Below are 70,983 nucleotides of genomic sequence, written 5' to 3'. Positions count from 1 at the left end.
ACTAAAATGTATCTCTCTGAGTGTTCTCTTTGTAATAGTTCTTGTTTTGATAAAATCTCTTCCAAATCCATTAAACATCCTTTTTTCTTCTTAGTCATTGTCCACTGGACATAGGGTCATCATAATATTACTGTTGCACTAAGGTATAAATCAGTCCTGTCATCAATGAGCCACTGTGTGTGTGTGCGTGCGTGTGTGTGTGTGTGTGTGTGTGCTTCCCCTTGTGGCTAAATGATCATACTTTTTGGAATCTTGTGTCTACTTGGTGCTGTTGCCTATTTTTGTCCATCTATGTACCTCGAGTCTCTCCCACTTGCTGTGGCCTGGGAGAGCAGACACCAAGCTTGTTAGAATATGTCTACAACTAGACAAAATTGACTCTGAGCTCCAGGTGTCAGGAGGTCTTTGGTGAATAGTGGTACAGTGGATATTCGTGAATACCATCTCAGCTTGCATTACTGCCTTTCCAGTAGCTCCTGATTTCTACGAGGGGCTCCAAGGTTGGAGCCCTTGAGACCAGCTAAGCCATTCAGCACATTGCATTCCCCTAGGCATGTGGTTGGTCCAGAGGTGAGCAATGGACTCAAGAAGGTCCAATCAGAGTGCTCTCAGCATCTCTAGCTTATGATACCTTGATAAAAATACCTGCTCTTTCTTGGACATGGAATAAACCATATAACCTGGATCTATCCACAGTCATCTTGTCACCATTAGTGAGTTAGCTTTAGGATGAGGTTGATACCAACGAAGGCAGGATGAAGAGAAGGATTGAAACAATACTGTGGTGACATCTTCTAAGCACTGGATTAACCATTGCCCCAAGCTCCCCCTACCTCTGGATATTTCTTTTTTCTTTCTTTCTTTATTTGGTGAGACTTTAAATGACAGATCTCCTTATTGTCTAAGCCAGTTTGAGTTAGCTTTTCTGATACTTACATCAAAGAGAGTCCTAATGGATTCATAATATGAAACAATTTTGGACTTGGACTTGGTGTAAAATCTATTTTGATACTTCAGAAGATACTGTTGACATACTTCCTGGTAATACATGGGTATCCACTTATTCTTTAAATTGTACATATGCAGGGGTGCCTGGGTGGCTCAGTTGATTAGGCGTCTGACTCTTGATCTCAGCTCAGGTCTTAATCTCAGGGTCGTGAGTTTGAGCCCTGCATTGGGCTCCATGCGGGGCATGAGTCTACTTAAAAATATAAATAAATAAAATAAAATAAATTGTACATATGCATTATATGCACTTTTGTATGTATGATATTTCATTATAAAAAAAGAAAATAGTTATTACCATTATACACCCATTTAGGCAGAATAACCAATAACATTCATTCAAAAAATATTTATTGAATTTCTATGATATGCCAGACACATTCTTGGTCCTAGAGATATAGTGGGGAGACAAGACAAAAATTCCCACTCACAAAAAAAATTTTTCTTAAACAAAGGATATATAGTAATATTAGGTAATGATATGTGCCAGGAAAAAAAGTAAAGAAGGTTAAGCGAGAGACAAAAATGTGCTGTCATTTTAGGCAGCATGGCGGGGAAGGCATCTCTGATGAGATGACATTTGAGCAGAGATGTGAAGGAAGGTGAGGAGGTGAGCCTTGCAGATATTGAAGGATTTGGGAAGAGCTCTCCAGGCAGGGGGAACAGTATGTGCAAAGGTCCTGAGGTAGGAGTGAGCTTGGAGTGCTCTGAGAACAACATGGAGGCTGGTGGCCCAGAGTGCAGGGGGTGAGGGAGAGGGTGTCAGAAAGGCAGCTAGGAACACAGCCTCATAGGCTATAGCAAGGACTGACTAAATTCAGAGAGAGATGGGATACGTTTGGAGGATTTTGAACAGGGAGTATTAGGATCTGACTTAGCATTCAAAGGATCACTGTTGCTATGTGGAGAATAGTGTGTAGAGAGTAAAGGTGGACCCATGGAGGCCAGTTAGGAGGCCGTTGCATTATTCCAGGTGAGACAAACAGTGGCCTGGACTTTGCTATAGCAGTAGGGAGAGTGAAAGGTGGTCAGACCCCCAAAATAGAGCCTAGAATTTGTCAGGGGACGTGGGTAGGATGTGGCATGGGAGACAACAAGAGGAATCAAGGTGCTTCCAAGTTTTTTCCCTTAGGAACACTTGGAGGAGAGGCAAGTTTGGGGAGAGACTCAAGAGTTCTGTGTTGGACTTGTTAAATTTGTGATGCCTTAGGGGCGCCTGGGTGGCTCAGTTGGTTAAGCGACTGCCTTCGGCTCAGGTCATGATCCTGGAGTCCCAGGATCGAGTCCCGCATCGGGCTCCCTGCTCAGCGGGGAGTCTGCTTCTCCCTCTGACCCTCCCCCCTCATGCTCTCTCTCTCTATCTCATTCTCTCTCTCAAATAAATAAATAAAATCTTTAAAAAAAAAAAAATTTGTGATGCCTGATTAGACATTCAAGTGAAGCTCAGGTGGGCAGATGGGTGTGCAAATATGTGTTAGGGAGACTTTATCTAGCCTTACCATTGATTATCCTATCAGTGACTGGTGGAAAACTAAAGACAAATGAAGTGGATGGAAACTTGAGGAACACTGGTGGTCTTTACTACAATATCCATGTAGAGGCTCTGAAACTTCTAAGTGAGCTGCCTAAAATGGACTGATGCCCTGTATCTATCCACAAATCATGGTATTGGGGGACGGAACAGAGATGACCTGAAAAGCCTCGGGAAGCTCTCCTGTGTGGCACCATCCACCACCACCAGACCATTCTAACTGTGCTTAGATGTTGCTTGCTTCGCCAGCCTTCTGAATTGCAAAGGCACAGCCCTGCAAGAGGAGAATACACGGACTGTTGCATTTTATCTTTTGCTCCCAAAGTCTGTAAGCACTGTGGATTCTGTCCTTCTGCATCTGATGCCATTCTCCCTGCCGAGTGACTAAGGGAACCTGTAAATGCCGCTGTAGCACTGGGAGCAGATAATGACAGTATTACCTGGGACTGTGAGAGCCCCTCCCCTGGATACTTGGTAACCCTGACCTTCGACCCTCCAGCTCTGTGCAGTGTGCGCAGCATTAAACGTGAAACCAGTGGGCTCTGCCTCTTCTAATCTCAGCGTAGGTCTCTATCAGACACATTTATACCTTAGTCCTTCGGCGGTTCTCTGTAACATGATCTAATCTAGATTTCAAAATGAACACCAAACATAAATGTTCTAGGAGTTCAAACAAAAAAATGCTTGCTTAACCTAGCGAAATTCTTTTTCCATTTTCCCAAAGGAAGAGGGCAAAAAGAGGAGGCAAATGACAGAGCCTTAGTAACTCTTCAGATATCTCTTGAGTACTCTTTCTATGGAAGGATTAAAGGCTCCCTAGAGGCAGTCAGCCCAAATACTCCCCTGTAGTTTTGCATTCAAATTAACTAATGAGATAAACCTCCCATTCCAGTTTCCTGTCTTTGGTTTTAATGGCTATTGCAGTCTTACTAATCATTTCCTGCAGTTTTTCCTTCTTTTGCTGTGATAAATATTAATGTCTTTAATTTTCCATTCCTCCTTTGGCCTGGGGAGTCTGTTAGGAGAGAGGATTTCTTACTCTCTAGTCTGCCTTTCTCAGCGATGAACAATTTTCATTTTCTAGAGCAGATTTTTCTAGGTTAGTTTTTAATGCAGACCTTCACTTTTGTTTTACTTTGTTCTAAAAAGAATGAGAAGCCTACAACAGCCAGAGTTGAATCCAAGAATTTGAGGCTCTTTGTGGTTTCTTTTTTATTGTTTTCTCTCAGGAGTCCTTAACCTGGGCTTCTAGGGTTGTGTGAATTCCCTGAGATTATATGCAAAAATTCGTGCATATATGAGTAATGTTCCTCACCCCCCCCCCCATAAAGATGTCATAACTTTCTCAGGTTTTGAAAACATTTTACTAAAATAAACTCAGAAGCCTTCAGGAACCCTACTTAATCATTCTGGAGATTATTGCTTTGGGCAAATCTGGTGACCAATCCTTACCATATCCGAGAACAAAGAGAGGATCTTCTAGAGAATATAGGAAAAAGGCTATCTTCTTTTCCCTCAGATTCACAGAATATTTGAACTAAAACTTTCCTTTTCCCCACCTTTTCCTCATTCTACAGATGCAGGAACTGATTTCTTAAAATGATAGATGAGGTGCCCAAAGTCTCACAGCTGAGTAGTTGTGGAGGTACCACTAGAATCTGAGTCTGGTTCTTGATTCTATTCACCATCCACTCTCCATCACCAACAGCAAGATGACCTCTAGCACTCCATAATATTCAGCACCCCAGATGCTTCTTTCTTCATTAGAATGCACCAATTTATTCTCTCCGACTGAAGCAATTTCATTCCAAGTACCTAGGTAAAAGTACCTAAGTAATATTTAGTAATTGAAAAGAAACCTTCCAAATCATGTAAAGGGTCTGTATGTCATTAACTTGAGAAATCATTTCTTGTCCTGCCCAGCCTACAGAGAACATTCTTGTGTGTATTGTATACTCCAGGCATTACAAGGTGAGTTATCTCTTTGTTTTGTGTTCCTCATTTCTCCCAGGATTTTAGGGGCCTTGAGGACAAGGACCTTCTATTGAATGGTTTCTATCTCAGAGGATCTAGCACATAGGCCCCTTAATAAGGCAGATGTTTGTGGCAAGATTAACACTATTTGAATATTCCATTACACTTTTAGGACATTATCCAGGTGTAACCCCTGAGCTTTATAATTCATAAGCTCAGATGCCTTCAAGGGTCAGGCAGATAAATTAATGAGGCAAAATAAGTGTAGGACTATAGGGGTGGGAAATTCATGCCCCATCACATTTAATGTTAAAAAAAAAAAAGCACTTCAGAGGCCAAACTTCCAGCTATGGTAGCATGAAAAGTTCCAGCAAATCCTCTCCCCACAGAACAAGTAGAAAACTGGAGGGAGAAAAAAAAAAAAAGGAAAAAAAACCACCAAAATACAAAACAAAAAAAACCCCAGCTATTTCTGGGCCCTGGAAATTGGCCAAAGGCAGATAACAAATTGAGAAGCATTTACTCATGAAAAATAGCTAGAGCTTCAGGAAAGAACAGTGGGGGTCTGTAGCTTTTTTGTCTTGTCTGCTACTATCCCTGCCCCCTTTCCCAGTTTTCCCCAGCTTTATCAGCAAGAGGCTGACCAGGAAAAGGAAAAATTAAACAAGTTTGCTGCCAAAGGGAGCACATCAATTTTGGGCAGAGGGCAAAAACCTGCAGTGTGGACAGTAACAGAGAACTTGGCAGGAAACTAATGGGGAAAACTCACGGCTCTGCAGGTGTGAGAATGTGCTCCTGGTTGGGGTAAGCAGCAGGCCAGCCATAAATTTAACAGAAAATCTTGGCATGGGAGAGCTGAGATGGGCTCTCGCCCATTCCTGGCTGCCTGGGAAGCTATGTGCATGTGCACCCCAGAGAGCCCAATAGAAAGTGAAAACCAGGGCAACTTAGCACTGGCTAAACATCAGATGCTATCCCCAACCCTCACACACATCTGTGTGCAGGGATGGAAGCTTTACAGGCCTGTGGTATTTGAGAAAAACCTCTGCCCAAATTCACTGGCTGACGGTTAAGCCACACAGGCACAGGGTGACCCCTCGGAGATCAGGCTAAGAAATAAAAATAGAAAGAAACCTACACACAGACATCAGTAACTATGCAAATGTGGGGAAGAGAGGTTCTGCCATTCAAGTGTAGACCAGTATAAAATAAAACCCTCAGGAAGAGAAATCAGAATCCAGAGTTACTAAAATACTACCTAAAATAAATATTACCTGAAACATTTTCACACACACAAAAATAAATTGCAAGACATGCAAACACAGCAAAATGTGACTCATACTCAGAAAACAAAAAAAAAGGCAGTGAATAGAAATTGACTCTGAGTGGGCCCAGATGTTGAATTTAGCAGATAAAGGCTTCAAAACAGTTATTTTAAACAAGTTCAAGGAAATAAAGGAAACCATATTTTAAAAATTAAAGGAACAGGCACCTGGATGGCTCAGTTGGTTGAGCGTCTGCCTTCGGCTGAGGTCACAATCCCAGGGTCCTGGGATGGAGTCCCACATTGGGCTCCCTGCTCAGCGGAGAATCTGCTTCTCCCTCTGCCCCTTCCCCCTGTACTTGCACACTCTCCCTTTCTCTCTCTCTCTCGCAAAAACAAATAAAATCTTTAAAAATTTAAGGAAAATATGACACAATGACTCAATAAATATGGAATCTCAACAGAGAAATAAAATCTATAAAAAGGGACCACATGGAAATACTGGAATTCTGAAAAGTACAATAATCAAATGAAAAATTCACTATTGGGCTCAGGAGCGATACTGGATGGCAGAAGAAAGAATCAATGAACATGAGACAAATCTGTAGAAATTACACAATCTGGACAACACACAGGAAAAAGATTGAAGAAACACAGAGCTTTTGAGATGTGGGACAATATTAAACACACCAAAATACATGTAATGGGAGTCTCAGAAGGAGATGAGAAAAGAGTGGAAAATACCTGAATAAATAATTTCCAAATCTGGGGCGCCTGGGTGGCTCAGTCGGTTAAGCCTCTGCCTTCGGCTCAGGTCATGATCTCAGGGTCCTGGGATCGAGCCCATATCAGGGTCTCTGCTCAGCAGGGAGCCTGCTTCTCCCTCTCCCTCTGCCACTCTCTCTGTTTGTGCTCTCTCTTTCTCTGTCAAATAAATAATAAATAAAATCTTTTTTAAAAATTCCAAATCTGATGAATAGCATTAACCCACAGGCCCAAAAGCTCAATGAATTCCCATATAATAAAGACAAAGAGAACCACATCTGGACACATCATAAACTGCTTAAAGGCAAAGACAAAGAAGTAATCCTGAAAAGAGGAAGAGGAAGACAAGTCATCAAATACAGGACAAAACTGTTAATGGCTGATTTCTCATTCAAAGGAGACCAGAGGCACTGGAATCCCAGCTTCAGAATGCTCCGCCTTCAAACAAGTGTCAATCAAGATCTCTATATCCAGCAAAACTATTAATGAAAATGAAGATGAAATAAACATATCCCTGGATATTACCCAAAAAACCCCGAGAGAATTTGTTGCTAGCGGATGTTCCCTATATAAATATGTAAAAGAAGTCCTTTAAGCTAGGATTAAATTACACCTGGTAGTAACTTGAATCCACAGGAAGAAACGAGGAGCTCCAGAACTTGTGTATGCAGATAAATATAAAGATTTCACGTCTTTCATTTCCTACTGTTTCTCCAGCACCTGGCACAGTGCCTGGAACATAGGAAGTGCTCAGTGCATATTGAATCGATGCATGTTATTTTGCCATATGCAATATATCCATCTAGGAGTTGCCTTAAATACTTTTCAGAACGAGACAAGGTATATGTAAATAAATTAATTAAAAACTATATTATTACTGAATAATATATGTTGGAGAGGGTTCAGGAGATAGGAGTTACTATGTACCCGACAACACAGGTACACAGATGTATATCGAGTGAGAAGCAGTTGACATGTGATGGACAAAGCATTTAATCACCTGGAAGAGCTCTTTCCCTGACACCCTAAATACATGGGCCTGATTCTTGGTGCTTTTCCTGATGCAGGCTGGGTCCTCTGTGTTACAGAAATCTGCCTTGGGAGAAAAAACATGTTTGTGATGTGCCTAACGTGGTGCTGGCAATGAGAGAACTCGGTGGAAGTGGTATTAGGAATGGTATCATAGGGTCTTCTGGTTATCCCTACTTTGAGCCCTATTTCATGGTACCATATAATTCTTCCAGGAATTAGAAATACCCAGATGGTAACACACATCCTCCATCTCCAACTCTTGGCCTGTAATTTCCTTAGGGAACACAAGTAAAGCCCATTAGGCTGGCAGTTTACTCAGACTTTGGGTGCTAATGGTGCTGATTCAGCCCAGACATTGGGTGGAAGACTGACTCCATGTGTGTTTTGCTGCTCAGGGCAAAGACGAAGAAAACAACTAAGAAAAGTCTTCTCTTGAGGTTAGAACAGGGCCCAGAAGTATGTGAACAGTTTGGTACACTGGGCTAGCATGAGTGACTGATGACACCCAAATAGACACCTTCTTCCCTTCCACAGAGTACAGTGGCTTCTGTCTACCAGGAGGCTGTGAATCCCCAGAAGAGACACCTGGCTGAATATCTGTGGGAGGCATTCAAGCACCAGATTCCTGAAGAGTAGTGCTACCCTCTTTCAGGTATCTTCTTGCTCTGGGCAGACTAGGCTTGCCTCTGTGCAAGAACCACAGTTCTGATGATGTTAGCTATCTGATTCTGCTCGGGCTGCCATAACAAAGTACCTCATCCTGGGTGTCTTAAACAACAGAATTTTATTTCCCCGCAACTCTGAAAGCTGGAAGTCCAAGATCAAGGTGTTGACAGGTTTGGTTTCTTCTGAGGCCTTTTTTTCTCCTTGGCTTTAGACAGTTGTCTTCTCCCTGTGTCCTCACCTGGTCTTCCCTCTGTTCCTGTCTATGTCCTCATCTCCTCTTCTTATAAGGACACCAGTCATGTTGGATGAGGACCTTATTTTATTATAATTACCTCTTTAAAGGCCCTGTCTCCAAATACAGGCACATTCTGAGGTCCTGGGAGTTAGGACTCCAACATACGAATTTGGGATGTTGAGGTACACAGAAGGGCGGATGCCACTTAAGGTTGTGACTTATTTGGCAAGATTGGAAGAAGAGAAGAGTGTACAAAGAGGGTTTTTGAAGAGAAAAGGAGGATTACAGTTATTTAGTTAGCATCTATTATGTGCGGGCCATGTCCTAGATGCTCTCACTTAACCTCCTTGAACCTCACTCAAATAGCCACCTTATAAGGAAAGTTCCGTTCACCTTTTTGTGCACTGTGGTCTCCCTTTCCTCTTCGTTTTTTTTTTTAAGTATTTTATTTATTTATTTGACAGAGAGAGTGCACAAGTGGGGACCACAGCCGAGGGAGTAGGAGAAGCAGCCCCCCCCGCCCCCCGAGCAGGGAGCCCGATGTGGGGCTCGATTCCAGGACCTCGGGATCATGACCTAAGCCGAAGGCAGACGCTTAATTGACTGAGCCCAGGCATCCCTCCTCTTTGATTTTTAAATCTTATTCTGGTGGTAATGGTTGAGTCTGTTAGAGAACTTAACTTCTAAAGGTTCAAACTCATTTTGAAGTTTGGCTCTTCTCTTGAGTTGATTGAACCATGGTAAAAAAATGTATATAAGCCTGTCAGCTGAGTCCTAAATTATTTCCCTTCAATGCAGCAAAATACACTGCAGCTTCTCCAAATGATGGCCTGGTCCCACCCGCATGTGACAGAACTACAGTTTCGCACAGTCCGTTGGGCCCGGGGAAGCCTGGGGTTATGTGTGTGCCAGTGTTGCGGGTGGAGGATAGGGGGAGGGCGGGAGAGAGACTTCTCTGCTGAGTTTTGTCTGATTTGATGAATAGATTAGGTATCTGCCTTATAAATTGAGACTCTGAGCATTTTGTTTTTGTCTTAACGCTTAGTCCTATGTAATCACAAGTACGATACACTTGTAGGACCTGCTACGTGATTTGCGGGGCCCAGTGCAAGAGGGAAATGAGGGGCCGCTTGCTCAGAAATGATTAACAAGTGCAAGAGGGTGATGGCAGACGTTAAGCCAAATGTGAGGTCCGTCTGAGCTCAGGGCCCTGAGGGACTGCCCCCCTCACTCGCCCATGAAGCCGGCCCTTGGAATGAGGAGGACCTTTCAGTTGATTACCCCCCTCCTAGATTAGAAGATCACTTGTCTTCATTTGGAGAATCTGCATCATTCATTTCTAGTTATCATTGAACCTTTCTCAGCTGGGTTTCTCAGGAGACTCCACGCTAGCAGGATAATCTGGCCTTGGGCTCCACGGTTACTCCTGTTTGCTTGGCGCTGGGGAGGCAGGGGTGAGGTTTGGATTCCTGATCCCAGCTAATGCCTCTCTGTCTCCTGCTGCTGCCTGGCTCCTCCTCTCTGAGGCCCACAGCTCGTCTAGGAGCCAAAGTGTAACACCACTGGAATTCTCTCGTTCCTGCAGCGGGAAGGGGGAGGAGCCCCGGGCAAGACCCCTGAGGCTTGCAGGATGCCTGGTGTGTGTTTTCTGGACAGAGGGCCCTTCTGTTTCTTCTCTAGCCAAGACGCCTTGGCTAAGGGGTTCTGAGTGATAGGTCAAGGTGACTCAGCTGTCAGGCAGTGCCGGGTACCAGCCCTTCCCTGTCCCTGTAGGCGCTCTCTTGTCCTGGCCTCACAAGGACCTCCCCAGGCTGTCAGCTCAGCTTGCATCTCCTTCCCTCCTCTTCTGATTCCCTTGTTTCTTGGTTTCTGATCAATGTGGGCAATGTACATTTGTACCAGCCCTTGGGTCACTCCCAGGGACTTGTCGATATTGGGGTGTTTCATTCCACCATACTCAGGCTCCTAAGAACTACACCAGAAGGCAGAACTATCTTCATTCCTAGATGAGGAGTCTACCCCCTAACCCTTTTCAGTGAACCACCAAGATACATCTTGATCCAAGGGGCAACCCCCCTTCCTTCTGAAGAGTTAGGTAATATGGGTGGTGGGTATGTACTACCAGGGATATATGGGGTGTGCACAATGGTAAACCACCACTTCAAGAGAAAATCCTCTGCTCTGTGTAACCCAGCTGCTGTCTCTGAGTCTCAGAGATGACCTTGACTCTGAGGAGCCCAAGAGGATGGAGGGGGCAGTGAGGACCTGAGATCAGTAGGGATTCCTGGGCCGGAAGTCAACAGACCAGAGTTCTGGTCCCATGTGGTAGGCAGGATAGTGGTCCCCCAAAGATATCCAGTTCCCTAACCCTGTGAATGTTACCTCACATGGCAAAAGGGACTTTGCATATGTAGTAAAGGATTGTGAGATGGGAAAAGATGCCTGGATTATCCAGGTGGGCCCAGTATAATCACGAGTGTCTTTATAAGGGGGATGTAGGAGGGTCAGAGACAGAGGAGATACGATGAAGGAAGCAGAGGTTGAAGGGTTGTGGTTGCTGGCTGGAGTCACAAGCCAAAAAAATGTGAGTGGCCTCTACAAGTTGGAAAAGGCAAGGAAATAGGTTCTCCCCTAGAGCTTCCGGAAGGAATGCAGTCTTGCCAACACCTTGATTCTAGTCCAGTGGAACTCATTTTGGACTTCTGACTTCTAGAACTGTGAGGTAATACATTTGAGTTGTTTTAAGTCACTAAGGATGTCGTAACTTGTTACAGCAGAACAGGAAATGGATATATCTTACATCTGCCATTAATGAGCTACTTCATTCTTGGGAAGGTCATTCCTTGGTCTCAGATACTGTACCTTAGGGACAATGGTTTTCAAACATGTAATAGAAAATTTCAAGGAGCGGGATACTTTTAGCGATTGAAATCCTATGTGGAAGGCCAAGGTAAATTAGATGTGGGTGGAGCTTCTTGGTGAAGCTGGGGACCCACTGGGTAGTGCAGGTTGGAGTGGCACTGGGTTTGGGTGTCAGGCTGTCTAGTGCTATCAACTTTTTGTTGTGGGGAGTGCGGGCATTCTGTATACGGGACTGGTTGCCAACTTCTGACACATGCACACCAAAAAAACTCAATGGAATTGAGTAGAATTTAAACTTGCTGTTGATATTAGTGAGGCTTTACACATATATTTTATTTTGGGTGTTGTACACAACTCTGAGGAATAGAGTTCATCTTCATGGCATTTCCAATTCTTCCAAGGACCTCATTTTAAATCCCTGCCCCTCCGGGAACTTAAGCAGGGAGATGGTGGCCATCCCTCTTGTATACATAGCCATTAATGCAACAAATCTAGAAAGAAGCACACTAGTATTTCATTGTTACTGAAATGAACTTCTGCAGGAAGTGTCCTTGGGGAAGGTCCTCTTTCCCTGGCGTTTCCTTTTGACTTGCTTCTGCTGCTCTTGAAGGCTAGCCAGGGTCTTGTGCACCTCTCTGTGGCTCTTAGTCTCAGATGCCTCACGTTGGGGACATCTAGGACATCGTGCTCAAGCAATGGAAGAGATAAGCAAGGAGAAAAGCAGAGACGTTTTCTTATCGTTACTAAAATTCTCTGGGAGGACACCAAGGGTCATATAAACACAGCCTGACTGTGAAATCAAAGCATCATTTAAACAACAAACAAATGGGAGCTCGATGGGCTAGGATTACTACTCCCTTACTAAAAAGCAAATTTAGGACTTGAGAAAACAAACACAAAACTGGAGGAGGGTAATTGAATGTGAGAACTTGATTGTGCTCTACAGGAAAATTTTCTACTTGGTCACTTTTGAAGAAATACATAGAGCAAGATGAAAGGGGATATATATATATATATATATATATTTTTTTTTTCTTAGTGTTGATATAATGCCTATTAATCAGCAGAAGAATTTGTTAAAATTGGAAATGCCTGCTCTCCTCCAAACACAGAGATTCTGCATCAGTAGGGTCTGGTGTGACACATTCCTGCTGAATCTAAATGGATGATCCAGGAGGAGATTTTGACAATCACCAATGACTGTAGCTGAGCTACCAATGTACAGACAGGAGGTGGTCCAGGGATTTAAGTCCACTCTTGCAAACTCATTAACAAGGACCCCCACGCATACTTCTTATTTCCCTGCACTGCTTTTCCTCTAAAATATTTTATTAGGTGACTGCATAGTAGTTCTCGGATAAAAGCAAAAAGTACCTGTTGTTGTCAGTGCTGTGCAGTGTTATGTTTTGTGATGGTAGCTCTAAACATATTGCAGTCCAATCCAATCATTGGGTTATTCTCTCTGAAGTTAGTAAGCTTCCTGTTCTCTCTGCTCATCTAAAATTCCGTGAAGAGTCAAAGGTTTACACATCCCCTCTGACTCCAGAAGACGTGAGGTTTGGGAAATTGAGGAGAACAGCTGAATTTATTCACTACTCTTTTGAATATTATGGGGCATTTCCTTTCATAGGTCAGCTCAGCCTCCCGGCCCCAGCCCTTTACCTTCTTCAGACCTCAGTGCATCAGGGCAAGCCTGCCATCTCCCAGAGCAGCCAGCTGAGACTCTTTCAGCCGCCCTGGACACCGGCAGGACTGAGGCAGGCCTCTCACATCCTGGAAAAAAGTGCGGTCACTGCAGGGAAAGCAGACCAGCTCACCCACGCTGCCTGCATCCCTCCACACTCTCCTGTCTGGTGTCTCTTTTTTCCTCTGCCCCCCTCCTCGCTCTGGTTCCTTGCATGATTGGTCTTAATAGGGGAGGAAAAATAATTTTCCCCTACCTTCTGTGTTTGTGGCTGAGAACTCTATAATAAAAGAAAGATTAACAAGAGATACACAGGTTTATTAAGATGTAGACCTCAGGTATACATGGGAGACATGGGGGGAAAGATTAGTATCTCTCTGAGGTGACTTAGAACTCAGGCCCAGATACCATCTGAATGCGGAAAGGGGAGGGGGCCTCTTAGGGGCGAGGAAGTGATTATTGGGAAGGATGAGGGGTCTAGAAGAACAGATGGGAGTATAACAGTTTGTGACTAAGTCTGGGTGTGGCTTTGACTTCTAGTGCCCCCTGCTGTGATGAGAGCCACTCTTCCCTATGGGTGGAACTCCCAGGGAGGGGCTCTAGGACACTGACTTCCTGTTGGAGGAGCAGGTAAGGGGAGCTCAGAGAAAGCCTCTCAAGTGCCTATGGCTTAAAATAATCAATAGAGCAAAGCGGCAGACTTGGGGTGGGATGTCCTGAACTCCTGTTCATATTTTGGGTGGTGTATTCTGCTACCCTTCAGTCTCCATCTCCAAGCCTTGTGCTGGTCCCTGCAGGGGGAGCACTGTGCACTTCTATTCCCACCAAGGCCCTGCAGTATCTGCAAAGACAGCCCGGCAATACACTGTCCCCACACACTGTCCCCTCCTGCCTCCACATCCACCCCACTTCCCACTCACACCGGGATCTTACGATTGCCTGCACCTTCTCCACCCGAGAAATTCAAACCAACCACACCCTGCTCTGTGGTCCTGTGGTTTCATCATGCTGGCTCTCAGGCCTGAGGTGGTTGGTCTTTGACCTCACAGAAAATGCCAGTGTCCAGAATGTTCCGATTTCTTGAAACACGTTAGCTCCTACCTGGACTTTCTGCTTTTCATGCTCAGCCCGAACCCCTGATTGATCATTGCAGTGACTGCCTTGGCAGAGCCTCAGTGGCCTTGCGCCTGTCCTGCGGAGCACCCCCCGCCCCCCAAAGCCCAGCCCTGAGCTCAGCGGCAGCCCGCTTTCACTCCTGGTGGCTGAGAGTGCTGGAGAAAGATTTGTGAATTCTGTCCATACACTCTAACACTTAATTACACACCCAGTCGTGCGAGGCATGGGAATATACAGACATAATACAAATCCTTGCCACAAACAGATGCAATTATTACTGGAGGAAGTTTTTGAATTTTCGTCAAGGGGAATCCTTAGCTCCCTGTTTCTTTATTCTCTTTCTTGTGTGGTTAAGAATTCTTTCTCATTCGCCTCGATTCCTTTTGCAATCCTCTGGCCGACTGTGAAGAGCTCTCCCTGCAAAGAGAGAAGCTGCTGATAAAAGCCTTCTTCCCCTTCCAGGGAGCTCATTCATTCCTTCTTTCTTTTGCTCATTCATTTGTTCATTCCACAAATAATCGTTGGGCGCCTACTTCGTGCCAGGCGTGTCCTCATGAGGAAGGATACAGACATGAACGAGACAGGCAAGGTCCCTGCCCTCGTGCAGCTTATATTAGAGTGTGAGAAAATGAGCAAGGAAGAGAGGGAGGGGAAAGGAAAGAAAGAAAATCTGAGTTGCAGGTGCTGAGAATCAGAGTAAGATGGTAGACAGCTGGGGGAGGGCGGTCTCATGTTAAACATCAGAGTGTCGGGAAACCGCTAAGCCGACAGCAGTAGGAGGGGCACTTAGGCACGAGGGGCTATGTGCTCAGGGAATGTGAACTTCAGGTCGGACCGAACCAAATACAGTTAGCAGAGCCATTGTGTGCACCCACTAAATACACTTTCAAAAAAACCTGAATTCTCTTAAAATGGACTATTCCGAATCAGAGTCCCCTGTGGAGCAATACAGCCTTGCAGCAAACACCCAGACCACTGAGACGTGTTAACGGCCGAGTAGTATAGTCACTTCTGGAGAATTTCTTGCCTAGGCAGGAATCCTTCTACCTCTTCTTGTTCTCAGAGTAGGAAAGAAGAAGAAAGAAGCAAACCAAACCAATCAGACCCAAACCGAGAGGCCAAACCCAACCCCACAGCATCTCGCCTCGGCTGAAACAGAAATAACTCCCATTACTCACCCACCCCAGCAATGGGAGAAGAGATTGCCGTCAGGTATCCTGCCATTATATTCTGTGTTCATTGGAGCGAAAGGGCAGAGAAGAGGTGAGGTTTTGAAAAGAATGCCCAGAGAACTACACCTTTCCTCTTTGATTGTTGAGAACAGCCTTGCAATTAAATACTAAAAATATACTGGCTGTAAATTGTTTGACCAGCCCACCTGCTATGCCCTCAGTTGTCACCCCCAAATGGAAGCCTCTCTGCCCTCGTGTGACTATATGGGGGGTGGTTTCCAGGGCCTTTCGGGAGGGGCTGGAGGTTAAATACGTTCATAAGGGTGAAACTCTCTGATCTAGGGGAACGGGTGCCCTCCCAGGAAGAGGAAGAGAACCAGGGATCTCTGTGTCCTGACAGGGGCGTGGTGTTTCGTGACCGAAGTCGGAGCCCTGCTCCCATCACTTATCGGCTGGGAGACTTGGGGACCATCGCGTGGTATCCTCATCTGGATACTGAGATGGATGAAGGCGTCACAAGAAGGGGGGAAGTCTTTTTGGTTGGGGTACTTTGCATCTCAGGGTGGAGTGTCCTGGAAGAGTAATGTACTGTCTGCAATCTTCATAGCACACTGAGGTCGGCCAACTGTATTATTATTTAAACAACAACAACACGTAATCTATTTATGAACTTCTTCCTCTCCACTGCCTGGCCTGATCTAACATCTAACTAAGTTTACCGTATAACCTGCTAAATAAGTTACATTTATTCTCAGGACTAAGAAGCAAATACGATTTTTCCATTCACAGTAACCTGGCGAGTTAGGCCGCCAGATTTCTGTCCAGAGGTGGGCCACCATCGCCCTCTGCTGGAAAAGTTTGTAACTGCTGCTTTGCAAGGAGAACAAGAAATAATTGATACCAGTCATTCTAATTGAGCGAGCGTCTGGGGCCACTGAGCTTTTATTGAGCTTGTGATTGCCTAAAAGGGTGGGGCTTATATTGGTTTATGGGATCAATTCCTTTCTTATGTAGTACCCCAAAAATTTAGATGTTATTTGATAATGATTAAATATTCCTCATCCCTCCATATAAGCACAGAATTAATTCTTCAAACAGTATCAGAGCTTAATGGTACCAACAACAGAAGCAGATCCTAGGGTGCTCCTTTTAAGCTTTTGATTACTTAAAAATTATAGAAAATTTGGTAAAAGTATACAAAATGTAGAAAAGTAAAAGGAAGAAGAAAAATGTTGGCAATCTCACTTCCAGGAAAAAAAAATTACATTTTGGAATATTTTCTTCCAGTTCTTTTTCTAGGAACATAATGACCTTTTAAAAACTTGTTTTTACTGTTTGTTCTGACCAACTGTTACATACTATAGATAAAAATTTGTGTTTTTTTTTTCCCTCTGAATACATCATAACTGTTTTTCCATGTTATTATGAGCATATTTCACTCCTGTGGGGGACATGCAAGTACATCGCCTAGATCCCATTTCTGGGAAAGGATGTGCTCGCTCAGCTTCTGCCTCTGGCCACCACCCCAGGATTACCTTGGCTACAAGGAGTCACCTGGACCAGGTTCGTGCCCTTCCCAACACAGCCCATATCCAGGGCCATGCAGAGACGGGTGGGATAGTCCTGCCATTTTGGCCCAATGGGGAAGAACTCTGGGAGCTGTTTCGGCTCCAGGAGGTCAGCTGCCGCTGGACCGCAGCCTCTGCCCGGTCCTGCTTGCCCCTCTTGTCTCCCACAGCTGCTCATCTGCACACGAAATTCCCTCTCAGAGTCTGCCTCCCACAGAGCAGATCCTGTGTCCCTGTGACTATTCTAATTTTTGGAATGTGGACATGTGCACATGTTAAAAAAAAAAACAACACATGAACAGTACAAAAGGGTGTCTGGTGCAAACGTAAGTCTCCCTCTCACCCTGACCCCCCCACCCCCCCACGTGTTCTCCCCAGAGGCAAACACCATTGTCCATTCTGAGTGTATGTTTCTGGGGCTGGACTGCACACATACGGTGTGTTAACTTGGTTCATGTTATGTGTCCGCTCGACTGGACCACGGGAGGCCCATGTAGCTGGTTAAACATTAATTCTGGAGTGCGTCTGTGGGGGTGTTTTGGGAAGACATTAGCATCTGAACTGGTAGACTGAGTAAAGTAGACCGGGTGGAACTCATCCCATCAGTTGAGGGCTTGAATGGACCAAAAAGCTGGAGGAAGGCAAGATTCCCACGCTCCCTGCCTGACTGCCTGACCTGGGACATCAGCCTTCTCCTGCCCTTAGAGCTCCTGGGTCTCGGGCCTTCAGACGTGGTTCTCTGCCTTTGAACTACACCACTAGCTCTAGCTCTGTGGGTCTTCGGTTTGCCCACTGCGGATGGTGGGACTGCTCAGACTCCATAACTGCATGAGCCAATTCCTCATAATTAATCTCTTTCTAGAGTTCTCTGTCCAACTGGCCTATCGGTTCTGGTTCTCAAAGAACCCTAATACAGCTGCATATCATTTTATTTTTTAAAAAAAGATTTTATCTATTTGAGAGAGAGAGAGAGAGAATGAGCGAGAGTGCAAGAGTAGGGGGAGGGAGAAGCAGACTCTCCACTGAGCAAGGAGCCCGACGCGGGGTTTGATCCAGGACCCTGAGATCATGACCCGTGCAGAAGGCAGACGCTTAACCAACTGAGCCACCCAGGTGCCCCTGCATATCACTCTAAAAAAAACTTTTTATTTGAAATAATTCTAGATTTACCGAAGAGTTTAAAGCATAATGCAGAACTCCTGTATCTTCTTCCAGCATCTACTGTTACCATCTTAGACCACCGTGTTCACCACAACTGGGAAATTAACAGTGGTATGTGCTATTACCCGAACTCACTGTTACTCTGGCTCACAGTTCTTCATAAAGCTTTTTCTTGGGCGCCTGGATGGCTCAGTCAGTTAAGTGTCTGCCTTCAGCTCAGGTCATGATCCCAGGGTCCTGGGATCGAGCCCCACGTCGGGCTCCCTGCTCAGTGGGGAGTCTGCTTCTCCCTCTCCCTCTGCCCTTCCACCTCACTCGTGCTCTCTCTCTCAAGATAAATAAATAAAATCTTAAAAAAAAAAAAAAGCCGACTACGGGGTAGTGTATTACACTCTCTCTCAACTTTTCCTTGTGTTTGAAATTGTCCATAATTAAAAACCTTTTTAAAAAATGTGCCCTTCCAGGTTAGACTTGTGCATCTGGGGGCAGGGAAGGTGGAGGGGGGGTGTGTGGAGGTTGACACGGTTGCTGATCAGTGATGGGAACATCAGACGCCTCTGCGTGCTTTCCTGTACCATCGTCACGTCAAGACAGTGCATCTCAGGGGCGACATAAACTGTCCTGAAGGAAACGGGGCGCCCTCTTTCAACACCCGTGAGTTCCAGACTTTTCCAAGGCAGCCTTGTCCTTCATGGTGAGAATTGGTCACCTCTCGGAAGCAAGTCCTAGTGGATTATTTCACCAACAAGTTCTCCATAATTTATTTTAAAAAGAAACAGAATCAAACCTGAAATATGTCCTTAAAGGAATGGATGGAGAAGCATGGTGCCAGAGAAGGAGGCATTCGTTAATGGCTGGCCATTTGCCTAAACTCTCTGCGTGCCCTGGGGTGGCTGTGGGCGCAGGCGAGTGTTTCGGTGGGATCCGCTGGGCTCTCCGCTGCCGCGAAGACGGATGGATGCTAAGTGGAACCTTTTCTCCTCCCAGTGACCAGGCATGATACTGAGAAAAATAATGGTCAGAAAGAACATCACTAGGCCCCTAATGAGAAGCTGTTGACAGAAAAATCGCTCTCACATTCATCAAAAAAGCCAATAAATGTCAAGGAAGGGACTGGAGATGCAGCAGCTAGTACCTTCTTTCTCAAGGGGCCTCTGGAGGGGACTTTTGGGACAAGACACCTGCTCTGCCTTTTTCCTGAACGTTGCTAAATAAACCTCCAGTTCTGCTTAGGACATTTTTTTTTTTTTTGGTCAACCTTTTTTATTTTTTTAAACATTTTTAAAGATTTTTATTTATTTATTTGAGAGCGAGCAAGAGATAGAGAGAATATAAGCAGTGGGGAGGAGCAGAGGGAGAGGGAGAAGCAGGCTCCCCGCTGAGCAGGGAGCCTGATGCGGGGCTCGATCCCAGGACCCTGGGATCATGACCTGAGCCGAAGGCAGACGCTTAACCGACTGAGCCACCCAGGCACCCAAGCTTAGGACATTTATGGGGGCTCCCCCTGATAGCTTTGAGGGCATGTCCGCAGGGTGGCCACTCCGGCGTTTGGCCAGAGCATCCTGTTTGGGGTACGACCACTGGCTAGGTCGGGATCTTTTCAGCCCTTGAGACCTCGTCTGTATGATGTCACGGTTTGTAAGCTAACTGAGAGCTGAGATCTCTTCGGGCTTTATGTAGATGATCCTATTTGCTCAGCAGGGAGTCAAAATGGATTTTTCCTCTTGAATCCTCTAATACTGTATTGCCTCTGGTGTTCATGTAGTAGACCCCATTGCTTCATTGTAACCTGTCTTCTGGTGCTAAATCTTGTTTTCACTTTTTTGTTAGGGGAGGGGGTGCTCACTGAGAGAGGCTAATGTGAATATGTCCCTGGACTTGAGTTTGGTGTTCCCCCAGAGGCAGACCCTGAATCAAGGACTTGTGTGAAGGTTGTTTATTTGGAAAGTGATCCCAAGTGAAGGTGTGGGGCGGGAAGGCAGGGAGGGAGAAAAGCTGATAAAGTTTGCATCAGTGAACGGGTCGGTGCTGTGAGGGTTGGGGCTCAACCCTGCTGGGCCCTTCTGAGAAAAGATAGCACCCCATCTCAGCATCGTTCCGTCCGACGACCAGGGGCTGGGACATTCTTCCATGGTCTCCCATCCTGCTGCTGTTTGAGGGGTGTCCCTGGAGGCCTTAACTCCCCCCACTTCCAGGTTGGCCTGTTGAAGGCTGAGCAAGCTCCTGGACGTGCCAAAAATCACTCCCAGAGAGGCAGAGAGATGGAAGTGCCTGAGGGGGTGTCTTAGCCAGCTCAAGCTGCTATAACAAAATACCCCAGACTGGGGGCGCCTAAAAAGGGAAATTGATTTTTGTACAGTTCTGGAGGCTGGAAGTCCGAAGTCAGGGTGTTGGCAGGGTTGGTCCCTCCTGAGGTCTCTCTCCACGGCTTGCGGACGGCTGCCTTCCTGCTGTGTCCCCATGTGGTACGTCCTCTGCGTGTGCACAGCGCTGATGTCTCCCTCTCCTGCCATAAGGACACTAGTCCTATTGGATTAGGGTCCCATCCTTAGGGCCGCCTTTAACCTTACTATCTCTTCAGAGGCCCTTTCTCCAAATGCAGTCACTGGGGAATAGGGCTTTAACATGTGGATTTTGTGGGAACAGAATTCAGTCCATAACAGGGGGAAGCTAATTCCTATGGAAACTGCCCACCACAGCTGCAGGTGAAATGGGAGGTGGGTCATCAACAATATTGCCACACATATATTAATGTAATCCTCCTAACCACTTAGCAGGTATGTGTTGTTATCACCCCTCTTAAAACCACAAAGAAACTCAGACTCCAAGAAGTTAAACTAGCCCCACATCACACAGCTAGTGATAAGGGTGAGCCCAGAGGTAACTCAGCTCTCTGACTCTTGGCCCATGATAACTATTTTGTATTTGAATTTTAATGTGTTCATGATTTATCTCAGTTCCTAGAGGGTCAGAATTGTCTTACACTTAAAACAAAAACAAAAACAAAACAAAACAAACCATCCCATAGTGCTTAGCATAGGACTTTGCAATTAAGTAGACACTTCATAAATACAGGCATTGAGGTTTTAAAAATCACCTCTTGGCTGTTTCTTCTGGAGATAGATCCGGGGAGGGGGGGTAAAATCTATGCAACTAAAAGGAAGTTAAACGTGTTTTCATGGGAACATGGTAACTTTCGAGGGACAGGTCATCCTGGGGTCCCAACAGGAGGAGGGGTATGATGGTCCTTGTAGGGTAGGGGCTGGGGGAGGGGCACGACTAACCAGCCTGGCAACTGTCCATCCCTCCTTAGGGATGGGGAGGGCTTGCTGATCTAGGAACTAAGGGACCTTGAGGAAACTTCATTGGTAAAAAACTGGACAGACTAACTGCTGTCCTAACGGATAATTATCGAATGATCAGAGTAATAACTTTGATGACAGTAACAAATGAGACGATTTTGGCTTAAGGTTCACATAAGCATATTAACCATTTTGGTAGATTCCATCAAGTGCAAATCTGTTAGATATCTTCACCCCTTGCCAACCAACCCTGTATTTGATACGTCTCTCTGGGTGAAGAATGTTTGTTTTTTCACCAGAAATGTTAGCATTTGGAGACCAAAACATGCTTCAGCCATGCCTTTAGAGAAAGAAAACGGGCTTTACAGAACCCCTGGGACTGATTTCATCTTAGTGGAGCAACGTGACTCCTGAATATCGACCTACATTTACAAAGAGATGCTTACCAACTTCCCCGGATCTACAAAGAAAACAGTGAATTAATTCATGTTCTGCTCAGCGATTTCACTTTCCAAAACAGAAAATGTGAACTGAGAATTTTAAAAAGCCCGTCCGTATCATATAGGTTGTACCCTGGCAATGTTTAACTGGACCTAGCCAACCTTACTGAAGGCCCACTCTGTGCTGAGCAGGGTCTAGCCTCCAAGGATTGAAAAGCTGAGGAAGGACTGACCGATCCTGCAGGAACGCACAACTTTGTTGGGGGCAGGGAGGGCAAGACACTAGACTATGCATGAAAAAGAAATAATTGAAGGTGCTCCCTGCACAATAGAAGTATATACAACGTGATGCAACGTAGCGGTCACCTAATAGCGAGAAAGGGGAGACGATCGCGGGGCGCAGGGATCACAAACCCATGCCCACAGAACTAGAGCCGCTGGCTTCCCCTGGGGTACCTGGGTAGCTCAGTCAGTTAAGTGTCCGACTCTTGATTTCGGCTCAGGTCGTGTCTCAGGGACGTGAGATCGAGCCCTGAGATGGGCTTCGTGCTCAGCAGGGAGTCTGCTTGGGATTCTCTCTCTCCCTCTGCCCCTCGCCCAGCCCTGCTTGCATGCTTGCTCGCTCTCTCAAATAAATAAATAAATGTAAAAAAAAAACCAAAAAACCCAAACCACTTCCCCTCCACAGGACACATGATACAGAGAGGTCTTTGAAATTCTCGACCACATTTCCTTAATCAGTTTTAGAAAGTGAAATCACTAACCAAAGCCTGCCCCTTCCTAGCTGTGTGATACTGAGCAAGTCACTTAATAACTCTGTATTTTGGTTTCTCATCTGTATAATGGCATTGGCCTACTTCATAGAGATTTTGTGAGGATTAGTGTATTAATATCTGCAAAACGCTTAAAACAGTGCCTGGCGCAGAGTGATCACTACACAAATGTGAGTGGGGTTGGGCTCTAAATCACATTCCCCTCTGACTGATGCATTCTTTTTTCTTTTCTTTAATTCCTAGAAATTTCTTTTTTTTTTTAAGGATTTTATTTATTTATTTGAGAGAGAGAATGAGATAGAGAGAGCATGAGAGGGGGGAGGGTCAGAGGGAGAAGCAGACTCCCCGCTGAGCAGGGAGCCCGATGCGGGACTCGATCCCAGGACTCCAGGATCATGACCTGAGCCAAAGGCAGTTGCTTAACCAACTGAGCCACCCAGGCGCCCAATTCCTAGAAATTTCTAAAACTGGTAATTATCATCTCTTTTGGTAAGGTAAATATTGAAAACATACGACATAAAAAAAAGAAAGATTTCTTAAATGTGTAAAAAAAGATATATATATGTGCAAGTTGGTTTTAGATAAAGTCTGTGCTTAAACAGTCCTGGTCAGGACAGGAAGATCCAAGGGAAGTATTGTTCTGAAATCACTAAGGATGTCAGAAGACTGCCACACTGGGCGAATAAACCTCATAAGGCTGGATGTGCCAACCCACCCCTGCCCCTGCCCCTCCCCTCCCCCCCCACCCCCCTGCTCCCTGTGGAACCGGTTCCTCCCCTACACCCAGGAGCCGGAGGGGGCCAGGCCACCTCATCCAAGAGACCCTGCCTGCCAGCTTTCATGGGCCTCTCTTTGGGACCTGAAAAAATAAACTTTGGGCTCCACAATATAAAAGAAAAACCCTTGCAAGACCGAAATTTAGTATTTTATTAACTGTAACATGTCAAGTTCGAGATTGTTGAATTTAACTCCCGAATACCCGCTGATTGCCAAGAAATCGTTAATCGTTAATCAAATGTTTAAAAATAATTCAGAAAGCAAATCATGGGGCTCCTTTCCCTAAATAGAAGAAAGACATTCAGTGTGGAGTACAGGTGTATTCTGATGTTTAGTGTGATATGGGGTGGGGCTTGCAGAGACACGAGCACCTGGGGCCTTTGAAGCCCCTAAAATCTGCCCGAGTGGAGGTTTCCAGAGGCTCCTGGAAGAGCTCAAGTCTCTTCACATTCCTCTCCGAGCCAGTGGTGACTGCCCACAACTTCATGGTAAAAGCTGCACGGGCTCAACTGTTAAAATACGGACGCAGCTGAAGAGAGATGGGTCGCTTCCACTGGAATGCAGCAGTTCACACATTTTCGTGCTCAGCAGAATTACTGGGAGACCTTTTTTTTTAATGCATATTTTTAGGCCTTGGAAGTCTGAATTTGTGATTCAGTAGGTCTGGTGAGGAGCCCAGGAATCTGCATGTGAAGATCCAGGTCACCCAGGGGCCACACTTTGGAAACACTACTCTTAGTGCAGTGGGTTTTCAGAGGGAGAGGAAAAGTGGTGGCGGGGGTGGGGAAGGGGGGTGGTTTGCTGGCTGAATAATGCACGTGGACAAAATGAAGGGTAACTGCCAGTTTGGAGAGAGATGTGCCCCAGTGGAGGACATCTTCAAAAGGTGCAGGTGTGGGCCCGAGGCTCTGAGCACCTGTGATGGATTTCTCGTTCTCGAATGCGCTCAGCTGTTGCCAATGTTTACTACTTCCGGGGGTAAAGCGCCCTTCTCTGTTTGTAGAAGAGCATTTCCTTGAGCAAAAGCTACCTGTTTCAAGTTCCGTGGCAAGTTCCCAAATCCCAGTATTGTAGAGCCCAGAACGTCACAACGAGGAAGACGAGAGTCCAATGGCGTCACGCTTATGGACAGGACAACTGCGCTCATGACCTGCTCGCGGCCATGCTGCAGACCTGGGACTGGAACGCGGCGTTCTCCATGTTCAAGTCCTGCTTTTCCCGAATCTCCTTCGGTAAGCAAAACTGTGTGGCCTTGGCTGTGGCATTTCTGATTGGTTTCCTTTGAGCGCATCCATAGTCTCTGTGGGGTTGGAACAGCGATCTTTTCAGCATGTTGGCAGGAACATGGCACGGTGGTCAGGACCCTGCAGATCCGAACCCACATCCTGGCTTGACCGTGGCAAATGCCGTCACTTCTCTGAGTCTCCTACACACCAGGGGGGTAGTAAGAGCCACTTAAGGAACTCGGCTCCTTAAATCAGCCCTGGTTCCTGAATGGCAACCACGCCCAAATTCACTGGTGTGAAGTTAGTCGGGGAGCTGGTACCCCTCCATTTGCTGGTATTCTGCAGGGCTCAAGCGAGCCTTGGGGAACGCTCTCTCACAGGGCGTGGGGACCTGGTTCCCTGACTTCCTGGCGCCTGCAGGGCTGAACTCAGCAGAGCTCCCTGAGAAGTAAATGGTACAGACGGAAAGACGAGAATATACCAGGCTTTCCAAAAGCAATCATCATGTGTGGTTATCAGAAAAATTTCATTCCATGTCCCAGCGGAGGGAAGCACGGATACAAATTAACCCCAAATTTATATTTGCCTGGGGATGAATCCTATGACATCAGAGGATGGGTAGCAGATTTTCCTTCTGGATTATTTGCTCCACAGGTGAGGATCACGATTTACAGCTAGTCCCTGAGTGTGCATCAGCTCACGGGCTGGGAAGCCAGCCCAGGGCCCCGAGGACTTCATGGTTTCAGGGGATAGTACATGCTCATACAGAAACTGGAAAGTTGCCTTTTGATTTTCCTTTGCCAAATGTGTGTGTGAGAGGGCTTTGTCACTTTCTCCAAAACCCAGGGGCCTTTGTGACATCCTCTCCCCAGCTATCAAGGCCACCTGGGCAGGAAGGTACAGCAGGGGTCCCACGGTCAGCACTGTTTCTGAGCGGATGATGACAGCCCCCATCCCCATCTAGCCCCCTCGTCCTCCCCAATCTAGTCTAGATCTGCAGCCAGCTCATTATTGGCTTTGTAGTAAAAACTCCGTCCGTGCTCCGCCGACAATCAAATCCGATGTCCCCTGTGCACTGGCAGAGTTCTGCAGCAAGGAGTATGGGGTCCGTTCCTTCGTTCTGGAAAGCTGCATGGAGCAGGGGAGTCATGCCTTCGGAGCTGGCCTCACGCCAGCCCAGGCTCTCGCCATGAGGCCGCGTGGCCAGGGGAAGGCGCACCCATGGCTTTTTCAGGCAGAGTTTGGAACTCTCACTCTACCCAGGGGCAGCTGTTGGACCTAGCACAGAGTGGTCTCCACGACTCACCTGTAGGATGCAGATGAGCCTAGCACCTGCTCCACGGGGGCTGCGGGGGATGAAGCGAGAATATACACAGGGTACCTGCCACGTCCCAGGTGTCCTGCAAACGGCAGCCCTGATGACCTCTGGGCATGATGAGCATCTTAGCAACAAGTTCCTCCTTTCCAAGAAAACACTTTTTTTTTTTTTTAACCTTTCTAAACTCAGGCAAAGCAAAAAATTGTCAATCTCAATAGAAACCTGTGGAAACACTGGGGACATCCATTGCAATGCGTGCGAGCCCCAGGGTAGAGCCCCCTGCTTCTCCATCTCAGCCTTGGTACTGACCACATTTATGGCCACATTCTACTCCAAGGGAAGAAAAACTGGCTGAAAAGAAAATAATAAGTCCTATGTGAAAGCTTGAGGACAAGAGATTTGGGACATGTCTTGGGCCAGGTTGGATCTGGAGCCAGAGAGGAACAGGTTCAGGTCCTGATGCATGTGCTCGCTCAGCTGGGGAGCTCAGATGCCTGGTGCTGGTTTGTACCGCCTCCCCGAGGCTGAGCAGAACAGGTGGTGTGTAGTGGGTAGAACATGTGTCCTGTGTCCCTCCCACCTCTCCCTACCCAGGGGCAGGGAGCATGTTGGCAGGAACATGGCGCAGTGGTCATGTTTTCATGAAAGCTGATGTTTTCATCCTCGGGTTTAGCCCAGGGTCCTGGTGTCGGGATCTCGGACGGCCAGGACGTTCATTACAGAACCATCAGGCACCTGGCGTGCGCCCCCGAGTATGGGCTTACAGAGAAAAGAGGTCATTGGTTTTCTTTTCTTTTCTTGGACAGCTTGCAGCCTGGCTGGGGAAAGATAAAATTACCAGTCCCTCTCAATATTTAATCTTTTTAAATCATAGAAGATTAGTCCAAAAGCCATTTCTGTTGAGAAGCAGAATCGAGGAGATTTTCAGTGTGGAGGAACACCTCGTGGAGATTCGAAATGTGTGGCCGCTCGTGGGCAGCCAGAACTACCTCCACCTCAGGGCACATTTCTGGAGGCAGAGCTTGGTTGGCGTCCCCCTGTATCCTCACCTTCTCCCCTGTCAGGCGGTCCCCCACTTATGGTCCTTGAAGGAGCATCTCAAGGACCAGCCCCCCCCCCCCCCCCCGCCCTGTGCTCCCCAGCCAGCCGGCACAGGCTGGCCGGCCTTCCACTTGGACTCCCCACCTCCTTCCTTCCCCAGGCGGTCATGGCCTTTCCTACAGACCATACCACGCACACTGAAGCCATGGCTGCTGTCACACATCAGGCTGCCTTCGCAGAGTCAGGAGGCAGCAGTGGTGTTGGGGCGTCAGAAGGGGGGTGGGGGCCCCCTCTTCCTGCACGTCTCTGGTGAGACCACTCACTGCGACCAGATGGGTTTTCGCTTCTGGATGAAGGCCTTGATTCCCTCCTGCCCGTCCTTCAGGGCCACGTTGTCCACCATGGTCTGGGAGGTGAGGTGGTAGGCCGTTCGAAGGTCCTGGGGCAGCTGCCTGTAGAAGGTGGCCTTGCCCAGAGCCACCACGGGACGGCTCAAGGAGGCAATCTTGCCTGCGATCCTCATGGTCTCCTCCTCCAGTCGCTCCGCTGGCACGACTTTGCTGAGCAGCCCGTGCCGCAAGGCCTCCTGGGCAGAAATGGGCTCCCCGGTGAGAAGCATTTGTAAGGCAACCTGCGGGAGGAAACCTGGGTCACTAAGGCCCGCTCCCCATGACCCCCTGCTAGCCAAGCCCCACCCTCTCCCCTCCAGTCCGCTGACTTCCCGACAATCTCAGCCCGGTCACCTGCTTCCTCAAATAACATGTCATCCGTCAGGCCCGACGTCTGCGACACCCAGACTCCTGCCAGGCACAGGGTTGGAGCTCTCCGAGAGCAAGGAGCATGCAAGTGCCCGGGGAAGGGTCCCTTGCTCCTTCCCCAGGGCTGATCTCCCGGCACCCCCCGCCCCCAAGGCCAGGAGCTCCCCTCTGCCTCTTACGAGGGCCGGGCACGGGGCGTGGCCACATCTGATGGGAGGGAACCGACGCCGAAGCCCTCCGCCTGCCCCAGACCAACGCAGCGGCCGCTCTCCGGAAAGTGCTCAGAGACGCCACCACCGCAGTGTGGTTGAAAGAGCAGTCCCCCCCCCCCCCCCCCCAAACCCGAGGAGGAGGGATTGAAAGGAAATGCCCTCCAGGGACCAGTCGCAGGATCAGGGCACGATGTAACTTACACAAGGGGCCGCCTCCGTCCGTGGACCCCTCTCCCCCCACACTTCTCAGGCCTGCAGAAGAGGGGTACGGGCTCCCTGCTCTCCGTGGTTGGCTCCGTTCCATAGCCTGCCGCGTCCTGCGCCTCGCTTCCCTAATTCTACAAAGCCTGGCCTCTTGAGATTCAAAGCCACGATTTCAAAGAGGGCTTCCTGCTGCACACGGAGCACACAGGTGGGGAGGCGCCTTTCTGCCCCCCCACCCCACCCCTGCCCTGCCGCCCCGCTGTTCCTTGAGCTGAGCGCACCGGGCATGCTGTCACCTAGGGGTGCTTGTACTTGGTGTTCCCTCGGCCTGCGATGCTCCGTCCTCAGGCGTCCTCACGACTGGTGCCCTCGTCCCCGTCAGGTCTCGGCTTCGGCGTCCTCCTGTCCACACGGTCCTCCCTGACCACGCTAGTCAATCTGCAGATCACACCCCGGCGCTCTGCCCCTTCCTGGCTGTATCTGCATCCTTTGCGCTTCTGCCATTTAACACACTCTATATTGACGTGCTGATTTTGTGTATCGTATTATCTCCTTTGCTAGCAGGTAAACACCACCAGGTCAGGGATTTTTTTTTTTTAAACTGTTCTGTTGATTTCTGGGCCGCCTGCAGCAGAAGGGCACCTTGCACACAGTAGGCAGCTTACTAGTTATTTATCGATGAGTGATTTGTGGGGTGGATGGATGAAAGCAGGTGGTATAGCAGAGGGGAGGCTTCCGTTCTTTGGGGGCTTGGTCAGAGCGGTGGCTCAGCTTCCACCTGGCTCGTTTGCTTGGGCCACCTGGTCGTGGAACCTGGTGCCATGGTGTGTGGGGAAGCCAAGACACAGGAGAGCCCGTGTGAAGTGTTCCAGTGACCGGCCCAGGTGGGGTCCCTGCCAAGAGGCTGCCCAGCCACCAGACACGGGGGTCAGCAAGCGCTCAGACGACGCTCACCCCCCCATCTTCAGTTCCTCCCAGCTGAGGCCACACACTGCAGAGCAGAGAGGACCTTCCTCAGGGAGCCCCGTCCAGATTGCAGATTCATGAGCTCAACAAATTACTGTTGCTGCTTTGAGCCACTGAGTTATGGGTGGTTCACTCTGCAGTAATAGATGACGGGACTAGCTTGAGATACAAATTTGGGGGGCATTAGCATTTAGATCATGCTACTGACTAGGTTTCTCAACCTTGGTGCCGTTGTCTATTTGGGGCCAGGTGATATCTTGCTGTGTGGGATGGTCGTGTCTTTGCAGAGGTTTATCAGCATCCCTGGTCTCTATCTGCCAGGTGCCAGGAGTTACATGTCCCAGCGCAACAGCTGTGACCATCACAGAGCTCTCCAGCCACTGTCAGACATCCCCTGGAACCAGTATTGCTCCCAGTGTAGAACCACCGATTTAGATGGTTTTTAAAATCATGACACTAGATTGTCGCAGCTAGGGAGGGAGCTTTGGTAAAGAAGGAGGGGTCAGAAGGCTGGGCTCGAGGACTCCTGCCCTGGTGGGGACAAGTGGAATACACACTGGACTGGCAGCTGGGGCAAGTGATGCTGGCCAGCTTCTCCTCTGCAAAGTTAGGGGATGGACAAAGTCCCAGCTTTGTCCAGTTCGGGGGAATGTAGTGACTACATGTTGGAGGCAGCAGGTACGGGATGCCCGTGGGTCGCTCCAGAGGCCATGTATTAGCTGACCAGGAAAGTATCATCACTCCAAAGCAGGTTGGAAGCCCCTGGTTGAACGTGGAGCTAAAAGCCAGGTCCTGCTGATTAAGGGCTTATGCTAAGACCCCGCTGAAGACACCCAGTGAGTCACATGAAGGGGCCGGGACAATGTGCTCTCTGTCACTGCCTGAGAAGCATGTGTCAGTGGGGACATGGGTCAGAAGCCAGGGGAAAGCAGGGCCACTGCACCTTCCAGCCTTTCTTTTCCTCCGTTCATGCAGGCGGCTCTCAAGAAATTCATGGGGACCACAGAGCACACAGTGGCCAGCCCTGAAAATAACACTGAAAATCAAATTCAGTGAAGACAAGTCATCAATCCCTTTACAGCAATGGCCAAGACCTCAAATAGCCTTCCAAGAGTAGTCAGTTACAGGGGGTGCCTGGGTGGCTCAGTCAGTTGAGCATCCAGCTCCTGGTTTCGGCTCAGGTCATGATCTCAAGGTTGTGAGATTGAGCCCCACGTCGGGCTCCATGCTGGGCGTGGAGCCTGCTTGGGATTCTCTCCCTTTCCCTCTCTCTCTGCTCCTCTCCTCGCATGCTCTCTCTCTCAAATAAATAAAAATCTTTCTAAAAAGAGTAGCTATGAATGGTAGCGGAGTCGGAAGGAGGAAATCATTAAAATCAAAGTGGTATGTGCTTCTTTGGCTGGCTCAGTGGAGAAGTCCATACTTGCTGGCTGGGCTCATGATCTGTCCATGGGACAATCCCCTTGTCAACACTTTCCTCCAATAGATGCTTTCTTCAGCGTCTCTGTTTTTCCTATGTCTCTCTTTCTCTTCTTGAGCCTCCTCGGTTCCGTTCTCCTTCCCCTGCTTCCATGACCCGCCTACAGAGCACCTGTCTGGCTCAGAGACTGCAGCCACCCAGGGTCCAAGTGCTCCAAGTTTTCAGGGTGAGTCCTTTGGGGTCCAAGCTTCTGCAGGCCCAGGCACAGGCCAGGGTGCAGGCAGGGGCCTTGTCCCGCCTGCGGAGTGTGGCTCCTCCAAAGGACCCCGGGGCACGTTGCTTCTCGTCTCCCCCTTCCCCAGCTGGAACGCATGCGTACAAATGAGTCTCTCAGAGATGCGGTAAAGAACAGCTAACGAAGGACCGCAGGCCTCCTGGTCACATCGAGTGCAACAGAAATGCTAGGGAAAACGGTCCATCTGAGCAAGACATGAACCGGGGGAAAGAACTGTGATGGTTCTGCTTGCTCACGGGGCCTGGCACGAGTCTGTGTTTGAGGCTGGGGGCCAGGTTCCGTGAGCAGGAACTCCAAGCAGAGCATAACTTTCTCTTGGACATTCATTCACCCAACAAAGATTGACATAGGAGAGCTACAAGTATGAAGAGCACTGCTACACACTGAATTGTGTCTCCCCAAAATGCATGTGTGGAAGTCCTAAGCCCCAGTGCAACTGTTCTTGGAGATGGGGCCTTTAGGGTAGTAATTAAGGTTAACTGAGGTCATTGGGTAGAGCCCTGATTCAATAGGATTGGTGGCCTTCTGAGCAGAGTTAGAGATCTCTGTCTCCGTCTGTGTCTCTCTCTCGCCGCCATATGAGGACAGAGTAGGACATAGTAGGAAGGTGGCCAGCTCCAAGCTGGGAAGAGAGCTCTTACCAGGCCTCACATCTGCTGGCATGGTGAGCTGAGACTCGCAGCCTCTGGAACTGCGAGAAAGTAAATTTCTGTTGTTTCTGCCACCCAGTCCCTGGTATGTATTATGGCAGTCCAAGGTGACTAATACACACACAGGAAGACTATAGGTTTTTGAATGTCTTAATTCCGAAGCAACTCCAAAAACTCATTTAAAAAAAAAAAGAAAGAAAGAAAAGAAAGCATCCAAGTCCCTGAACTGAACCAGTCTGGGAGAATGTGGAGTCCTCACCCCTGGAGAGGTATGAATAGGGGTGTCCCCTGTGTGTCAGGCCAGGGGGGCTCTGCCCACAGGAACATACATGACCTCTTAAACTCCCTTCCAGACAAACGGTCCCTAATGTTATTTCAGGATCTCTAATATCCACAAAAAGGAAGTGACCTTGAGGTATAGCATGAGGGATTGTCATTGGACAGAAGATATTTTCCCTTTCAGTCAGTGAGTCAGTCAGCCAAGCGGAGAAAGACAGAGACAGACAGATTGTCAGAATGCGGCAGACCGTCAGAAATCAGTCAGACAGCTATCTGAAGGGTCCCCACCAAGTTCTGGGCTCTGTGCTCCGCATGCACCATCCCGGCCTCTCCTACTACCTGCTATCTAGTGGGTATGAGAACTGCTAATTTCAGAAATCACCTCACAGGGAAATATTTTCAAAGACACAAGACACTCATCCTTCTGGAATACTCTAAATGCAGCCTTGCCTGCAGGTAGATGAAGGGACCCTATCATCTGGACCAGTCCCTTCGACTCCTGGATCCATCATCACTTCTTTCGGGCACAAACTTCCTTTATTCACAGATTCACTTACAGTAAAAAATCCGAATTGTTAAATGGTAGTAGGTTCACTTATGTCCCCATCCTCTTTCCCACTTCATGGAAAGTGACAGACACTCCTGTGGAGAGCGATCATGAGGAGGGCCTGGTGCACCAGGTCTCGTCGGGCTTTGGAACCAGATCTGGGTGGCCTCGGCTTGGTCATGGGGCTTCGAGTCAGGCACGTGGGCTCCGCTTCTCAATCTCTGCTCAAACCCAGGCAGCACCACAAACATGTCACCTCCCAGGAGGCGTCCCAGGAAAGCCAGTTTTCAAAAGCAAAGAAGAGAACAGGTGAAGAACCAGGACGAGGGAGAGGTGGCTGGCTGACCAATGACGGATGCATCTGACTTGATGGGAATGGGGAGAAAGGGGCCCCCGTGGCTCTTACTGATGGAGGTGCAGCCCGGAGACGGGCCAGGCGGGGCACGCTCTCCTGCGTGCTTCCACTGCCCGGGCTTCTCTTTCATTCCAGAAGACCGGGAAGGTCTTCGGGGGATTCATGCCACGCCTGAAGGAAGTCTTGATGGGAGTAAGGTCAAGAGCCTCGCCTGGCTCAGCCCCTTCTTTGGGCCTCGGTTTCCTTACCTGCCTACTGGGGTCCTAGTGTTAGCACATAATGACTTTGGGGATTTTACCCAGGCGGGCTGGATAACAGCGTGGTATTCTCTAAGGAAAAGGAAGCCTGCTTATTTTCTAGCTAATCAGCACAATCTTTGCTTATGATTGAAGCTTCTATGTCAAGTGTCCCCCAGAACTTCAGATGAGAGAGAAGGCACCTTCTCTCATCCTTCTCCTTCATCACTCCAAGCTGCCTTTTATGACGGCACTTCTTGGGTCCCCCTACCAAGCTGGGGTTTTAATGCTTCCTCTTTCTGGGGCACTTGAGGCCAAGGCAAACCCCGGAAGCAGCAGAATTTGGGTCTAGAGTTGGTCCCCCGAGTTCCAATCCCAGATGGGCCACTTACTAACCACAAGACCTTATGATGCAACTTAAGCCCTCTGAGTCTGTTTCCTCATCTGAAAATGGGAATAAGCCTTCCATCCTCCTGTGGGATTGTCGAGATGAGAGATAGTAAGTGCAAAGCTAACGCTACCCTGCTGGGCACTCAGTCGGCATCTAATAAATGCCCTGATGATTATCAACATGCCTATTCCAACTGTACATTTGTATGAATCTCTGATTGGCTTTTAGGTATCACAGCCCTGAAAAGGGGTGAGTCTTTAAAGCAGAGGGGTCTTTGGGGCCCCGCGAGTCACATCTATGGTAACAACTGGCTGGCCATGCAGTAAGGGCTCAGGGAGGAAGGAAGCTGACGGGAGGGCCGCGGGGCCAGATTAGTTGCTGGGAGACATTAGGTAAGGCCCTGAATCGCCCCCAGGCCCTCTTGTAAATTGGGGGGTTGAACTACATGTTCTCGAAGGCGCCGAGGCCATTGCAAATCTCTGTTAAAGTGCAGATTCTGATGTGGCCGGTCTGGGGGGGCTGTGACCCTGCATTTCTCAGGCTCTCTGGCGGTCTCCATAGCAGGCCGAGGAGCAAGACCCTAACACTCTTTCCAGCTTGGAAGTTGTAGTCTGTTCTAACTAGGCTCTGAGGAAATCGGAGTCCACAGATACACAGCGTTACCACGGGCAGAGAGGAGGAAGCCAGCGTTCCCACCGCAGAGAAATGAGGGGCCGGGGAGGCGGGGGTTTGGCTCTTTCACACGCTCTCCCGTGATACCAAGTGCCTGAGGCACTGGCGCCACGTTGCTGGGCGAGGTCCGCCCCGGCTGGGGAGGACAGCACCGCACCAGGCAGGCTGTTTATAGGGCGCAGTGAAGATGCATTATTTAACTCACGCCAGAGGAGAGAAACGCTTTACAAATGTGGAAAATTATTCATGCGCAGGCTCAGTCTGGCTTGAACACAAGGGCTGCACTCCATCATTTCTGCTCCCGGCGCCCGGACGGCGGCCCTGCTGAGCCGGTTCCCATGGTGACCAGCAGAGGGCGCCGGTGGCCCACACCTGTGGCTCCAGCCGCGGCGGAAAGGGCGGAGCTCCCAGGCCAGGTGAGCCTGCAAAAGCACCTGCTCGCTTCCCTGTGGCTATGCGCCGAGGGGACAGGGGCCCACCACCCACCGAAGCCCACGGGCCTGTGCATGGATGTGCTCATAGGGGCGCAACCAAGCAATGACCGCAGGGAGGGGTGTTTCTGGTTAGGTTTAGATTTTTATGAATCCCTACTTGCCTCCTCCAGGGGGTTGCACAGGTGAGACCTGCAGATCCAGCAACCCGGCAAAGGCCCTACGTTCTGACAGACTTTTCTTCTCACTGAATTCCCTTTATTGGTATTGTGATTTCAGGTCATGAGTGCTGACCCCAAACTGTATCCGCTTCACGCCTCTGGGTAGTCATGAACCCAGAGGGCAACTCTGAACCACTTGCAGACTGCTAGCTGGGAAGAAACCCAGGGGATCAGATCACAAAGAGTGCAGATCAGGGAGCTGAGTGGGACAATACTGGAAACTCTGCCCTCATCTTCTCGGCAGGCCTGGCCCTTGCCAAAACTGCCCATGGGAGGTAGAAGCCGCTTTGGGTCTTGCCACGTCCTGCCCCTTCATCTGTCAGGCTGGGTAGTTATGCAAGGTGGTTCTGAGCGCTGGGCTTCCTGAAAACTTAAGGCCTGTATGTGTCACATTTGTTTTTTTCTCTTCTCAAAAACTAATTTAAAACTTGACAAAATGTGATAACAATGTTTACATTTCTAGGACTCCACTATAAGCCTCGATTTGAAAAGTTTGTTTGTGTTAAGAAAGAAATGGATTCTTATCCTGACAGTAGGGCTGTTACAAAGGTTTAAATGCCCTACTGTGGACCCTTCCAGAACATCAGGTGTTCAAGATGAACAGCGGCAGATGGGGTAACCAGTCCAACTGCCTTTGACTATGCAAGATTTGATTTGCAACTTGATTTGCACAATTGTAAGTTAGTTTGTTAACGAGCTCTGACAATATATTTGAGATGTACTTCAATTTAATATACTTGGCACGAAGTAGGGACTTAAGAAGTATTTACTGAATTACCATATATGCATTTAAGGTGAACGTGTCTCCTGACAGGATGAAACCCCCTTAGTGTGCAAACCTTTTAGCAAGCTGTTGTGTTTGACAGCTCACCCTTTGCCCACTTTCAGCCGGCGTCCCCGCGTGTGTGTGCTCGCAGGATCTGTCTTCTGACCTTTGTCACGAATACACGGTTCTGTGAAAACTAGTGAGGAGGCACCCTACAAGAAAGGAATGCATCCTGAAACTTCTTGGTCCTACAGCTTGATTTCCCTTGGGTCTTATCTCTTTGGTGCCTCAGGCATATGGGCAACTGCTAGTTTTTGTAGTTGGTGGTAAAATGGATAATATATTCTAGAAAGCAGTTTAGGTTCCCCAACGTTACATGACTTTGCCAAACTTTCCCTTTTTGAAAACACATTTCCGGTTGAGAATGAGGATGTATTTTTTTCTAGAGCGAGGAAACCCCTGGTTTACACATAAGAGATGCTTAGTAAATATTATTTTATGATGTGATAAGAAGGAAGAGAGTTTTGTGAAGAAAATGGACTTCCCTTTGGGCAGCCAACGACAAAAACCTTTTGTAATGCGGCTCCTTCGGGACAGAGCCGATCTACCCAGCACAGACTGTTCTTGCTCCTGACACGTCACCGCTGTGAACCTGACACACTCAGGGAATCAGCTCTTTTCAGTCCCTTCTGGAACAAGACAGGTTGCGGGCAAACAATAAGCCAGTGACACTAGCGTCCTAGCTCCAGATACTGACCTACCTCCCCAGGTGGCCCAACAAAACTGGGCTTCAAAGGCGGGGCCAGTAAGATGACAAGAACGTGTGCCTTTATGCAAACCAACAGATCGAGTAAGGAACCTAAGGAGCTGCCCCGAGGGGCAGGCAGCTGGCCGTCCCCTGCCCCGCGGGCACGCACGAGAAGGGACGCCGCGGCACACGCGCCAACCACACTCCGGGCGAGTGCTGGAACCGACCACCCCGTGCCCTGGAGGATCACGTCTGCAGGGCCCAGCGAGTTCAGTTACCTTTCTCGGCACCGCTCTCCCCAAGGCCACCCCCGGCGTGGAGCAGAAGAGCCCGAGGTTCACCCCCGGAGTGGCGAAAGAGGACGTGTCGCTGGCCACGGCGATGTCGCAGCTGGCGACCAGCTGGCAGCCGGCCGCGGTGGCCAAGCCGTTCACCATGGCGATGACGGGGACTGGGTGGTTCTGGATCAGCATCATGACCTGGAGGAGCAAACACACCACTTCGTTTCTGCCCGGGAGCGAAACGCAACGTTCACATGTATCAGTGTATGTGATGTCACCCTTCGCAGAGCATTTTCCGTGTGCATTAGCTCAGAGTCTCGGGGGGGAAGGGGGAAAGGAGGCATGAAGAGAACCAAGCGAGCACTAAATACCGACCGTCTGGTCTTCCTGAGACCCAGGGGAGGAGCGGACCCTCCATGACAACCGGGCCGCGAAGGCTCAGAGGGGAAGGCACTCGCCCAGGCGGCGGGATGCAGGGGCTGACGGCACAGCCCTGGTTTTCCCACGCCCGGCAGGACGCCGCTGTGAGGTCACGGTCCCGTCTGACTGGTCCCCAGCAGCCCCCCTGAAGCACAGAGCTGATTTTGATCTCTGGGGAACGCGGTGGCAAGTCCGAAACTGGTATTTGATACTTTCTTGAAAAATTAAGGCGGAAAAGGAACTGGAAGGCAATTTCCGTAGTAATTACTTCTCAAATTACCGCAGGGAACATTCTCTCAATTCTATTACAATGGTGCGGGGACGCCCTGCTACGCCCTGCTGTCATCAAAATAAACAAAACTCCCCAAACAGGGCCCCTGCACAGAGAGGAGCCAGAAAACTTGCTCATGTGACGCTTCCCCTCTCCCCACCGCATAAATTGCCAGAGCTTTTAACTTATTTTTGCAGCTTACCAAATAACTTGGTTTATTTCTCCATTTTTTTCACGCCACTCTAAACAGATTGCGTTGCTATGGTAACTTGGATGTATAAATAGTTGCACCTTGAACCCTGGCAGGGAAGGAGGGCAGGTGGGAAGGAGCCACTACATCTGGGCTTGTTTCCCACAGCGGCAACTCTAAAAAAATGACCTTTCATTGATTTGAAGATTTTGCCCAAGGAACTCAGCCTTTTGCATTCACAAATGTGTTATATTTGTCAGCTTTATTATAAAATAACCCTTATATATTTAGGGATATGATATCATATTCTATAGTAGTGGTTTGGACTTTTTTTAGGGGGTCACCTTTTGAGAATCTGACAAATGCTAATGACCCTCTCCTCGGAAGAATGCACACATATATATCCGCACCCCAAACTGTTCATGGATTTAGGGGGTTTGAGAACTCTAGGTGAGGATGAGGATGGTCAGTGATAGAGCTCATTCTCAGTGAACTGCAAGAGCAAGGAGAAGAACGCTTAAGAACTTCTAATGTCTTGCTGCAAAGAAAGATTTTTTTTTTTTGCTGAGTGTCGTCTGTCACCTAATGAACTGGTTACTTATGAAAAGTCACTTGGCCATGATTAGCGTTGAACGGTCTGTGTCTCCTGTGTGCCATCTAGGAAGCACTAGGATTCTATACAACCTGGTGGGAAAATACTTAGAGTAGATTCCAACAATATTAAAAATATTCATACCTTTCATCTAGGGAACACTTCTAAGGAAAAATCCTAAAATAGGTAAAAAGCTGTCTGGGCAAAGATGTTCAAAAAATTATTTTATATTAGTGAAAAATTAATAAGTAACATAAATATATAAAAATAAATTAGAAGGGGCGCCTGGGTGGCTCAGTCGTTAAGCGTCTGCCTTCGGCTCAGGTCATGATTCCAGGGTCCTGGGATCGAGCCCCGAGTTGGGCTCCCTGCTCAGCAGGGAGTCTGCTTCTCCCTCTGCCTCCTGCTAGGGCTCTCTCTCTCTTTCAAATAAATAATTAAAAATAAATAAATAAGAAAAATGGCTATGTAAACTAATTGTCCCTTTAATGGAATGCTGTGTTCTCATTATGAGATTTTCCACCAGACACAGCAGCGTGGTGGTGGTCTGGGTCTTGCATAGTGGGCTGGAGCCAGGCTCCTGGGGTTTGATGCTCAGTCTGCCACTTACCCACTGGCTATCGCTCGGTCTTCACACCCGGGTATAATAATGGGCATAAGAATAGTACAAACCTTCTAGAACATGAGAATTATATATATGTCTAAAGTATTTGAAACCTTATGTGGCACATGGTAAGCATTCAATGTTATAGTCACATTATACAATTATACAGTATAATTGCTCTTATGTATGATTATTCAGACAAATAGCTTCACATGAGAAAAGGTTTGAAAGAAATATACTAAATACTAGCATTCTATCTGGGTGGTATGATCATGGTTCAGGATCAGCAGTTTATTTTCCTTCCTTCTATTTTTCTGGATTTTCAAAATTTTCCACGATGTTAATTATTTGTATAATTAAAACATATTTTAAGTAACTTTTTTTAAAGTAGGCTCCACACCCAATATGGGACTTGAACCCATGACCCTGAGGTCAAGAGTCACATGCTCTACTGACTGAGCCAGCCAGGCACCCCCAAAAATATTTTATTTAAAAATTTTTTTTATTTTTTAAAGATTTATTTATTTGAGAGAGAGCGAGAGCACGCACGCATGTGCACACACATGGGGGGGAGAGGGGCAGAAGAGAGAATCTCCAGCACTGAGCGAGGAGCCCTACTGGGATCACGACCCCAGCAGAAATCAAGAGTCAGACGCCCAACCGGCTGAGCCACCCAGGTGCCCCCCAGAGTGTATTTTAAATAAAGTTAGAGAGCAATTCAGGAAAGACAAAGACAAGCTAGATAATAAATCAGCTGGGGCAATTCAATCCCTTGGTAGTCAATAAATGATTATCCCTCCTAGTTTACCTTCCTGAACCAAATATTTTTCCTGGTCTCCGCCTGCTCCAAAATGTGACATAAACCTAAGTATAGCTTAGCCTCACTCAGTAGCGTTACTGAGGGCTCCGTCAGGGGCCTTGCCCCGTTGCCATTTCACTGGTGGGGGTGAGTGAAAAGAGAAGAATCTCTTCCTGGATGAGGGTTTCCACCCTCGAACTTCAACAGGACAAAAGAAGAGACACGAGGGGTAGGTCTCCAGGGAAATCTGTCACATCAGCTCCACAGAGGGTTACTTTTGCTCTCCCACGGCCACGTGTTTCTTCTTCTCAATTTACCCTATTCGTGCTTTGTAAATAATTAATGACCAGGAGGCACTTGTGGTCTGCAGGGAATCTGCTACAGTTTAGATGCTGAGTCAAGCCAGGAAGCTCCGTCTTCCTCTCTAAATCCAAATTTTCTCATGCATGAACGGAACAGTGAAATATCTAGCTCGTTCTGTCCCAATCTGTCTGTTGATTACATTTTGAAATTGAAATCTTGCACAAGTTCATGATGCCCATATTTATCCAGGACAATGTGATTTTCTTAGAAAAAGTATTCAAGAAATCAATGCACTTTCACTCCTATCTCCCTGTGTTAGGACAAGGTCCTGTTCCTGCACTGTGTTTTTTTCAGTGAGCCTCAAAAAGGCTCACTGGGGGTTGCCAGCTTCCACGAAACCCAGCCTTTCTCCTCTGAAGCAGCCCCGGGCTCCCCTGTGGCCCTCTTGCTGACCCGTTTAGACCTCAGGTCCTGAAGACACAGCAGAGTGGTAAAAGCAGGCCCTTTAGGGAGGATGGGAGGGCTCTAGTGGTTCTCTCTGATGCTTTTCTGTTTTAGCCAAACACACTGGATATTAGCAGAGAAATAACTTCTAGAGCGCCGTGCCTTGGCAAACACAAGAGCAGAATGTTACATAAACACCATTAATGTGAAACAAAAAGACCGAAGCCTTAGCTCCAGGTTGCTTCTGCCTCTCCCTGAAGCGTCAAGTCAGTTGCTTTTCTGGCTGGTCCTGCCATGAAATGAGAACACTCTAACTGGCTCTCCTTGCTGCATTCTGGAAGGGCGAGGAAAAAAAATGGTGGTCGAGACGGCATCTTAATCACCTTCCTGTCAGCCTCCCTGCTGCTCACCTCTGTCTCGTCTATCTAGAAGTTATCATGAAATATTTGTTGAGTCATTAACGACCAAATAAATGAGCAAGTCAATGAACGAAGGAAAAATTAGGTGAAGTAATCTTCAGATCAGGTTATGAAACTGTTTTAGGTCTTTTTTTTTTTTTTAAGATTGATTTATTAATTTGAGAGAGAGAGTTTTTAAATATTTATTTATAAAATAAATAGAGCGCGAATGGGAGAGGGAGGGGGAGAGAGAATATCTCAAGCAGGCTCCATGCTCAGCGTGGAGCCCAACACGGGGCTTGATCTCACGACCCTGAGATCATGACCTGAGCCGAGACCAAGAGTCAGTTGCTAAACGGACTGCACCACCCAGGCGCTCCTGAAACTGTTTTATGTCTTGCTTCTCACCTACATATCCAGTTTCAGTTTGGCAGGAACCTTGTTTTTTCCTTCTTTTTCCCTCAGTGCCTTGCAAGTATTATGCATACAGTAGTGCTCAATGAGTAGTTATGAAATGAGCAATGCATTACCTAAAGTTGTATTCTACATTCAGGTTTTTATTATCCAGGGGTTGACTTAATATATTTATAATCATCTCAAACCTTTTGTTCCTCTTCCTCTCTGCAGGCAATTTCTCTCCTTCGTATGGTTAAAGAGACAGACAGTGAGAAGTAAACGTGAAGAGGTTAATTTTCCCACTTGGAGGTGGTGATTACAAAGGTTGGTTGGAAGAAGGGTTTGAAAATAATCTTTAAGGGGTGCCTGGGTGGCTCAGTTGTTAAGCGTCTGCCTTCAGCTCAGGTCACAATACCAGGGTCCTGGGATCGAGCCCTGCATCGGGCTCCCTGCTTGGTGGGGAGCCTGCTTCTCCCTCTCCCACTCCCCCTGCTTGTGTTCCCTCTCTCACTGTCTCTCTCTCTCTGCCAAATAAATAAATAAAATCTTAAAAAAAAAAAAAAAAGGAAACAATCTTTAAAATCACTATTATTCCATTCACAAATATTCTCTCTCTCCCATTAACAGAGATGTTTTAGTTTAAAATTTAAAAAAAAATTGGGCGCCTGGGTGGCTCAGTCGGTTAAGCGACTGCCTTCAGCTCAGGTCGTGATCCTGGAGTCCCGGGATCGAGTCCCGCATCGGGCTCCCTGCTCAGCCGGGGAGTCTGCTTCTCCCTCTGACCCTCCTCCCTCTCGTGCTCTCTGTCTCTCACTCTCTCTCTCAAATAAATAAATAAAATCTTTAAAAAAAATAAAATAAAATTAAATTAAAAAAAAAATTATACTAATCTTAGGTTCTTCCCCGCTAAAGATGTACACCCCCACCCTTCACCTCTTCCTTAAGACACATCTACCAAGACACACCCCCATGATCCTGGGGGCAGCAACTATCAGCACTAGCCTATAGTTTACTTTCTTTGGCTTGTAACAAGATCAATCACAAACCATGGTCACTTCTTAAAAATCGAAACCAAATAGTGGCCTGGGTGAAGGATGCACCAGTGACCAGTCTGCAGTGACTAGGTCTCATAGATAAAGCCTTATCTGCAAAGTGGAAGCCTAATTCCGTATTTCATGTAACTATCATTTTCGGGTGTTCGATGTCGACCCTCATCCTGGCTTACCTCAGAACAGGTCTGAAATACTTCGGCATGATAACCTGGGCTTCGCTCATCTGTCAGTTCCTTTAAATCATGCCCAGAAGAAAATACGGGCCCCTCAGCTGCAAATGTTTCCAGTGGAGAAAAGAAAAGAATAGAAAGAGATGTAAACAGCCAAGCTTAAATGTTCACTTACTTACCTACAGGATAACTAGCAATCGCGTTGAGGCCATGGACACTTAGAGAAAGTTAATGGCTCGATTTTGATAAGAATAATTCCATTTCGCTTGAAAAGTGACAGCCAGTATTTTGTGGTGACAACGTAAGGTGAGGCATCGGTTCTCAAAGGTCTGCGGTGGAACCAGCGAAAACATGTTATGCCAACAAGGAGAAGGCTCAGTAACCACGGCGAATGTACTCTCTCCAGAATTATCCCTCCAGTTTCACACTTTTGTTTCCGGACTTGGTCTGGCCTGAGTGTGTAGACTCATTTGGGCCCATCAAGCCCACCCTGCCTCCCGCAGTGTCCCTGTCCTCTGGACCACAGATAATGGCCACCCACACAGGTTGGAATCAGGAAGGTTGGAGTGTGAAGAGAGCCCCTTTATTTTTATGAGGGATCTGAGGATGTGGTTTTACTGTTACTGTTGCCATTAGCAACGATGATGCAAAGTAATTCCATCGATCAACTGGTAACACTTTCTCCTATTTCCCTTTCCCTGTGGCTGCCGGGACAGACAATACTGTTCCCTGCACACAGGTGAGAAAACTGTACCGTTCAGAGTTGGCTGCCTCACTGCATCTGGGTTACACCCCCATGGCGGCTGGATAGTATTTGCTCTATCTCTTTTCCCTTCACCATGTAAAAAGTTGAAAATTTGGGGGCGCCTGGGTGGCTCAGTTGGTTAAGCGTCTGACTCTTGATTTCAGCTCAGGTCATGATCTCAGGGTCATGAGATCAAGCCCTGCATCAGGCTCCATGATGGGTGTGGAGTCTGCTTGAGATTCTCTCTGTCTGCCCCTCTCTCCCCACCCCCCATACTCGCGCATGCTCTCTCTCTCACACACACAAAAATAAATTAAAAAAATTTTTTTTAAAGTTGAAAATTTATATCCAACCACAGACAAGAAGGTAACATTCTGAGTACCTCCCTCCAGAAACACCGATTCTTAATTTTTTAAAAAATAGTGCATCACAGGGCAGCATCTGTTTTATTTTTCTGCAGTTGCTTTAAAATACTGGCACTGCTATTATTTATACCCCTGTCATCAGCACCAGATGATTTGGTAAAAAGTCTTACTGGAAAAAGAGCATGGGAAGAAATGAGCAAAATCTAGCATGCTTTCTGGCACCATTGAAGAAGACCACAGATCTCGGTGGAAAGCTTAGTTAAGAGCGGAAAAGACAAACCAATCAATTGCCCAGCAGCCTGTCCTAGCCAACTAGGTAGTCTACCAAAAGCATTAGTGATTATAAATCCATCTTATCAGATCCACGAAGAAATCAGTTCTCTGATTTTGATGGGAAGACCAGCATGGCCAAGGGTGGCAATGTTTCGTATCTGACACATCTGACAAAAAGGAAAAGACATATTCTCACCACACAGTAATCTTTCCTATCATTTCCCCGGTTAACTACACAGGAGTTTTTTCATAATACTCTTGTAAAGGAGCTTCAAAAACAATTCTCCCGTAAGCGAAGGAATGCCCCAGTTGACCAAAGAATTTTGAGAAACCGCTTCCAGGTCCTGCAAGAACACGGAGGATGGGTATCAGATAAATACCTGAAATGATGATGACTTTCAGATCTTTGCTTTCCGCTTCGTGAAGAATGTCACTTTGCAGAGATTTCAGCATGGCTAATGACAGCGCGTTCCTCTTCTTCGGATCACTCAGGACAATGTTCCTGGGAAGAACGTTTTATAATTACTGGGTCGTGCACGAAATCAAAACAAGTGAGGACCCCCACATTCTTTTCTCACCCCGGGGGCTATTTTTTAAAACCCCAGAAAAGAGAGCCATGGGTGCTTAGAGGCACCTGAGAGGGTCTGCCAACTATCTGGAATTATAGTTAAGGCAAAACAAGGAGACTACCTGAAAAGTGGGCTGGGTTTCCTCCCTCGTTCCCTGGGTTTGTTTCTCTTTGTCTCCATGATTGCTGTCAGAAACAGGACTGCCACCTCCACCCAAAGGGCAGGTTACAGCAGTTCCAAAAATCACCACTGCCCGTTCCGAGAGGCGCTGAGGCTTAGAAGTCCACAGGGGGAGCCAGAGAAAGCTGCCACACTGTGGCTACCTTCAGCTCCGGTCTCTCTGCTGTTCAAGAGAGTAAGGTTAGGGAAGGAGCCGAGAATGAAAAGACGCCCCCCGAGTCTTCCCCATGCACCCCACCGAGGAGGCAGCGCAGTTGCAGTGGCCAACGTGCATGGGTGACAGCATCTTTCTGTGTTTTTATAGCGGCATCCTGAAATTCTGCCAAATAATTCATGCTGAGGACGGCCAATGTGGGAAGAACAGAAGGACAGGGGCAAAGAGCAAGAGGGCTCTTCTGGACACGTCCTCCAACGAGGAGCTGGCATGCCAAGGTCTCGCTGTTTTAAGGTATCCCACGTGCTAATTAAAAGAACCGGTATTGTTATCTGTCTGCCTGTACACAGAAGGGTCTGATTTGTGCGGTGAAACGGAATGGGCAGGGAGCCAGACTCCAGGCTATTGTTCTATATGTTGCATCTATTTCCCCTTGGCCCCCGGCTACATGTTTTCTGCCTTTCTCTTTCTGTGGCTCTGCTATTCCTCCTGCTATGTGTCAGCCTGGCTCCTCCTTAAATAGCCCTCTGGGCCACTGGCTTCTGGAAAACCACTTCGGTGACTGACTTTATTTCAGTGCTCCACGAATACCCATTTTCTTTGGAACACCGTTCCGGCTTTGCTGCCATCTTCAGATGACTGTGACAGTCATCGTTTTGTTTCTCATCAACACCTTTCCTCCTGAGTGCCAAGAATGACTTGCAGCTGATAGGCCGATAGGCGATGAAACCCGTGTTTTGGGGTGTGGTAAGAGAAGTGCTGACGGAACCTTCCAGTAAGATAATGAGTGTGCTTTTCTGTAGCAAACCTAGGAGCTGCCATCCCGTCAGTGACATATGCTTAAATTAAATTCTAAGGCCTTGGGCAAAATCGTGTAGAAGGACGCCGGCGCCCGGATGGCCTTGCTGCATGTTGGCGTCTGTTCGTATGTGGCCCATTAACCCTTTGGCTGCTGCGTTCCACACCCTGTCAGAGTGCTCTGAATTGCTGAGTTCACTTCTCAACCCAGCACAGCCAGGCTTCTCTTCCTGCCACTCCACTCAGTCTGCCCTCGCCGAGAATCTCCTCATTGCCAGAACCAAATCCAATGGCCATTTGGATCATGCTCTCCTTCTGTCTCCTGTTTTTTGGTGCTTCTCTAGCTTGTCCTCCTCTACTTCTTCAAAGGGCTCCTTGCCTTCTGCTCGCCCCTAAATGATCCTCATTTCTTCCCTCTTCAACTGGCCATCAGAGCTGGCTGGTAACACCTCCTAAAAATCTTAGCAGTCTGAATTCTCCTGAATTCCTTCTGAAATCTTGGGTCAAAACGTGTGATGCCTTGCACCTACAGCTTCACCAACACCACCACTGGAAAGGGGGAATCACCAAGAGTGAGGTCACCGCCAGAGCATGTGATAAAAAGTGTAATATTTCTGTCTGCAGGGCAGGAGATGGGCCCTGGGGAGGCCCCGATGAGCTGTCCGGAGCCCATCACATCATTGTAAACCCCCAGAAGGTCCGTGAGATGAGGCACCTGTCATGTTCACACACAGGGGAGACACTTGGCAGACACCTGCCGACTGAATTAATGACCCCAAATAGCATTTTGATTTCTCACATCCAATTCCACTAATTCCCGCAAATTTTCATCTCACCTAGTGTTTTGCCACCTCTTTTAAACCTCAGTGGCGAGCACACTGAGCTATACAGCGGAGTGGAAACAGCTTTGGAGGCAGATGGACCTTTTCCTGCCTCCTGGCTCTCTTTCCTCCCGGCTGTGTGGCCTTGAGGAGGCTGCCACCTCTCTGAACTTGTTTACTCACTGTAGGATGGGGACGACATAACCTAGCTCGCAGACCGCCAGAAGGATTAGGGGTGGTGACTGTACGGTGCCTAGCACGGTACCCCAATTTCCGGCCGCCTTTCACTCCATGACAGTATCATTGCTGAGAGGAACAGCTTTGAAAAGGGATGCTTGAAGGGTGACTGAGTTGTTCAAGCTCACCAACTTGGTGCCTAACATACCACTGCTTTAGTGATGGATTTGGAGGTTCCTGCTTACTGATTCTGAGCACTTCCGTTAGCTTGATGCTTCCCATCGCCTCTCTTTCTGACTCATGTTTAGCTCTGGAGAACTCAACCAGACCTTCTTTGGTCACCTGGCTGCCATGCCAGATGTCAGGGTTCTGACCAGGTGGAACCAGATTTGCAGAAGCAGAACCACCCTTGAAAATGAGCAAGAAGGACCCCTGCCTGGGTGCTGCACTTTCGAGTACCCCGCTCTGGGCACCCTGCTCCAGCTATGCCCTGCCAGGGGAGCCAGGGGCCCACCTGAAGAGTATGACGTGCCCACCTGGAAATCACCACCCTCTTCCAAACCCTGCCATGGTTACCTGCGACTCTGACATTCTCTGGCTTTGCCGGGGGCGGGGGGGGCATCCTTAAGCCCATGGGGTGGCCAAGAGCAATTATTTCGAGGAGGGGAGGGGAGAGAGAGTATGGAGGCATGCTGGATGGGCTGTCTGCAGACCTGTGTGCCAAGCTCCTGGCAGAGCAGCAGGAAGGACAGGTGGAAAGGTGACAGGGGGTGAGCATAGGGTGGGAAGAAAAGAAAAAAGTTGCAGGCCAGCAGCAGGGCCTTCACTGCTTTTGGGGAACTCCTAGGAGCCTCAGGATTATAAATTCATACATGGTCTTCCAGGTCTTATGAAGATACACTTGTTAGGGTAAGAGAAGAAAACATATTTAGCTGTTAGTTTGATTTGTAACTTTTAAATACTTAGCACGCTGGGTAGGCCTCTCTTTGTACCCTTGCCCTGGCCCGGCAAACAACAGGGTGAGGCCTGCGTGGGGCTAGGAGTCCTTCAACCTTTACTACTCCAATTCCAGTTTGTGCACCGGTTTGTTTGTTTTGTTTTGTTTTGTTTTTTAAGGGTTTTAGGCTTGTTGAGCCAAAGGGCAGAGCTCAGTACAGTGTGCCCTTCGTCCTACATATTGACCTGCTCCCCCCCCCCTCGGTACTTCTGGGGTAAGGCCAAGGAGCAGCTCGGCTAAGCCTAACCGGGCCTTGGAACCAGGTCAAGGTTGTGAGAAGCACAGAACCCTCTTTCTCAAAGGCCACATCAGCGGTGGGGCCACCTGCCAAGCTCTCCGCACCCGCCTGAGCCTAAAGTCCGATGAAGACTCGGCTCGGTTGCCCTGGGGGTTTAGGGGCAGTGCGGGGGCCTTCTGAGGCTGTCCCATTTGAAATTCTCCTGTGTGTCCTGCAGGATCCGAAATGTTACAGTGCCCAGGCAAGGGACTTCAGGAAACACCGTGTCCGCGGGTTCCCTTCGCGGCCTCCGGCCGGATTCGCACAAATTGGGGTTCCCAGCGGATGGAGCTGACCCCTGGCCGAGTCCTCGTCGGCCTCCGCGTGGGGTGACTGTCCATCTCTCTGCCCGGGTCCCTGCCGCCCACCCCGACCTGGGAGCTGCCCCGCTAGGCCCGCGGGCCGCCGGTCCGGGAGGGCCAGGGCGCTCTCACCGCCCCGCCGCTGACCTGATGCCGTCCCGCTGCCGCGCGCTGGTGAGTCGCGGCCCGAGCTCCGGCCGCCCGGCCCCGGCCGGACCCCTGCTGCAGAAGCCGGCGGAGAGCGGAGCCCAGGGGCTTCGCTGGAGCCAGCCGGGCCCCTTTGTCCCGAAGGCCCGCAAGCCGGTGGCGGCCATGGCAGCCAGAAATTCACCCCACAGGGCCGGACGCCCCGAGGGCCGCTGCTGCGAGCTGGGGCGCAGCGCCTCAACAGCTCCGGGTCGCGGGCAAAACCGGAGAACCCGGGGCCAGAACTCCCAAGCCAGGGTCTAGGTCTGTCTCTTCTGGCAGGCCGGACCCGCCCCTCCGCGCCATGGCCCCGCCCCCGCCCCGCCCCGCCGCCGGGCCCCGCCCCTCCGCGCCCCGGCCCCGGCTCCCCGCGCCGCGCCACCACCTGCGCCCCGCCCACCCGCCCCGTCCCCGCCGCGCCCGCCCCGCCCCTCCGCCCCGCCCCCTCCGCCCCGCCTCGCCCCCGTGGGGCTGAGGGGTGGAGTCTGGGGTGTGATGCGCAGACACTAAACCGGCCGGCGGGATTGTTTGCCTTAGTAAGGCCAGATAAAGAGTTCAGGGGAGGCAAGGAAAGGGTTGGCTTGTTCCTTTCTGCACCAACACCGAGAATGTGGTGGTTTGCCTAGATTAGGAAGATGAGTGTCAACAGGTGGCGACTGGTATGAGCTGTGGTCGCCACCCTGTTACTTCACCCCAGCCACTGCAAACCCGCTCAGGCCTTGCAAGGTGATCACAGGTCACAACGTGAGGTGTATTCCACACAGGCGTTGCCTTTTGAAGGACTTTGTGTCCTCTCCTCGAAAACCCTACATTTATCTCTTGGGTTTTTCAAATGCACCCGGGAGGGAAAGGGAGATCCGTCTCAGGATCTAAATGGCTGGCACTGGAGGAGACAGAGAATTTCCTGTCGCTGAAATCTTAAGTATAATGAGAATATCCTCATTGTCATGTGTTAGCTCAATTCTCAAAGTCTGCGGGTTTTAAAAAATTTCCTTAAATATTTTATTTTTATTGACTACATGCTCATTTTCAGTAGTAGATACCCTCTGCGGGAGTTGCTCTGGTCTCAGGACACAAACTTATATCTTCCACTGTTGTCCTGTTCCAAGTATTTTAGTCAACATCATCTTTTCGAAATATGTCTGATTGGGATGCCTGGGGGGCTCAGTTGGGGAAGCGTCTGTCTTCAGCTTGGGTCATAATTCCAGGGTCCTGGGATGGAGTCCCACATCCGACTCCCTGCTCAGTGGGGAGACTGCTTCTCTCTCTCCCTCTGCCCCTGCTTGTGCCCTTTCTCTCTCTGACAAATAAAATCTTTATAAAAACAAAACAAAACAAACCCTGGAATATGTCTGATCATGCCACTTCTCTGCATCCTGCTGCAACATCTGGCCCCTGCTCCTTCAGCCTGTCTTATGCTATTGTCCATGCTCCAGGCACACAACAGATCAAAGTCTGGAAATTTGCAGAACACATGGAAGGAATGGTCTCAGCCCTCAAGGATCTTACAGTCTCTAGGGGAGACACCATGCCAAGGACCCTCCACGCCCTTCACACTGAGAAGCTTTACAAGGATCACAATTACACAAAGGAACATTCAAATGGGGTCATTGGGGTTGCACGGTGGCTTCAAATAGTCACACACTTGGGTTTAATTCTCAGCCTCATCATTGGACAGAACACTTATGTACAGAACAGTATTCTGAAATATCAACTGAGACCTCCTCCACCACCACCACCACCACTCCATTTCCTTGGTCCTTGCTCCATGAAGGCAGCTGGGGTATTCCTCATTCATTGTCTCAAAGGAAGAGGGGGTCTGGCAGAACTCAGAGACAAACACGGGGCAAATTTTGGCTTGCGAATTGTGAGCACTTGGGGGTTGGAAAGAACACCAAACAGGCATGATAGATTTGGGAAGGTGGCACGGGTGAGTAAGAATGAAGCCTCCAGCCTGAGGCCAGATTTAAGTCCCCTGGGTTTAGGGGCAAGGTTAAGGCAAGTGGGGCTTGTGGGAAAAGCCAGAAGAGGCAACTGTTACGGGATTTGGGGAAAGCGTTGCGCCAAAGCCTCCTGGAGAACAAGTGGGAACGGTGAGAAGCCCCAGCTAGGGCAGAGGCATGCTTGCTCTTTTTCCTTGGTAGAGCCCCACGGGAGTCATGAGAGTCCAGGTGGCATGGAATGTCTGAGCACCTCACACAGAATTTCCCATGGCCCAGTGTGATGCCGTGACAACATGGGGGTTCCTGTTTCTGAGGGGCTCAGAAACAGCTGACAAAGGTCTGGATCCCAGGAGGCCCTGAGTGGGGAGTGGAGGATGGTTCAGGAAGCGTGGATCGCCAAGTTGAAGACAAGGTGGGAATGAGGACATCTCAGATGGACGCCATCACCTGTACTCTTCAGGTAGGCTCAAATATGCCCAGGTTAACAAAAATAACAAAAACAAGTTTCAGTGGCTCAAACAACAAGACTCATTTCTCACTTACACTACAGGTTGATTGGAGATAGGGGAAAGCTCTGTGCTGGGTCGGCACTGTCCTCGGCCCCAGGACCTGCTGGAGCAGCATTTATCTGGAAAGTTGCTAGTCTCTGTGCCAGAGGGGGAAAAAAGGATAGGGAAAGTGTGAACTGGTATTTAAAGCTTCCTTCTGGAAATGACACTTGCTCTTATGTTCCATTTGCCAAAGCACATCACACGGCCACGCTTAGCTTCTAGGGAAGTACAATCCTCCCATGAGTTTGGAAGCATGGAACCAGAAGCTTTTCCAGCAACGACTGCCTAATAAATACCATGATCTCCCAAGCACAGAGCCTTGGTTCAGTGTGATAAACTAACTTACGCTTATTATTCAGGGATTGGCGATAGAATTCTAAACTGGAGCTTAGGCAGAATGGGGATTTGAAGTAGAAATTAAGCTGACATACAAAATGAAGTTAGAATTCTAGAACACTGAGTTTGTGTACTGGGATTTGTATCTATCCCCTTAGTCATGCTAAGTCCTGCAGAGCAGGCAGAACATGCTACCTGAGGCGGCAGGTCATGCAGGATCAAAAAGCAAGATCAGAATGATCGCCACCATGAGCCAAAGCCCACCCCCGGAAGACATCTCCCACCTTCTTACCAAGATTAGTTTTGCTGGCAGGATGGGAGGTTTGGTTGGGAGATGAGGAGACTGTTGTATCCCAACACAGGGGTTGGAGTAGAGGAGAGATCTGGAGTTTAAGGTTTTTGAGAAAAAGAAGGAACTAGGAGAGCCCTCAGAACCTGCAAGTCACAGATGAAGATGGAGGTTTCCAGAGACAGCATCCAGTCCTTCTGAATTTTGTTTAATAATAATAATAGTGGCTCTTCAAGAGGCCCCCCACTTGGAGCCAGTGCTTGCCCTTGTTGCCCACGTCTGCCATCTGAGGGTCACTGGGGAGGCAGCTCTCACGACCCGGGTTCAGAGAGGGTCTAGCCAGTGACGCTTGCACTCAGCACAGTAGTTACAAAGTTGGGGCTGGACGCTGGAGGTCACCTGAAGGACAGGGCTGCGGTGGAGGTTTCTGCGCTCATCTAAAATTCCTACGCCGGCTCTTCCCTCCCTTGCCTGCCTCCTTCCTCCCCTCATTTCTTTCAGAGCCTGTCGCTCTGGTTTGAGGGTGGCGAAGCAAGCCGGGACAGTTGGAGATGCACGGCCATCGCCCTGTCCAACCTGTACCATTGCTGAACCGCCCGTCCGGCCTTACGCCGTGCAGGGGTCTTTTCCTTACGGCTGTTTCTCCGGGCCTCCTCTGCCTCTCATTAATTTCGGCAGGGGCTGCCTGTCTTTCTTCTCTCTTGTTCAGTGCCCTTCTAATCTATTTTCCACACGGGCCTTCTCCTTGACACAATTTGATTTCCAGGTTGCTAGCAGGCTTCTCCCCAGCTTTGATTAACGCGTGCCTTCTCGGCGCCCCATGCCCTTGCCCTACAGATGTGTCTTCGCTACCTTTGCACATTTCCTTTAAAGACCCATAGATGCTTGGCAGAAACTTTGCGGAAATAATGCAGAATAAAAGACAGTCCTCGGGAGCCTGGTGTCTCAGGCTTGATGTGGGAAGGAAGGAGGATCTAGAACTCCTCCGGGTGCAGAGAAAGAAAAGTTAAGGGCAGATTTTCCACTGCTCATGGAGTGGTTTTTGAACTTCTTTTCATCGATTTCAGGCCCTTCTAAGGCAGGCAATGTAATGACACAGTTCAGAGGTACAATGAGAAAGTGGGGCTGAGTTTCAGTGGAGGTCCTTCGGGCACCGGGCTTATTCCCCAGGTCTAGCTGCCTTCCCCAGCCCCCAATTCTCCCCATATCTGTCCCTCCCCCAAAAGCCACTGGGGGGGTCCGTCCCCCCAAACCAGAAATATTTCAGACTTCCCTTCTTTCACAGCTTCAGATGCTTTTCAATGCCTTGATTTTATTACTTTATATTTTATTTAAAATCCACCGGTCATTATCCTAATGCCTTTTGCAAACCTGAAACTTCTTTGCGGAAAGAGCCATAACCTCCAGTTGGGTGATAATTAACTTAGAAACTAAATGCGGCGGGGAGGAGTGCATGGATGAAATTAAGTTCCTTTTATCCCCACTTGGCACAAATTCTTGAGTTTGCTCCCAGGCCTTAAACCAAAGGAGTTCGGTAACTCCCGATGAGGGATAGGGAAGGGAGGTGCGGACTGCTGGAGAGGCGTGTGTCTCGTTGTGTCCGTGGGGGCTGGAGGTAATGGTTTGAATGAGCTCGCTCAGTGAAAGGATCCTCATGGCACATTGATAGCCCCTTGCTGGAGGACGTGAGGGCATTTGGGAGAGGAGTGGTCAACATCGGATCCATTAAATGATGCTAGAGAAAGGTAGCTACGCAGAGGCTGGAGGCTGCAGAGCGGGGGCAGCTCATCCCCATTCATGGCCCCCTTGCTGAGGAAGGGCCAAGAGGCCCCAGAGCAAAGCCAGCCTCCGGAGAGCAAGTCCCAGAGCCACTGCAGGGCGGGGAGCCCAGGGGTTCCTGTCTGTTGAGCCTCCTGCCTTTCACCACACCTCACAAAAATTCTAATCCTGCCACACGGAGAGAATATTATATTTCAGTATTTTGAGAGGAAAGGAAAAGTGGTGGACATCCTGGTATTGGACAGGTGAACCTCCAGCCAAAGGGCACATGGCACTGTGCGGAGTGATCTATTGCTCGAATATTCCAGATAGCCCCAGCAGGGAGTTAAGATGGTGGTGGAGGGGAGTGGGGAGGAGGGGGCGTTTGCTTGTCTGGAAGAAGAGGAATGATTTCCCACTTGGTTGCTGGAATGGAGGGAGGGGGCAGGTTTTGTTTTTTGGTAGTTCGTCCATCACTAGTTCGATAGCTTTGAGCAATTCACCACGGAGCCTGCTTCCTCATCTGTAAAATGGGGAAACAATATTTACATCCCTTCAAAAAATAGTCGTTGAGCATATTGTGTGCTAGGTATTGATCTAGGCACCAGGGAGACAGCAGTGAACACATCTAAGTCCTTACTCCCAGAGGGCTTGAATTCTAGTGCAGGGGACAGAACATAAACAGATTTGTGGGTAGCGTGATGAATGCCACAAGGAAGGATACAGCAGGGCAAGGGCAGAGGGAGGGGGTGCTATTTTATTATAAGAGGGTTGGGGGGAGTCAGGCGACGTTTGAGAAGATGATGCTGGGTGGAGACCAGAAGGGAGTGAGGGAGTGAGTCATGCAAGTGTCAGACGGGGGGGACACACATCGAGGCTGGGGGGCACAGGGCTTGTGGGGCAGTAGAGGCAGAAGCAGAGGCGGCAGGGCCGGGTCATACTGGCCTTCGATTTAGATGGCAGTGAACCCTTGGCTTTTTCATGCTGAGCAAGGTGGGGAGGCACGGGCTCGAAGGAAATGGCGCCAATGCGCACGAGAGGGGATGACCTTGCACAGGGTACCAGTGGTGGGGAAATTGAGCGGTAGAGTCTGGATATATTTTGAAGGTAGAGTGGACAGGATGTGCTGATGCGTCAGCGTGGGTGTGAGAGAAGGAGAGGGGTAAGGGATGACTCCTGAGTATTTTGCAGTGAGCAACTTATTTAATGCCAAAAGCTGTTGTGAGTATTCTAGAACATGAAAAGTGGTGTAGAGCGTTGTTGATGAGCCTGGACTCGGGAGCCACACAGCCTGGGTTCAGATCCTGGCTTCACCAGTGATTGCTATGTGACCTGGAGCATTTTATTAACCTCTCTGGCCCAGTGTCTTTGCCTGCAAAACGGTGCTAACAATGTGACCTACCCTAGCAGGGAGTGAATAAATGTAAAAATCTTGGACCCGTGCCAGGCATATGACAAACTCTATCTAAATGTTTGCTAATTTATTTGTTAAATGATACATATGTAATGTATTTAGCAACATGTGGATGTAATATGAGCTTGGGAAGCTCAGTAAAGGGTTAGCTGCTTTTGTTTTTATATAACAATGTAATACAGTTTCAAAATAGGTGGGAGTTATTTTAGGTAATTTCCACTGGCGGTTCTGTTTCTCTCTTAGTTGGAGCTGCCTTTGCATTGTCTTTCTCTTAACCCCCTGACCCTCCCCACTGTGAGGCCCTTGCAGTCCTTCCACTGCACTCCCCAGCCCCCAAAAGGGTGTTTTCTTTCCCATTCCCCAAGGGAATCTTAGCTTGGTCAGAAGTTAGAGAATCACAGTCCATTAAACCACCTCATTCTTCACCCCTTCTTGGAAAGCTCTAGTTGGGTGTCATCCTTGCTTTCATGTTGGGAGGTCCCATTCAAACTCATCCTCTGCCCTCATTCCATCCCACGTCTTCCTTTTATTTCTGCACAGTCTCAAAGCTTTCATTTCTCCTTGAATGCCTTTTTTACCTTGTTTTCCCCCTAGGCTGGGGGTTCCCCACCCTGGGAGTTTGGGCAAGGTTTTTCCAAACTACACGCTGAACCAGCCTCCCCTCACATGTTTCCCTTCCATCCCCCATGAAGACAATTACAGTGGCCTCCCGGCCTCCCTGTCTCTAGTCTTTCCCCTCGAAATCCATACTGGGTCAAGGTCAGCCTTCTGTGAGCCTTCTCTCCGCACTGGCTACTGCAGGAGTCTTACCACTGGCGTCCCAGAGCTGCCCATACCCCCTGCTGGTGCGTTCTTCACACTGCACCGGAGTGATGTTCATACCTGCACATGTGATCAAGTTCTCCTCGGCTTTCCAAGGCACCTAAAACCCAGGCTCGGGACACCTGGGTGGCTCAGTCGTTAAGCATCTGCCTTCAGCTAAGGTCATGGTCCCAGGGTCCTGGGATCGAGCCCCGCATCGGGCTCCCTGCTCGGCGGGAAGCCTGCTTCTCCCTCTCCCGCTCCCCCTGCTTGTGTTCCCTCTCTCGCTGTGTCTCTCTCTGGCAAATAAATAAATAAAATCTTAAAAAACAAAACCAAACCCAGGGTCATTGCCATGACTAATAAGGTCAGCACAGGCTAATGCCCATTTCCCTCCGCTACCTTCTGCCACCCTCCTCCTTTGCTGTGACCCTCCACTCACACCAGCCTTTTCCCAGTCTCCTGAGCTCAGCAGATTCCTTACTTCTTCAGGGCCTTTACGCGAGTATGGAAGGTTCATTTCCTGAATCCTCCCCTGGCTGAAACCCCATGTCCTTCAGATCTCAGTTCTAATGTCATTGTCCCAAAGAGAGCGTCTCTGACACCTGGTCTCAGTTAAGTCCCCAGCTCCTTATTATTCTCTCATGAGGTCCTGTTCTTCTTCTTTCTCTGCCTTATCATGATCTTGAATCAGGTATTTCTTGCGTGAATACTTCTTTATCCCCTCTCTGCTATAAGGTCTGTGAGAGCAGAGCCCATGTGTGCTTTTATTACCTCTGTGTACCGGACGCCTTGTGCCTGGCACAGATAGGCACACTAATATTTGCTGAACGAGACCTTGGGCAAATCAAAGAATAGATAAACATCTCTCCTTTGTTCAAAAACCTTCTCTGGCTCCCACTCCATCATCCAGAGATGCCCAAGTTTGCTTGATCTTAATTCATGTCATTATTCTTTACAAATCCACACTCCAGTAGCCTAAAACTCCTGACTGTTCTTTCCACACGTTTCTGCCTTGAGGGCTTTATTTTACCACTACCTACAATATTTCACAGGTGAATTAATGACTGTCCCTAAATCATACCCAGTCTTCAGCGGTATCAAATGTCATATCTGCCATGAAGCCTTTCAGACACCCCCAGCTGGAATGAATTTTTCCTTCTTCTGGGCTTCCATAGCACTTTCTCTGTGGCTGTTAAAGAAATTTGTCACGTTCTGCCTCTCCTTTCTCGAGTTTCTTTCTGCATGTCTGATTTTCTACTACACCATGAGTTTCTCAAGGGCAAGGTCCATGTTCTAATCACCTTTGTATCTGCCACCATGATGCTTCAGCTGGAGCAGGTGCTCATTGTAAGCAAAGACCAAAAATTATCATGGAGTATCGATTCAAGGTGATGATGATTTTTCTAAGGTAGTTTTTCTAAGGTAGATTTTTCTGTAGGTAGTTCCCTATAGAAACACGTGGGGGTGCCCTAACCCAGCAAAACTATGTGGGCTGCTCTAGATGGATTAATTTCTAAATTATTTTAAAGACGATGGGGCTTCTTTTGAATTTTGTCTCACTGGTCGTATTGATCAGCTGTAGATGACAGGAAGGAAAGGTAAAGGACAGTTTAGTGGGCAAAGTAAGAGTTAGTAAATCAAATCCAAAGACCACATGTGGTCAGAGAGATAAGGCAAGGTGCACCTGCTTTCTCTGAACGAAGGGTCCTATGATCACAGACTCTGGATATAACATTGGTGTCGTGGTCCTCCAAATGAAGGGTTTGGGGTTGTGCTATGGACTGAATTGTGTCCCCTCAAAATTGATATGTTGAAGCCGTAATCCCCCAGTGTGGTGTTATTTGGAGAGAGGACTTTGGGAGATACTAGGTTTAGATGAGGTCGTGGGGGTGGGGCCCAAGGTGGAATTAGTGTCCTGACAAGAAGAAGAGAGACCAGAACTTGGTCTGTGCTGAGTGCAGTGCAGTGGGAAGGTGGCCATCAGCAAATCAGGGAGAGGGCCCTCCTCTCCAAGAACCCAGTCCTGCTGCCTCCCTGATCTCCAACTTCCAGCTTCCAGATCACATGAAATAAATCTCTGTGGTTGAAGTCACCCAGACTGAGGTGTGTGGTTATGGCAATCCAAGCAGATTACCACAGGCCATGTGCAGAAAGGGGCTGCCTTCCATACTCTTCGCCTTTCTCCTGAGAGATTGACATTTAGATAAGAAAATGCTGAAACATTTGTCAGAAACAGACAAGGGGCTTTCAATCCCTTATGAGCCTCTGATTTTTTTTTTTTTTAATTTTGTTTTCTTATTGCATATGTGGTCCTTTGAAGCTTCTCTTACATGTAATAAAAAACACCACTGTTCTCCTCTTTTATAACAGTAGGTCGGTGGCAGATCTCTTTTGTTAGTTTGGACCAGAATTTTACTTCCATTTTTGAATGTAATCTTTTCCTTTTTTTTTTTAAGTAGGCTCCGTACCCAGCATGGAGCCCAGTGCGAGGCTCAAACTCACGACCAAGATCAAGATGAGCTCAATAGTTGGACACCTAACCAACTGAGTCACCCAAGCACTCCTCTTTTCCATTCTTAATGTCAGGACATTATGTTGGAAATGGGTGGTGTGAACTTGTCACCTGGGCTAAACTGAATTTCCACCCCCACCCCACTGTTGGTCTAAATGTACAAAGCATTAGTTATGCAGTTGACCCTTGAACACTGTGAATTTGAGTTGTGTGGGCCCACTTAAGTGTAGATTTTTTACAGCACAGGATTGTACTGTACATTCTCTTCTTTATGATTTTCTCAATATCATTTTCTTTTCCTTAGCTTGCTTTATTATGAGAATGCAGGATGTAATACAAATAGCATACAAAATATGTTCATCAATCATTCATGCTATTGGTAGTGAAGTTTTTGGGGGAGTCAAAAGTTATATGTGGATTTTTGACTGCATGGTGGGTCAGTGCCCCCAACACTCATATTGTTGGAGGGTCGACTGTAATTAATCCAAGGATGGCAGTACAACCTGGGGCACTTTGTCACGCCTGGGTTTACAGGTGTCAAACCATTGTTTTCCTGATTTCTCATCGCTATCCTCTACCGTAAGACCTTTACGTTTTTGCCTTCACGTGTTTATTTATTTGGATAAACTGAATTTGAATAAGCTGAGTACATTGGCAGAATTCAGAGGTATGTAGTGAACAAAAGTATCAGATGCGGTTTAAGTGGTTTACAAGCTGAAACAGAAACCCCTCCTTTCCTGTCCTTCATCTCCCCCTCCCCCACCCAGGTGCTTGATGCTATTGTGTGTGTTTTCATCATGTGTGGGGGTGTATGTGTGGAATCGTATGTGTATATAAACTGAAGACAGGGATGAGTTTCACATCTGGGTCAACATGATGTAACCATGAAAACATGTGTCTTCTCCCTCACCTCCTACTTGGAGATGGCAGGAATCTCGGGGAAGGCTTTGAACTTTCACAATCCACGAAATTCACAAGGCAGAACCAAACCAATTATAACTACATCTTGAGAAGTAGAGAAGTCCCAGTTTATGTCTAAGGCACACATATTTTCTAAATGTGTATATTCTATAACATAAAACATAAACTTGGAATAATACAGTGTGATGTTTCACCACTTACTTCTTTCTTTAATAATTTATACATACCTCCATGACACAGTATTCTCCTACAAATGGCTTAAATAACATCATGCTACTTTATCATACAGCTTTACCATAATTTATTTAACCAATCTATCTTGACCTACATTTAAATTGTTCCTAACTTTTTTAGAGATTTTATTTTTAAGTAATCTCTATACCCAACATGGGGCTCGAACTCATGACCCCGAGATCAAGAGTCGCACAATCTACCATCTGAGCCAGCCAGGGCTCCCTGTTCCTAATTTTTAATATTATTAGTAATACCACAGTGAACAACCTTTTGCATATTCTCTGTGCACATCTCTGCTATTTCTCTAGGTTGAATTCCTAGAAGCATACTTGTTGGATCAAAGGATATGAACTTATTTGAAGGCCTCTGGTATTTGTTGCCAAATTGTCCTCCAGAAACATTGTTCCTCTTCTCTCTGATGTTTTTTTTTTTAAGATTTATTTATTGGGGCGCCTGGGTAGCTCAGTTGGTTAAGTGTCTGCCTTCTGCTCAGGTCATGATCTCAGGGTCCTGGGACCGACCTCCACATCAGTCTCCCTGCTTAGCGGGGAGCCTGCTTCTCCCTCTCTTCTGCCCCTCCTCCCCCACTCATACGCTCTCTCTCTCAAATAAATAAATAAATAGTAAATAAATAAATAAAATCAAAGCCAACTGTGCCACCCAGGCACGCCCTTCTCAGGTGTTTTTAAAGGAAAGAATGTGACCTTGGGTTAGGCTTAGAAATCACCTATTGATGTAGTTGAATTGGCTCCACAAAGATTAAAATACCCACTGGATGCCTTTACACTGACATGTACATACAGCTTTGTAGAATGAGTAGTTTTCCAGGTATTTCAAGGACTTCCTCTGCATCTGTAACAACTAAGAAAATTGTGGCTTCGTGGGCACACATGATGGGATGGGCAGAGGGTGAACAGGGAAGTCAAGAATCACTACAACTTTGCTGCATTGTTTAACCATTCCAGAGAATTCACAGACTGATTAGCAAAAACTCCAGAGAGAGACCCAAATGTTGTAACTTTGAGGTTAGATTATCACTGATTTAAGAAAAAGTGTTTTGCGGGGTTGGTTGGTTGGTTAAGCGTCCAAGTCTCGATTTTGGCTTAGGTCATGATCGCAGGGTCATGGGACTGGGTGTGGAGCCCCCTTCAGATTCTTTCTCTCCTCCATCTGCCCCTCCCCCTGCTTGCGCTGTCTCTCTCACTCTCAAAAAAGAAAAAAGAGAAAAAAAGAAACAGAGTTTTGAAAAATGCCTATTTCAGTAACTGGCAGTCTCAGTAATCTGTGCCCCTATGGAAACACAAAAGATATGGTCTTCTTGCCCAAGGGACAAAAGTAGCACAGTGTCCTCTCCCCTCTCCCCAACTCATCGGAAAAGGGTTTCTTCTTTTTTGCATTGTCTTTTATGTATGAAGAAACTGCCTCTGACCTCCTTCAGTCAGGTATGCCCTCTTGATTTTTGTGGTTGGTGCAGGAATGTTGCTCATATCCATCTTTTGCATTCTGTCTCTCTTCCCCCTGCCTCTCTGCTATGACACCAGCCATCACCACTTCCATTACACCATTTTCAGTGGTTTCCACCATGCTCAGCATCACATAAAGGAACATGAACTGGGCCTGGAATCAAGACATTCAGGTTCTAGGAATCTAACCTCTGTAGACTTGTCTACTCATCTGTCAAATGGGCGAGGTAAGTTAATTGAGGTTGTTCGAGAAAAACCAGAACTGGCTGGTAGTTAAAGCAGTAAGAACACAGTTTATTCGGGACTATTGCGATAGGGGAAGAGAGACCTTACTATAGAGCCAGGCTCAATCTGGATACAGTGTGGGCAAGAGGGGGTTTATAGCCAAGGAGCAGGGGGCGGGTCAGTGGGTGAAGAATTACTAGGAAGAAACATCAGGTGTGGTGAACTGATCTAACAGGAATCTTGCTGAAGGCAGGCCCGGGGTGATCAAACATCATGTGGGGCATGCTGGAGGATGAAGGACCTGATCTGATACTGAGGGGAAAAAGGGATGAAGGATGGGGATTCTAGCTAAACCAAATTGGCAGCATTCTTGCTAAAACTGGACCATGCAGAGACAAACATGGGAGCCTGGAAGTTGAAGCCAGGTGGGAAAGTTAGGTTGCAGAGAGAATCGTTGTCAAGATGTTTCCACATTTTGTTATGAGAAGCCCTGGGGGTTCTGAGGAGGGACCTTAGGTATACAGATTGCCTGGGGGGCGGTGTTCAGAGGCCCCAATCTCACCTTCAGCCTAAGAGTTCCACTCTTATTTGTCTGATATATTGGTTTCGACCCCAAATTTGTTGGTTTGTTTTAAAGCACCAGAACCCTGTCTTCAACCTTTGAAGACCATTTAAACCAGAAGATGTGTGAAGACACATCTAGACACACCATTTTAGGATTTCGAGTTAGCCTCCAGCAAGCTAAGGGCTTAATTTTCCTCCTGACAGATGTCCCAGGGAACTCTGCATGAGGGAGAGAGGCTTTTTATGAATTACAGAAACTTGCTATGCTCAGTCTGCCTTTGGTGAGAAGCGTTCCTTTCAAGGACAGACCCTTCCTTTAGGTGTATTTCTGCAGCCAAGGCTGAAATTTGGAATTTGAGCGCGTCTCTCCCACTTGATAAGTATTCATCCCCACTCCTGACTTTGCATTTTAGGGCATTCGTCCTCTGTGGGAGGCCCTGATTATTCATCCATTTCCACAACACATGCCGTAGTATGATTAGTGTCTTTCTGCAGAAGAGAAAACTGGGACACACAAAGGATAAGCAACTGACCTCAAATAGCTCGCACTGTGTATCGGAGGGAGTGAATAAGGACCAGAACTTCCTAAAAACAGTTCCCTTCTTGCTAAACGCTACCCTGCTGTGAGGAGACTCATTTCTCTTTTTTGATCTCTTGATGGCACCCGGAGGGCTTCTCTCTTTTTATCTTTTTCTGGGAAACCAGCCAGCACAGATCCGCAGCAGTGCCCAACCAGGCAGCCTCTGGGCTTGGAAAGGTGGAGCCACGGTCAAAAGACACACCTTTTTGGGATGGGAGAGGGTGAGGACGCCTTCCCAGGGAGCCGGTCAGCGAGGGCCGCCCTTATTGACCCCCTCCCCCGAGCCTATAGTCTTTCATTCAAAAGGGACCTCACAGAATAACCCAGAGACAACCAAGCAGTCACCTGAGTCTCAGATAACATTTAAGATTTATTTGTTTATTTTAGGGAGAGAGAGAGCATAAGCGAGCAGGGGGAGGGTCAGATGAGGAGGGAGAGGGAGAGAATCTCAAGCAGACTGTGCACTAAGCGCAGAGCCTAATGTGGGGCTTGATCTCATAACCCTGAGATCATGACCTGAGCTGAAACCAAGAGTCGGAAGCTTAACCGACTGAGCCACCCAGGCGCCTCAGAGAACGCTTAAACTCATGGTCCTAGTTCATGACTTAAAGCCCAGGCTCACTTCATCTACAAGAACTGTGATTTTTTTTGAAAGGGGAAGGATTTTAGAGCTCCAAAAGTCTAACATTGAGTGCTAGGAGGCAAAGCCCAAAGCACAACAAAGATTAGACCACAAGGCAGAGCTCCCCAAGCCCCGCCATTTGGTGGCACTCAGGGAAAGTGGCAATACTGTGTTTGTGGCGCAAACCTGCAATACCACTGCCACCAACCCAGGGTGACTGTCCACCTCAGGCCCCACCCGGCCACCTAAGGGGTGAAGAGATCGATGTCTTCCCTCACTCATTCTGGTTGCTGCCCACCACCAGGCAGCTCCGCCAAATGAACGAGCTGGGAGGGGTCCCAGTGATGCCAGAGCGCCCTTTCCCATGAAAAAGAGACAAAAATAATGTCTAGACTGCGGAGAATAGAGTGGGACGCTGGTGCACATACCCTGAACAGGGCTTTCCCTGGTGGAGTCTGGAGTGGATTGGAAGTGCTTTTTTTTTTTTAAAGATTTTATTTATTTATTTGACAGAGACACAGCGAGAGAGGGAGCACAAGCAGGGGCAGAGGCAGAGGGAGAAGCAGGCTTCCTGCGGAGCAGGGAGCCCGATGCGGGGCTCGATCCCAGGACCCTGGGATCATGACCTGAGCTGAAGGCAGATGCTTAACGACTGAGCCACCCAGGCGCCCCAGGAAGTGCTTTTTTGTTATTTATTTATTTATTTATTTTTAAAGATTTTATTTATTTTTTGACAGAGAGAGAGAGACAGCGAGAGAGGGAACACAAGCAGGGGCAGAGGGAGTGGGAGAAGCAGGCTTCCTGCGGAGCAGGGAGCCTGATGCGGGGCTCGATCCCAGGACCCTGGGATCATGACCTGAGCTGAAGGCAGACGCTTAACGACTGAGCCACCCAGGCGCCCCAGGAAGTGCTTTTTTAAAAAATTCAAAATAATATCATGATGAAACACCACGGCGCACCCACTGGGATGGCTACTATCAAAAACCCAGAAAATAACAAGCGCTGGAGAGGACCGGATGTATTGGAAACCCTGTGCCCTGTCCGTGGGACTGTAAACATAGGAGCGGCACATACAGAAAACAACATGGCAGCTCTTCAGCAGATCACACACAGAATTGACCGGGTCATCCAGCAGGTGCACTTCTGGGTGTGCATCCAAAAGAATCGCAAGCAGGGACCTGAAGAGGTATTTGTGCATCCCTGTCCACAGCAGCATGATGTACACCAGCCAAAAGGTGGTAATAAACCAAATGTCCATTGACAAATGAATGGGTAAACGAAACACAGTCTATGCATACAGTGGAATGTTGTTCAGCCTTAAAAAGGAAGCAAACTCTTGACACTTGTTACAACATGGGTGAATTTTGAGGACACTGTGTTCAGTGGAATAAGCCAGTCACAAGAAGACAAATACCACAGGATTCCACTTATATGAGGTCATCAACAGTAGTTACATTTATAGATACAGAAAGTAGAATGGCAGGTGCCTGGGGGTGGGGTGGTGGTGGTGGTGGGGAGGGAAGAATGGAGAATTATTGTTTCATGGCAAGAGAGTTTCATTTTTGCAAGATGAAAAGAGTTCTGGTGGTGGATGGTGGTGATGGTTTCACAACCCTGTGAATGTACTTCATGCACCGAGCTGTACATTTAAAAAATGGTCAAGATGGTATTTTTTATGCTATGTGTATTTCATGACAATTTTAAAAACTCAGCATATAGGATAAAACAAAATTTAGGGTAGGTTTGGAAGGTTCTCAGGCAGAAATGACTTCTGCCTTGGTTTTCTAGAAAAGCCCAAGGAGGCAGCAAGCCTTGGGGAGAAGTCACCTCTGCCGGAGCAAGAGACACCATTGTAAGGCCTGCAGGAGAGAAGGAGGCCCCCTCTTTCCCCCTCCCATCGTTCTTGGCCAAAGGACCTTCCCTCTTGGAGAGACGCAGGGGAAGGAAAAGCCCATCTGACTGACTCAGAATGGGAAGTCAATGAATGGACATGGGTTGCCTGGAAGTGACTCAATTAATGTCTGCTACCGAGACAGAAATGATGTTACAGGAAAATAGAGCAAACACACGCCTGCACATTGAAGGTTGTGGCCATATGGCTCACACTGCAGAAGAAAACAGCAGAACACAGGCCAGAACGAAATAGGACGGCTGCCCGGTCGCCCCCGGGCGCTTGGCCATCCGGCCGGAGCTGCCATGGTGCTGTCACTTCCCTTTTCTCAGTGGTCCGTCCCAGACTCACTTCCTCAGCGGAGGGGACCAGTAGAAGGCAGCCTGATGCAAAGTAGGATCAGTGTCCCCCACGTGTAAAGAACCCTTTTCCATTTTATGGGGTTCAAGCGTTGCAGACATGTCTGCGATCGGTCCTGATAGGAGGTTTTAGATTTTGGGAACTAGACTGTATGTGTGTGTGTGTGTGTGCGTGTGTGTGTGTGTGTGTTTGGACATACTGTTCTCTTTTTATATTCCTTCTGAAACACACTCTCCTTTTCCCTGTTGTAGCTGGTACGCCCCAAACATCACCAACTGGTGAGGTCTCCCACATATGTTCATACCTCCCCTGTGATATGGCTGCATTTTTGTCTTGCTTTCCTAGAACAGCTTCCTTTCTAGGGGCTCCTCCTGAGCTTTCCAAGGATCCCAGGGTGTTCCAGAAACGCATGCTGGCTGTTGCTTACCCTGCCCCTGGGCCTTGGCCAGGACTCTGAGGTGAGTCCTCGCCACTGCCCCTCGCGTCTCCCTCCCCTTTCTGTGGGAATACCTCCTGTCGTTTCTGGAACTTCTTTTTTTTTTTTTTTAAGATTTATTTATTTAGGGCGCCTGGGTGGCTCAGTTGGTTAAGCGACTGCCTTCGGCTCAGGTCATGATCCTGGAGTCCCGGGATCGAGTCCCACATCGGGCTCCCTGCTCAACAGGGAGTCTGCTTCTCCCTCTGACCCTCCCCCCTCTCATGAGCTCTCTCTCTCTCAAATAAATAAATAAAATCTTAAAAAAAAAAAAAAAAAAAAAAGATTTATTTATTTATTTGACAGAGAGAGACACAGCGAGAGAGGGAACACAAGCAGGAGGAGTGGGAGAGGGAGAAGCAGGCCTCCCGCGGAGCAGGGAGCCCGATGCGGGGCTCAATCCCAGGACCCTGGGATCATGACCTGAGCTGAAGGCAGACGCTTAACGACTGAGCCACCCAGGCGCCCCGTTTCTGGAACTTCTGCCCAAAGTGGGCACAGACCCTTCCCTTGCTCCCCTCCCCCAACGTGACAGCTCAGGTCAGGTTGTGAATTCGGCAAGACTTTCTTTTTAGGGGAGTATAACACAGAGAATAACACCAGAACAAGGAACAAGGCACAGAACGCAACAACAGCAACAGAACCCCCCACGCTCGAATCAAAAGAATAAGCAAGAATTCCTGCAAAGTGTCCTCTAATCCCAGGCAGGGAAAAGGAGTATATCTCTCAAAAAAAAGTGCCACATCTTCAGGGTCTTGAAGGCATCCCCTGAAGTGTACACATATTTCTCAAAAAAAAAAAAAAAAATCACTTTCTTGAGGCATGATTGACATAGAAAAAGTTGTATTTGTACATACAGATGTAAGCCTTTTCGATGTTGAGACCTTGCTGAGCTTGGAGCTGCGTGTACACCCATGACCCATCACCATAGTCAGTGCATGAACATGTCTCCAAAAGTTCTCTCTCTCTCTCTTTTTTTTTTTTTTTGATGATAAAAACACTTAACATAAGATCTACCCCTGTAGCAAAATTTTAAGTATGCAATAGGTCTTGCCAGCTTCAGGGCTCTGCTGAAGAGTGGGTCTCCAGGACCCAGCCACCCCGCAAGTACTGAAGCTCCCGGCTGTTCTGGCCTCATCCCCCACCCCCACCCCCCTCCACTTCTGCTTCGGAGCCCGACTATTTCAGATTCCTCCTGTAAGTGGCATTGTGCAGGATTTGTCCCTCTGTGTCTGGCTGATTTCACTGAGCGTGTTATTCAGCCTTAGAAGAAGGAAATCCTGCCATGGGCCATGTCGAGACGGACCCCATGTACACAGTTTCTACCACCGAACTGAAAAGTCAGCTTCTAGGTGGACAACATCCCATTGAGGTGATTTCACTGCATGGCCGAGAACAAGGAGACACATATTAGCACTGCTCACTCCGGGGGGGCCTGGGGTGGCTTTCCCGAAACAGGAAAACCTGCCTGGTAGGTGAATTCCAGGGTCTGGTGCAGGCTGCTCAGTGGAAGCTGAGCTCCACCCCTCCGCGGCCCCCCCACCCCCCTCCGCTGGCTCCCCCCATCCCTCCCTCCCTGCCCAACCCCAGAGGCGCTTTCCTTGTTTTTGTGGGGTGGGCCACGGGCCGCTGCTGAGAGAAGCCCAGCCCCGTCCTGGATCCCGCTGTTTGTTCTTGGTCGGCGGCCTCCTCCCCCCAGTCCCCTGCTGGGCCCCCGGGTCAGGTCCTCTGGGCTGGCCGCCCTGACGGGTCTGGACCTTGACCCCCCACCCCTCCACCTGGCTCCTCCTGGGCTACTCTCCACTCCATGGGACCTACAGACTGTGTCCCCTGCAGGGATACCCCCCTTGGTCTCAGCAGGTGGGTCCTCTCGGGGCTTTTGGCTGGATGACATCCGTTAGTATTACCCCCCCAGTCATTGTTGGTGCCAAGCACCCCCTTTCTAAACCAGTTGGAGAAAAAAAGCTACTCTCAGTCTATTCTCCCTCCTCTGTCCCTGCGTTCCTGCCTCCTTTCTCCCTGAGATGGGACGCGCCGTGTCAGGCCCAGGACTTGATTCATCTTTGTGTCCAAACAGAGAGAGGGCACTTCTGTCATGAGGTTGGTTGGGTCGAGGTCCCGAACGGTCTTTGCGCTTTGGCTCCTCGGGGGTCTGGCTCTCGGTCCGCCCCGCGCCGCCTGGGGCTTGGCGGGGGGGCCCCGTGGGCAGGCCGGACACAAGGGCCGTCCCCCAGGCTCCTGGCAGGCGGTGCGTGGGGCACAGTCATTCCCTGCTTGCTCGCCAGTGCCAGCTGGGCCCCCGTGCTCTCGCTGCCCGCCACGCCAGCTCTGTTGGGAAAGTTCTGTCTGTGGGGCCAGTGCGGCTTCCCCTCCACCCGTCCTCAGAGGTGCTTCTTGGTCCCGGGCCTGTCTGTGGCGCCAAGGAATCACCCCTGTGGTTTGGGATGAATTTTAAGGCAAATTTGCACGGGAGGAGACAGAGGGATGGAGCCCGGGTCTCTACTTGGGTTGGCCTTTGGGCTAACATTCCTCCTGGGGGCCTGGAGCTCCCAGTGGAACAGGGCAGTGGGGGGGGGGGGGGCCAAGAAGGGTTCGCAGACTTCCCAGGCTGTCAGGTAATGTCAGAGGAAAATGGCGCTACATACCAGTCGGACGCTGGGACGCAGGGCACACATTGTAGCTACACTTCTGTCTCTTCACTTCGCAAGCCCCTCCTCCCAAGCTGCCCCCCTCCAGCCCCCACACGACTGTTTTGCAACCAAGATCTTAAAGTCTTTCAAAGATGGTCATGAATTGTTTCTCCATCACCTCCCATGGTAGATGTGCAGTGCATTCTGTGACTCTCAGAAAAGTTCCAGATGAGGGAGGGGCGCCTGGCTGGCTCGGTAGGGCATGCAACTTTTGGTCTCGGGGTTGTGAGTTCAAGCCCCACCATGGGTGTAGAGGTTACTGGAAAAAAAAAAAAAAAGAATTAAAAAAAAGTTCCAGCTGAGGGTACAGAAGGTCTGGAAGGGTGAGGGGCAGGTGTGGGGTGCCCGAACCTTAGTCCCACACAACCTTGGAGGGATGCCAAGTGCGCACAAAAGCGAGGGGCTGCCAGCAGGGGTGGGGGGTGGGGCAGAGGAGAGCCTAGTGAGCTGGTTATTCTGCTTGGGTTGTGCCGGCGTCCGGGTTCCCATTAGCTGCTGGCTACGAGAAGACAGTGCATTCTGGATTCTAGTTGTATGTGCAGAGATCTCCTGAAGATGCTCCTGAGGGTCTCTCCAGCCACGGTGCAAAATGCAGCCTGGTGATCCGGAACAGGTGTGAGGTTACACGGGCAGCCCCTCCCGCCCAGCACCTGCCTTTCTTTCTTGGGGTCTCAGAATCCCCCCAACTTACCACCCCTTGTCCCTGCAGAAAAGGAGGGGGGAGTTGACAGCAGAACTCCAAGAGTCTCCATTAGGAGTTGGCTATGCTTCCAAGACTGACTTCACAGTAAACATCTCTTCCATTTCTGAAAATCCTCTATTCGTTCACCAGAGTAAGGTGCTGCTTTTACTTTCCCTGTTGTGAATAATAAGCATGCTTATAAAGATCATTCACTCAGTGAAGATTTATTGAGCACCTACTATATACTAGTCAGTGTTCTATGACTGGGAATATGCCTGTCATAAGACCTTGCATATATGTAGTGCTTTACTGTTTGTAAAGAGCTTTTTGGTTCAATCACCTGATCTTTCTGTTTTCTTTGTGCACTTTTTTTATTGTGATAAAAGACGCATAAAATGTACCATCTTAGCTATTCTTTTTTTTTTTTTTAAGATTTATTTATTTATTTTAGAGAGAGAGAACATGAGAAGGGAAAAGGGCTGAGGGAGAGGGAGAGACTCTCCAGCAGATTCCCTGGTGAGCACAGAGCCTGAAGCGTGGCTCAGTCTCCTGACCCTGAGATCAGGACCTGAGCCAAAACCAAGAGTCGGACGCTGCACCTACTGAGCCACCCAGGTGCCCCCATCTTAGCTATTTGTAAGTGAACAGTTTGGAGGTGTTTGGTATCCTCACATTGTTGTGAAACCCATCCCCAGATCTTTTTCATCTTGCAAAACTGAAATTCATTCCCCGTAAACAGTGAGTCCCCTTTCCCCCTCCCCCAGCCCTTGGCAACCCCCGTTCCACTTCGGTCTCTATGAACCTAGTTTCAGTGGAATCACGCAGTATTTGTCCTTTGGTGACTTGCCTTTTAGTTCACTTGGCATAATGTCCTCCGGTTCCGTCCACATTGTAGCATGTGACCCTATTCTTTTGTAAACTTCTACAACAACACTTTACGTTGGGGTTCTATGTGAGAAATTTGAGGCTCAGAAGGATTAGGCAATTGCTTGGGGCCACACAGCTAGTGGGTTGAATTGTGACCCCAAACAGATATATCCAAGTTCTAACTCCTGGTACCTGTAAATGTGACCTTATTTGGAAACAGGGTCCTTGCAGATGTGATCCAGCCATGGGTCTTGAGATGAGATCATTCTCTCTGTCTTTTGGGTAAGCCCTAATTCTACCCACTGATGTCCCCATAAGAGAAAGGACAGGGACTCTTGACATACAGAGAAGCACGGGGAAGGAGGCCATGTGAACTGAGAGGCAAGGCGCCAAAGCCGCACAATGCCGTGAGCCACCTGACGCTAGAACAGGCAAGGAAGACTCCTCCCCGAGAGCCTTTGGAGGAACATGTGGGCAGCTTGATTTCAGGCTTCTGGCCTCCAGAACTGGGAGGAATACATTTCTGTTGCTTTGAGCCACCCAGTGTGTGGGGATTTGCTGTGCCAGCCTTAGGAGAGGAATACGGCCAGGAAGCTGAAAGAGGCAAGATCCAGACGCTGGGACATCTAGCCCTGTGTTCTTCCCATGAGAATGGGTCAGGAGAGAAGTCCTCAGTGAGGGTAGGTGGCTTTCTGTGTGATTGAGTTTGTCCAGGAGAGAAAAGGGCTATTTGGTGAGAATGCCCTGCTCAGCCCCTTCCCTACATAGTGAGCCCCCTCCCCTCCCCCCTGCTTCCTAAGCTTGCAGAGGTCCCAGAATTTAAGCTGTACAGAAAATGCACTGAAATAACCCCGCACGGCCGGGCTTCTGTCTGCCCCAGCAGATCACTCCTCTGCCTTCTCCACCTGCTATCTGCGCAGGTTGCTGACCGGTAGGAATGGTCGATGGGCTCTCTTGTCCCTGGCTTCCAGGTGAGCGAGGGCAAGGAGGGTGAGGTCGGGGGCTGGTTCACTGCAGCGAGGCTGGCCCCTCAGCCAGAGGTCCCTGGCCCTCTGTCTCCTCCTGGAGCGGGGGCTGCAGCCCCTCCCGTCTCCCTTCTGGTCACCGCTGTGGCTCTTCTCCCGGGTCTTCACCCAAACCTTCACTCCTAGTCCTCTAGTGAAAAAACCCACCTTGAAGCACCTTCTGGGCCACATGAGAGCTGTCTCCTCTTGGAGCCCTTTAGTAACACAAACCACTAGAACGTGAGCTTCATGGGGGCACCTATTTTTGTACTGTATCCCAGGTGCTTAGCCTAGTTCCTGGTAAATATTTGGACTGGAAGTGTTTGTTGCCTGAACGGAATATGGAGTACTCAGGGGGCTGTAGGCTTATCTGCATTATCAATTCCTAGCGTTTATTTCCCCCTTTATAGAGAGAACACTGTCAGGCAACCTCAGATTTAAAATATTATGAAAAGAATATGATGTAAGTATTATGACTAATAAACCTTACGGTTACTTTTTAGGCTTCCCTCCCCATCCCATTTGGTTAGGGTAGCAGGACCCACAAGAAACCTGATAGGTCCACGGTCGTTTGGGTGGAGATTATTGAACTTGTCCCCCTATTACAACAATCTGACTCCGAACCTCTGCCTCTCTGGCTTCCACACTTCTTTTCCCTGGAAGCTTTTCCCAGTAGATGGAGTGGTTGACATCAGCCATGTTTGTCTCCTCTCTGTCCTTCCCTTCTCCTGCCTCCGGTGTCCCTCCTGTCTCTGCTCGGCAGCAAGGCTTCTCTTTCCAAAGGTCACTGACAACATCTTTAAGGAGCCAAAGATCTTCCTCCATGTCCCTCCCCCTGAGCTTTGGGTCACCCTTGACCTACTGACCACTCCTGCTTGGATGGCTCTCCTTCGTGAGCTTCCTCCTGTATCTGTTGTGGTCCTTTGGTTTCCTTCATTGTCTGCTCCTTCTCCAGCAGCTGCTGCTGGACA

At 48.5% G+C, this 70,983-nt stretch overlaps 1 protein-coding gene across 1 annotated transcript; it reads right to left on the bottom strand.

The window, feature by feature from the left end:
• Positions 1-23,453: 23,453 nt before the first annotated feature.
• ECHDC3 (enoyl-CoA hydratase domain containing 3) lies at positions 23,454-48,115 on the bottom strand. Its single transcript, XM_032425885.1, has 6 exons — positions 47,789-48,115; positions 43,747-43,868; positions 41,987-42,084; positions 36,342-36,542; positions 27,236-27,543; positions 23,454-26,689 (listed from the first exon to the last, which is right to left on the bottom strand). Exons 1-6 carry the CDS (start codon positions 47,953-47,955, stop codon positions 26,632-26,634), a joined length of 954 nt encoding a protein of 317 aa, XP_032281776.1. The 5' UTR covers positions 47,956-48,115; the 3' UTR covers positions 23,454-26,631.
• Between the last annotated feature and the right edge of the window lie 22,868 nt (positions 48,116-70,983).

Source organism: Phoca vitulina, unplaced genomic scaffold, assembly GCF_004348235.1.
Source record: "Phoca vitulina isolate PV1807 unplaced genomic scaffold, GSC_HSeal_1.0 scaffold33, whole genome shotgun sequence".
Classification (NCBI taxonomy): Eukaryota; Metazoa; Chordata; class Mammalia; order Carnivora; family Phocidae; genus Phoca; species Phoca vitulina.
Note: the sequence above shows the minus strand (reverse complement) of the source record. Positions and strands in the feature narration are given on the sequence as shown.

Bases quoted from the DNA above. Each gene is read 5' to 3' on its own strand.
- ECHDC3 (XM_032425885.1), bottom strand. From the start codon at position 47,955: ATGGCCGCCACCGGCTTGCGGGCCTTCGGGACAAAGGGGCCCGGCTGG. The intron at 42,085-43,746 runs GTATTTATCTGA...AAACATTTGCAG, and splicing joins GAAAGTCATCATCATTTCAG to CTGAGGGGCCCGTATTTTCT. The intron at 27,544-36,341 runs GTAACTGAACTC...TTCCTCCCGCAG, and splicing joins GGAGAGCGGTGCCGAGAAAG to GTTGCCTTACAAATGCTTCT.